The sequence below is a fragment of the Arvicola amphibius genome, chromosome 9, assembly GCF_903992535.2.
Source record: "Arvicola amphibius chromosome 9, mArvAmp1.2, whole genome shotgun sequence".
NCBI classification, from domain to species: Eukaryota; Metazoa; Chordata; class Mammalia; order Rodentia; family Cricetidae; genus Arvicola; species Arvicola amphibius.
In genome coordinates this window covers 57441182-57510467 of record NC_052055.2, presented here as the reverse complement: position 1 = coordinate 57510467, position 69286 = coordinate 57441182, and the positions used below count along the sequence as shown (strand labels likewise).

At 47.0% G+C, this 69286-nt stretch overlaps 4 protein-coding genes across 5 annotated transcripts; all 4 read left to right on the top strand.

The window, feature by feature from the left end:
• The first annotated feature begins 3489 nt into the window (after positions 1-3489).
• On the top strand, positions 3490-7002 carry Tuba1a (tubulin alpha 1a). The gene is made up of 4 exons (XM_038341571.1): positions 3490-3637; positions 5226-5448; positions 5574-5722; positions 5817-7002. The coding sequence occupies exons 1-4, from the start codon at positions 3635-3637 to the stop codon at positions 6795-6797; spliced, it is 1356 nt and encodes a 451-aa protein (XP_038197499.1). The 5' UTR covers positions 3490-3634; the 3' UTR covers positions 6798-7002.
• A 24973-nt stretch (positions 7003-31975) lies between these two features.
• On the top strand, positions 31976-35239 carry LOC119822305 (tubulin alpha-1B chain). Its single transcript, XM_038341375.2, has 4 exons — positions 31976-32123; positions 33501-33723; positions 33849-33997; positions 34092-35239. The coding sequence occupies exons 1-4, from the start codon at positions 32121-32123 to the stop codon at positions 35070-35072; spliced, it is 1356 nt and encodes a 451-aa protein (XP_038197303.1). The 5' UTR covers positions 31976-32120; the 3' UTR covers positions 35073-35239.
• Positions 35240-43592: 8353 nt separating this feature from the next.
• Positions 43593-58175, top strand: Lmbr1l (limb development membrane protein 1 like). Of its 2 annotated transcripts, XM_038343446.1 has the most exons (18): positions 43596-43626; positions 43774-43958; positions 46599-46683; positions 47998-48031; positions 49434-49573; positions 49695-49798; positions 50594-50720; positions 52547-52615; positions 52743-52807; positions 53090-53162; positions 53241-53324; positions 53404-53480; positions 54092-54169; positions 54457-54530; positions 55237-55327; positions 55748-55814; positions 57732-57893; positions 58079-58175. In XM_038343446.1, the coding sequence occupies exons 2-18, from the start codon at positions 43887-43889 to the stop codon at positions 58144-58146; spliced, it is 1470 nt and encodes a 489-aa protein (XP_038199374.1). In that variant the 5' UTR covers positions 43596-43626; positions 43774-43886; the 3' UTR covers positions 58147-58175. The 2 variants fall into 2 exon arrangements, with proteins under 2 accessions (XP_038199375.1, XP_038199374.1); XM_038343447.1 differs by having other exon boundaries at positions 43593-43958; positions 57816-57893.
• Positions 58176-64430: 6255 nt separating this feature from the next.
• On the top strand, positions 64431-68644 carry Dhh (desert hedgehog signaling molecule). The gene is made up of 3 exons (XM_038343932.1): positions 64431-64733; positions 67495-67756; positions 68019-68644. Exons 1-3 carry the CDS (start codon positions 64431-64433, stop codon positions 68642-68644), a joined length of 1191 nt encoding a protein of 396 aa, XP_038199860.1.
• Positions 68645-69286: the final 642 nt, after the last annotated feature.

Here is a 69286-nt window from a genome sequence, read left to right as displayed (position 1 = left end):
CCCCCAGCAAATTCTAATGTCTCTCAATTGTGGACTCCTGTAAAATCAAAAAGAACAAAACAAAACAACAACAAAAAAAAATCAAGCCTCCTAACTCATGCCTTTAATACAAGAATTTGGGAAGCAGAGGCAGGTAGAACTTTGTGAATTCAAGGCCAGCCATTATCTACAATGAATTCCAAGATAGTTAATGCTACACAGTGAGATCCTGTCTCAAAAAAATATACTTTCTTATTCTAACAGGGAAAAACAAGAGCAAATTATAATCAGATCAACATAAAACCAAACCCCAACTATATAAAAAGCTCAGTGTCCAGGATCTGGGGCTCACTTATGAACTTCTGGGCTCCAAAGGGCTTGGGCAGTCTCTCTGCTCTGATTCTGCCATCCACAGCACACTATGTCTTATTCAGGCTGGATCCATTCTGCAATTGCCTGCCACTGTCCTTGGTGAACACCCCATGGTCCCAGCATCTCCAGTACCTTGGAGTCCCCACTTCACCAGTGCCTATTCTGGCCTCGCGCAGGGTCAAGTCTCAGGTCCTTTCCACAGCTCCTTCAATCCTCCGTCCTCCACTGCACCTACCATTTTCCACACCGATTTCTAGAACATTTATTTAAAATTGAATGTAATTTAAACTCAGGGTGTGCAGCTCTGTTGGTAGAGTGCTTGATTGGCATTCATGCAGCCTTGGGTTCAAGTCTCTAGCACCGCATAAAAACAGGTCTGGTGCCAGGTGGTGGTGGCGGCGGCGGTGGTATATGCCTTTAATACCAGCGCTCTGGAGTTCGAGGCCAGCCTGGTCTACAAGAGTGAGTTCCAAGACAGGCTCCAAAGCTACACACTATACAGAGAAACCCTGTCTCGGAAAAACCAACCAACCAACCAAACAAACAAACAAAAAACCAGGCCTGGTGTTAAAGGGCTATTGTCTCAGCACTTGGGAGCAGGAGGATCACAAGTTGAAGGTTGAAGGTCATTCTCAGCTGTATGGAAAGTCTGAGGCCAGACTAGAATTGATGAGACTTTGGGGAGATGACTCATTGGTAAGATACTTGCCATGAAAGTGGGAGGACCCAAGTCTGGATCTCTAGAAGCCACATAAACCTGGGAGGTTAACAGCAAACAAACAGAGCTCCTGTCCTAAAGGTGGAAGGTGAGGGCTCAAGGCTCACACTTCGGGCTACCCTCTGGCCTCTGCATGAGTATATGCTTTTACGGGTCATTCTTATTCAAACCACCAGTGTATGTGTGTGTGTGTGTGTGTGTGTGTTTGGTAATTTCATACATAAATACATTCCAACTCTGGAGAAATTGGAATTTCTTACAAATTCACACACACACACACACACAAAGAAATATGTGTAATAAATGCAGTAATTTTTAATTGTGACAATATTTTCAATAAGGTATTTATCATGTCTTCTCTATGCCATTTTTTAAATGAAGCAGAGTTGAGTTTATTTAAAACAGATTTTAAACTTGAGAGTAAGGAGAGAAGCAGAAGCCGGCAGAAAAATACCCGAGCATGGGTGTGGCCTTCTTAAGAGACAGAGCAGCCTGTGAGCTATGGGCTGCTTAGACAGAGGTGGGGGAGCTTCTCTAAGAGAGAGCAGGGGTGGGGGCTTCTCTAAGACAGAGCTGCTGTCTTTTAATTCTTATCTTTGCTAAATGTACTTACAGAGTAGAAGCAGTTAAATCATCTTTGCTCCGGTTTCTTTACTAAAATACACTTTTATTTCCTAAAATGATGGACAGAGTGGGGGATTGTTTCTCCTATGAAATATGCAAGAAGTAAACAAATGATTTGTGTGTCGGTTTTATTGATATGGAGATTTCCACAATACATTCAAATAAGAAAAGCAGAGCTGTGAACAGCAGGCTGGAGGAATTCGCAGCCACCATTGTTACCTCACAACCTGCAGCTGCTCTCTTCCCAAGGCTCTCCCTCCCACCCCAGCTCCTTGCCAGCCCAGCGGGAATGAATGGACTCCATAGAGCAGTGGAAATAGTGCTGCTGACAACCAAGGCTCCGCTACTGAAAACTAAAAGGGAAGTCATCTGTCAGAATCCAAATTTTAGCTTGGCGCCCAAACAGCTATCTCTTTACCTCTGAATTTTTATCCAGCAAATGTTCAGTGGTCTGCAGCTCAGAGCCTTTCTATAGATGATCCTCGCTGATAATGGAGGCTTTCTAAATAGCAGAAGAATGGCACTGTAATCCATTTCCTAGGGGTGAAAGCAAGGCATTTTTGTCCCAAGAGGCGACTGAGCAACAACCACAGTCGCCAGCTGAATAGCAGTGGTGTGAGGAGCTACTGTTCCCACAGTTGGGTTTCCACCCAACTGCAGAAGCGGCTATTTACAGAATTTAGGGAACTAAAGAACTGCAGTAGGGCTGACATTGTACAGTTGTCTGGGGATGGAAACCACGTTACAAAATGGTTTCCTTTTATATTATATAATTCTCCTCTTTCTAATTTGGTGTCTCAGTTATCTTTTTATTGATATCACCCTTCCCGCAACAAGAGCAATGCAGAAATAAAAGCCCACATAAAGAAAGAGCTAGTTTTCAAACTCAATTCTTTCTCCTTATGCTTTCTGAATCTTGTGTTAGAAAGAATGGCTCATGTCTAGGGATAAGACATCTCAGGCTGGGCTGGGGGAGGGGGTGGGAGTGGGCACGGAGCAGTGATGGAGTACTATCAGTAGAGAAAGTTCTCTAGGAAACTATTAAATTCTGTTTTGTATGTTATTTCTGTTTTGTTCTCTTTTGCTTCTTGAGACATGATCTAACACTATAATCCAGGCTGGCCTCAAACTAGCTGCAATCCTCCAGCCTCAGCTTTCTCAAAGTTGGGATTTATATGCTTCAGCCTCTAAAGCTGGTTAGGATGACCTTGAATTGCAGATCTTCCAGCCTTCCGACTCCCAGGTGCTGTTGGGATTACAAGCGTGACCTATTCATACTGGGCTTCTGAATCTTATTCCGTTAACAGTAATAATTGTAAAAATCAGCATTTACCAGACCATTTTGACCATCGTTCCCATTTTCTCTGCATTTTTTTTAATAAAGCAATTAAAGATATTGGATCCTGATAGAATGTAGTCAAATTTAGTGTGCTGTGAATGAAAAACTGGAATTTTCCATTAAAAAAAATCTCAATATAAATTTTGTGATTAAGTGTTGGGGAAAACCTTGGATTATTTTAACTATAGTTTAAGGTTTAGCCATGTATAATCATCCAGCCCCAATTTTCTTTCTTCCCTTTCCTCCCCTCCCGAACCCCACCCCATAATGGATGCTCGGCTAGTAGCCTTTGCTCAGCCTTTGTCTGAAGGATGCAAAGTCGACGGATGCTAGGGGGAAGGGGTGGGGGAGAGATTACCTCATACCATGTCGCTTGCACCAATCACCACTCTCCTGTCACGGCTTCTCTGGGCAGACAGAGGGGTCTGGACCAACAGGAAAAGGCCAAGGCCCATCCCCATGGTGACTGCGCTGTATATAAGGAGCTGCATCCGCCCATGTGCCGCAGGTTCTCTTACATCGACCGCCTAAGAGTCGCGCTGTAAGAAGCAACACCTCCTCCTCGTCTCCGCCATCCTCCGGGAAGCCGCGAAGCAGCAACCATGGTGAGCCACCTTCCTTAGCACTCGGTAGCGGGAGGGAGTCAGTCGCCCGAGATCTACAAGTAAAACCCTAAGCCTTTTGTCACCCCTGAGGGGAAGATGGTCTCCATGCCTGTTAAATTGAGCTTGGAACGGAGTCCGTAGGTCCCGTCGCCGCAGTGCGGGATAGGGAAACGCCCAGACCCGGGGAAGAACAAAGGCGCCGGCGAGTGCTGGCTCCCACTGCCTGGGGTCGCCGGGGCTGGGGCTCAAGCGCCGGGGGGTGCTCTGCGGCGGGCGAGTGGGCAGGGCGGCGGCCGAGCCGGCACTCCAGAAACGCCGCCCCACTTCTGGGAAAATGGTTAGTTTGCGTCGGAACCATGGCAGCCGGTGTCAGGGAGGCGCAGGGGCGGGGTTGTTTGTCTCCTGCTTCCGTGGCGTTTTGGGAGGGGTTCGCCTTCTTTAAACTTCCCTCGGAAGCGGATTTGTATTTTTATTTTTTAAAAAATTGTTGTGGAACTGTAGTCTTACAAGAGGTTTTGTTTGCTTGAGTATCAAAAGTACGATTTTCTTAATAAAGGGGACATCTTTCTTGGGGGAGGGGTCTGGATGGTTGGTGGAGGGACAATGCCCACTTTGTGAAAGCTGGAGTACCCTGATTGTCAGAACCCAGGGAAACGCCCTTCCCCGCCCCCACCCCCGCAGACAATGAAACCAGTAGCTATAAAGGCGATAGAATAATATCTACAGACTGCATTAATAGTAATATATTATGTGGTATGTAAAGACATCGAATAAAATAACATTTGGGTTATCTTTATCGTTGGCGCTTGTTTCTAACTTAGCTTTAAGGATATTTCTGTTCTATACAGTAGAAAAGAATCTGGGAAGCCTTCAGAAAATGATGAAACTGCTGCAAAGAAAAAAATTATAGCTGTATCCAACTGTCTTTTGTTCTAACACATTTTCACTAATTCATTAATTCAGGCAACTGGCCCAGACAGGGTCAGGAGGGCTAGGAGACTGAAAGCAGCAAAGAGATCGTATAGACAGCTGCTGGAAATAGAGCTTTCTCTGTTAAATAATGAAACAAAGGGCGCAGACCAGCACCAGGCACAGAAAACGCAGCAATGCAGAAGTCACACTTCGTCTAGCTTCTACCCTCAGTGCTGATGGGTTCTGAAGATAGTCTGCAGAAGGGTGTGGCTCTGGCCTCGGCTGCAGTGCAGATCCCATGTTGAAACACCATATCCTATAAGACGAAACATTCATCTTTACTCATCAGGAAAAGAAGCAATTAAAGTAATTCCAGACAACTATCACATTTTACAGAATCTGTACTTTTAATATTTTTTAAGCTGTGAAAACTCATCTATTCAAGTATGGCTGTGGGAACAATGGGTTTGCAGTACTAAGGTGACATTGCTCAGACCACACCCGTTTGCAGTGTTTGTAGCAGGTACTCTTATTGTTTCTGTTATATTAGGGATATGACTCCAAACAAATTTCAACACTGTTTGTATTATTAGAAACACTTTTTTAAAAAGAAACACTTTAGAAATCTATTAAAATCTAAAACAGAAATACAGTTTAATTTATTTTTTTTTCACAGCGTGAGTGCATCTCCATCCACGTCGGCCAGGCTGGTGTCCAGATCGGCAATGCCTGCTGGGAACTCTACTGCCTGGAACATGGCATCCAGCCTGACGGCCAGATGCCAAGTGACAAGACCATTGGGGGAGGAGACGACTCCTTCAACACCTTCTTCAGTGAGACAGGAGCTGGCAAGCACGTGCCCCGGGCAGTGTTCGTAGACCTGGAACCCACGGTTATCGGTGAGTGGACCAGGGGCTTCCCTGAGGCATTCTGCCCGGGTCACATCCTCTGACCTCTCTTCAGACACTGAAGGATGAGTGAGCTGGTGTTGGTGGCGGGTGGCTGACTTGTCCTCCTTTTCCAGATGAAGTTCGCACTGGTACCTACCGCCAGCTCTTCCACCCTGAGCAGCTCATCACAGGCAAGGAAGATGCTGCCAATAACTACGCCCGTGGCCACTACACCATTGGCAAGGAGATCATTGACCTTGTCTTGGACAGAATTCGCAAGCTGGTAAATACCATAGATGGATACGTTTAAGATGCAGTGAGAGGGTTGTGGTGTTGAGTGTGCCAGCCAATTCAATATCTTTCCTTTTGTCCTACAGGCCGACCAGTGCACGGGGCTTCAGGGCTTCCTGGTCTTCCACAGCTTTGGCGGGGGAACTGGCTCTGGGTTCACCTCCCTGCTGATGGAGAGGCTCTCTGTTGATTACGGAAAGAAGTCCAAGCTGGAGTTCTCCATCTACCCAGCCCCCCAGGTTTCCACCGCTGTGGTTGAGCCCTACAACTCCATCCTCACCACCCACACCACCCTGGAGCACTCTGATTGTGCCTTCATGGTAGACAACGAGGCCATCTATGACATCTGTCGTAGAAACCTCGACATTGAGCGCCCCACCTACACTAACCTAAATAGGTTGATAGGTCAAATTGTGTCCTCCATCACTGCTTCCCTCAGATTTGATGGAGCCCTGAATGTTGACCTGACAGAATTCCAGACCAACCTGGTGCCCTACCCTCGCATCCACTTCCCTCTGGCCACATATGCCCCTGTCATCTCTGCTGAGAAAGCCTACCATGAGCAGCTTTCTGTAGCAGAGATCACCAATGCCTGCTTTGAGCCAGCCAACCAGATGGTGAAATGTGACCCTCGCCATGGTAAATACATGGCTTGCTGCCTGCTGTACCGTGGTGATGTGGTTCCCAAAGATGTCAATGCTGCCATTGCCACCATCAAGACCAAGCGTACCATCCAGTTTGTGGACTGGTGCCCCACTGGCTTCAAGGTTGGCATCAATTACCAGCCTCCCACTGTAGTACCTGGTGGAGACCTGGCCAAGGTCCAGAGAGCTGTGTGCATGCTGAGCAACACCACAGCCATTGCTGAGGCCTGGGCTCGCCTAGATCACAAGTTTGATCTGATGTATGCCAAGCGTGCCTTTGTGCACTGGTATGTGGGTGAGGGTATGGAGGAGGGGGAGTTCTCTGAGGCCCGTGAAGACATGGCTGCCCTGGAGAAGGATTATGAGGAGGTTGGTGTGGATTCAGTTGAAGGAGAAGGTGAGGAAGAAGGAGAGGAATACTAAATTAAATGTCACAAAGGTGCTGCTTTTACAGGGAAGTTTATTGTGTTCCAACATAAAAAATGTGGTCTGATCAGCTAATTTGTACGTGGCAATGTGTGCTTTCATACAGTTACTGACTTATGCTTTAAAATATGAAGGATTTGTCATAGACCCAAGCCGTCCATCTCACTGATGGATTTTAAATAAAATATTCCCTGTCTTAAAAGTTGTCTTGTGTTTTACATTTGGGTGTGTCCTAGTTTTCACTCTTTTGCTGGGATAAACATCTTGACCAAAAGCAACTTGGGGAGGAAAGGGTTTATTGTATCATACTGACCCTTAAGAGAAGTTGAGGCAGGATCTGAAGCAGGGGCAATGAAGGAGTGCTGTGCTGCTTACTGGTTTGCACACCATTACTCTCTTGTTGGTTTATTCAACCCAAGACTCCCTGCTGGGGTGGCACAGCCTGCAGGGCTGCACCACTCAGTAATTGGTAATCAAGAAGATGCCCTCAGATCACCTCTGGTGGAGGCTTCCTCTCCCCGTATGACATTGTGTGAAGCTGACAGATAACCACACAGCGTATGAACATTCAGGCCTTTGAGAAGACAGAATAATGAACAATATAGAAAAGATTTGGTATACCTTGCTCATCCTAGGTAGAGGGGAGAGGACCTTGGTCTTGCCTGGAAGTGAAGTGTCAGACTTTGTTGACTCCCCATGGGATGGAAGCCTTATCCTCTCTGAGGAGTGCATGAGGTCAGGGGAAGGTGGGGGGGGGGAAGCGAGAGGAGGGGAGGGAGTGGGAATGGGGATATTATGTCAAATGAGAAGAGATTATATTTAAAAATTCTTAAAAAGATTTGGTGTCAGCCTGTAGTAGTAACACTTGGGCGACAGAGACAAGAGGACTAAATGGTGGGTGACCTGTATAACAAGTTGCAGGCCAGCTTGAGCTACATGAAAACTCAAAAATAAGGTTGGAAAATAAATATAAAAATAAGCAGAGATGGTGTACGCCTTTAATCCTAACACTTAGGCAGAAACAGATGGATCTCTGAGGCCTGCCCACTCTACCTAGCAGGTTCTAGGCCATCCAGGGCTGCAAATGAGACCTAACTTTTAAATATAAATGATAGAATTGCTGCTGGTATCTTATGTAAATGCTACAGTTAATTTTAAGTTATCAATATAAAATATATATGTAGTGATTACCACTAGAAGGGAAAGGAAAGGAAGGGGGGAAAGGAAATAGCTAATTGGGAACACAGGGCAGTGAGAACAAAGTATGGCACGTGAGGATGGAAATGCCAGCAACAGGCACACATGGTGAGTTCAAGGTCAACCTGGTAAGCAATTTTCAGGACAGCCAAGGTTGTTATTTTGCAAAGAAACCCTGCCTCAGCGAAAAAGAAAAAAGAAGGAAGGAAGAAACTAAAAATGGTATCATAAAGGTTAAAAGATTACGATAAAAAATAAAACATTGTTTTCACTATTTACATTTTTACTTCATTAAAGTTACATAAACTGGCAGGTGGTTTGGTTTCTTCTCCCCAGCCATTCTAGGCAGCACAACTGTGCTTCAACTATAGCTCTGGATGCCTCAGACTCCTTAAGGGCACTATCGAGCAGTAACTTTCTGAGTTGAAAGTTTCTAATTCACAGTCAAGGTATGTGGTTAACTGCTGACCTTATGCCACTAACAGATGAAATGGTGACTTTTGCAAATGTGTGTGGAGTTTTATAAGCTACTTTCCACACTCCCTGGATTCCTTGGCATGTGCCTAGTGCCACATGCTTCTGCTGCCCACATTTCCCAGAAGACGCCTCTTCTCCAAGCAAGTGCCTCTTCATTTGACCTAAATCTTTAATCTTTTTTTCCCAAACCCATCTCTAGCTGAATATCATGTTGAAAACCTAATGAATCTATCCAATCTAATGTTAATTAAATCTGAATAACTCTCTAAGGATATTCTTTTTGCAATACAGGCCAATAAATTCAAAAAAGAAAAGCACTGTGAAACTTCAGGCATCAGCATGATTCCCAAACAGCTGTGTCGGAAAATGACATTTTATTTATTTTGTGTGCATGGGGCTGTGATGTTCATGTCGCAGCAATGTGGAAGATAGAGTTCTCCCTTACACTATGTGGTTCCAGGGATTGAACGCAGGTTGTTGGGCATGGTGACAGACATCTTCATCTGCTGAGCCATCACACAATCCTAGAAACATTTTTGAGTAAGGATTTCTCCAAAAATTGGACTGTCTGTCCAACTGGGCAGAAGAGCATGCTATCCCTAATACTGTTACATTTCTTTCTGCCCTGAGATACCATTCAGTGGGAAGAAAGTGTATTTTTGTATCAACTGTCTTTTTAATGTAACTTTTATTTTGACTCTACCAACTAAGAGGGTTAATTGGTAAATACAGTTACTCAAATTCTCAGCTGTGTATTCATTGGTGAGCCCTTGGAGCTCCATCAGATAGCTGGATTTTGTTTGTTTGCTTGCTTGTTTTTATTTTCTGAGACAGGACTATCTTGAATCTCACTATGTAGACCAGGTTGGCCCAAACTCACAGTTATCTGTCTACCTCTACTTCCTGAGTACTGGGATTAAAGGTTTGTGCTCCCATGTCCAGCTCAAAGGCTAGCTCTGAACCAACCGTTATACAAATGGCCTTGGTTAACTTCAGTGGGACACAAAACACAACACATAGGGGGCTGGAGAGATGGCTCAGTGGTTAAGAGCATTGCCTGCTCTTCCAAAGGTCCTGAGTTCAATTCCCAGCAACCACATGGTGGCTCACAACCATCTGTAAAGAGGTCTGGTGCCCTCTTCTGGCCTGCAGGCATACACACAGACAGAATATTGTATACATAATAAATAAATAAATATTAAAAAAAAAAACAACACATAGACATGAATGTGAGGGCCAGAGAGGTGGCTCAGCAGGTTAAGGTTTTTATCACAAGTCTGGTAAGTAACCTATGTTCTTTTCTCAAGACCCATGTGGTGGAGGGAAAGAACTGACTCCTGAAGGTTGTCCTCTGACTTCCATACCTGCCACATACACACAAAATAATTAAAATAAAGTGCAGTGAGGCTGGACATGGTGGCGCACAACTTTAATCCCAACACTCAGGAGACAGAGGCAGGTAGTTCTCTGTGAGTTCAAGGCCAGCCAGGACTACATAGTGACTTCCAGGACATCCAGTATAGAGACCCTATCTCAATAAAACAAAACAAAACAAAAAAATGAAGAACAATGAAAACAGGTTTGCTAAATGAATGTAGGAAAGGGATTTGTACAAAGAAAAAGGGATTGACTGGGTGGGAGGTAGGTATATGAGGGAAGAGGGTAAAGTAATTAGAATGCTTTATATACAATATGATATTGTCAAATGACGAATTTATTGACACTCTTCTGAGAAGCCCACACCCACACTCTTGGGTGTGCTTTACTTTCTCTCGGAGCACCCTGTACTTGAATCTATGTTAAGAAAAACCTCCTAACTTACATAGATATAATCTACATGGGAAGTAGAAAGTATAAAAAGACAAGATCTCCTGAGTAAATTGGGAGCATGGGGACCTTGGGGGAGAATTGAAGGGGGAGGGGAGGGGAGGAGGGGAGCAGAGGAAAATGTAGAGCTCAATAAATATCAATATTTATTATTGGAGAGATGGCTCAGTGATTAAGAGCATTGCCTGCTCTTCCAAAGGTCCTGAGTTCAATTCCAGGCAACCACATGGTGGCTCACAACCATCTGTAATGAGGTCTGGTGCCCTCTTCTGGCCTGCAGACATACACACAGACAGAATACTATATACATAAAAAATAAAGAAAGAAAGAAAAAAGAAAAACCTCCTATTAATAAATTTCAGTTCTGCTTTAACAAAAAGAAGAAAAAAAGAATTTTAATGTTGTTTGTTTTTTGCTTTGTTCTTGTTGCTTTTTTGAGACAGGGTCCTACTAGGAAGCTCTGGCTGGCCTAGAACTTGGACCCTGGCTCGGACCTTACTGTCTTGAATTTACAGAGATCTACCTGCCTCTGCCTCCTGAGTGCTGGGATTAAAGGTGTGTGTTATCATGCCTGGTAAGAACAATTTTAATTAACAACAACCAAAAAGGGTTTGTTTGTTTGTTTAAGCTTGGAATGGTGACACACTCTTTATTCCCAGCACTTGTGAAGCAGGGGCAAGTTGTCTGTGAGTTCAAGATCAGTGTGGTAAACAAAAACAATATCAACACCAAAAATGTAACATTACTGAAGTTTAAGTTTAATCTGTCAGTATAAATATTGTAGTAGCCAGGTGTGGTGGTGCACACCTTTAGTCCCAGCACTTGGGAGATAGAGGCAGCAATCTCTGAGTTTAAAGGCCAGCCTGGTCTACAGAGTGAGTTCAGGATAGCCAGGACTACACAAGAAACCCCTGTCTTGAAAAACAAGCAAACATAGAGTATGCAGTCTAAGAAGTCGGCTGAAGTGAAGCGAAGTAGTGCATGGGTACCTGTGTGCGCTGGTACCAAGAGAGCAGAACTGGAGTTAGGAATGTTTGGAGCCACCATGTAGTACGGGGACTGAATCCAGGTCCTCTGTGAGAGCAACAAGTGCTCTATTAACCTTTGAGGCATCATTAGAAAGTTCATGCAAAAAAAGTATCTTATTTGGTAATTGTGTGGTGCCTGGTTAAATGTGTAGTAACACAGCCGAATTCAGAAGCCTGGAGAGAGCCAGGTGGGTGGTGGTACATGTCTTTAATCCCAGCACCTGGGAGGCCGGGGCAGGTAGATCTCTGTGAGTTATCAAGCCAGCCCTGGTCTACAGAGCTAGTTGCAGGACAGGCCCCAAAAGCTACAGAGAAACCCTGTCTCGAAAAACCAATAAATGCAGAAGCCTGGAAGAGGTCAGAAGAATGTGGTTGGATCCCCTGGGGAATGGAGCGTTTGTGAGCCATCATGTGTGTAATGGGGACCACACACCTCTTAGTGCAGTAAATTCTAAACTGCTGAGCCAACTCTCTAGAACCTTTTAAAATTTAACTTTGGTTTGTTTTGAGATTGGTTTCATTCCTTTAGGTCAGGTTAACCTGGAACTCACTATGTAATTCAGGCTAGACTCTAACTGGAAGCAATCCTCTTACCCCCAATATCCTGAATTTAGCAAGCTAAAAATTTTTAGATATATGGATAAATTGTTCATGCTTATTCAGTACAGTGTGGTAGTAAAAGTCAAATGTGGACACGACAGCGGTAACGCACACCTTTAATATCGCCAAACATTTTAGGAGGCAGAGGCAGGTGGATCTCTGTTATTTCAAAATCAGTCTGGTCTACAGAGTGAGTGTCAGGGACAGCCCAGGGCTACATAGTGGTGGGGGGACAAAACCTGTCTCAAAAAAATAAAAAACAAGAACAAACCAATAAATTAATAAAAGTTGGGGCTGGAGAGATGGCTCAGTGGTTAAGAGCACTGGCTGCTCTTCCAGAGGTCCTGAGTTCGATTCCCAGCAACCACATGGTGGCTCACAACCATCTGTAATGAGATCTAGCGCCCTCTTCTGGCATGTGGGCATACATGGAGGCAGAATGTTGTATACATAATAAATAAATAAATATTTAAAATAAAGTCAAATGTAGGACTAAGAAGATGTGAATAACATGCTTGTTAAATATGAGGGCTGAATTCAGATACCTAGAACCCAAATTAAAAAAAAAACTGGGTACAGTGGAACATACTTGCAATCCCACTGGATCCCTGAATCCTGCCTGATGGCTAGTCAGTGCAGTGGAACCAAAGAACTCCTGGTTCAGCAAGAAGCCCTGTCTCAAAAACTAAGGTAAGAAAATGCTAGTCATGGTTGTTTGGGGGATATGTGTACATTGTGGTGAAGAATGGATTGCTGTGGTTGGTGTAATCAAAAACTGGAATGGCCAATAGCAAGGCAGGAGATACAGATAGAACTTCCAGACAGAGTGAGAACTCTGGAAGAAGAAAGGGGCCACCACTGGACATAGAGAGGAAACAGAAAGATGCGAGAGAGGTAGGGCCACAACACAGAATGTGGATTCATACAAATGGGTGAGAAGAGCTAGTTGGGACAAAACCTAAGCTAAGGCCAACAATTTTCATAATTAATAATAAGTTTCCATGTCATTATTTGCAGGCTGGCAGTCCCGATGAGAAAGTTCTGCTGCAACGTGGTGGTGAGGGGGTCTTTAATCCCACCACTCTGGACTCAGAGACAGATAGATTTCTATGAGTTCCAGGCCACTCTGAGGCTACAGAGTGGATACTGCCTTTTATTATTCATTGTGTGTGTGTGTGTTGTGTGTGTGTGTGTGTGTGTGTGTGTATGTGTTGTGTGTGTGTGAGAGGAGAGAACCTGAGTATGGTGTTTGTGTATTGTGTATATATGTATGTATGTATAGGTGGTGTATATGTATGTATAACATTACACATCATAGGCATATGAAAGCCTCAGAAGGCAGATTCCCCCTGGGATTGCAGTTACAGACAGCTGTGAGTCACCTTCTGGGCTAATGGGAACCAAAACCCAGGCCCGCAGCAAAAATAAATAATTTCTCTTGATCACCAAGCCATCTTTCTTTTGGCCCATGAGAGCCTGTCTTCACATACACCACACACACCACACACCACACACACACACACACACCTGGGTACACATAGGCAATGAACATACACCTAACAAACTGAAAAGTAATGAAAAAAAAGGGAGGACCATGGTGTACAAACCTTCAGGGATGTAACTTGCATTGCTGGCTACTGCCCCATATTTTGACTGTGGTTCTAGGGGTTCAAGGGGTTCTGTGGGTTGGTTTTATCCTTTTGGCTTTTTGGGGGAGCCTGCCACCCAGCTCCCAAGTAGAAACACAACACAGAGGCTTGTTATTACGTTAGAAACTCCCAATCTTAGCTTGGCGTGTTTAGTCTAGCCAGCTTTCCTTAAATTATCCTGACTACCTGTTGCCTCTGGACTTTTTTCTTCCTCTGTTTTCTGTATACCTTTCTTCACTTCTTCTCCTCTGTGGCTTGCTGTGTCGCTGAGTGACTGGCCCCCTGATGTCCTCCCCCTTTGTGTTCTCTTGCTCTTCCTCAGTTCTCCTATTTATCGTCCTCTGCCTGGCAAGCTCCGCCTATCCTTGCTCCTGCTTTAACTACTGGGCCATTCAAACAGTTTATTAGCATCAGATATTTAAGACAGGCAAAGAATCATGGTTTCACAAGTCAAACAATGAAACATAAACAAAAAGCAACACACCTTAAAATGATATTTCCCAACAGTAGATAATGTAGTTTGTTTTATTATTATTGTTTGTTTTTCAAGACATCTTTCCCTGTGTAACAGCCCTGGCTGTCCTGGAACTCACTCTGTAGACCAGGCTTGGCCTCACTGAGATCTACTGGCCATCTGTCTCCAAGATGCTGGGGATTAGAGGTGTGCACCACCACTGCCTGACTTGGATGCTGTTGTTTTGATTTTGGGAAATGTCCCAAAAAGGGTCCTCAGTCCACAGTATGGGAAGTAGTACAACAGAAACAGGGTCAAGATGTATAAGAGGGATTTTTGTTTCTGTTTTTTTTGTTTTGTTTTGAGATAAGGTTTTCTGTGTAGTCTTGGCTATCCTGGAAGCAGGGATTAAAGTTTGTGCACCACCACCACCTGGCTTCTTGTTTGTTGTTGTTTTAATAAAAAACAGTGGTAATGTGTTTGTGCACATGAGTGCAGTATCCATGAATGCCAGGAGAAGGTGTCATATCCTCTAGATCTGGAGTTGCAGATGGTTGTGAGCTGCTTGGGGGTGCTAGGAATCAAAGCCATGTCCTCTGAAAGAACTGCAGCCCTCTTAACCAGTGGCCATCTCTCTAGTTCCCCTCTCCCCCAAATAAGAGTTTTATTACGTTGCTTTTCTTTGATGAAATAGTTAAAACACAAGCACTTTGAGAGAAGAAGGAACTATTCTGATTCACTGGTAACAGAAAAGTCTATGATGTTGGAGAGACACGGAGGTAAATGCAACTTGTGGACTGAGCAGCAGAAGTGTGAGGCATTTGGTTAAGTCACATGGATAATCAGGAAGCAGACATTGGGCTAGAAAACAGAGAAAACAGTTTGTATCTGCCATGTTCCACACCAACAGCTCCATGTCTGCTGGGCAGATGGGCCCTGCATCCAAAAGATTCCACAGTCCTCCCATGCGGTGCAAACCAGGTGGTGACCAAGTGCTCAAACATATGAGGGTGTGGGACACGTTTTAATCCAAACTATAAGAGAGGTGGCTGCGGCTGTGCCCTTGAAGGGAGTAATGAGACCTAACCCCTGTTTTCTTTTACTTCCTAGCCATCAAGTGGAAAGCTTTGCTCTGTCTCAAAATCACCAGCCATATGCTGCCTCACTACAAGCACAAAAGCAAGTTAAGGATGTCCTGAAGTCTTAAAAACTTTGAACTAAGGAAGCTACCCTTACAGAGTTCAGTTTCAGACAAAGGGACTGGAGAGATGGCTCGGTGCATAAACTACTTGCTGTTCAAGCATGGGGACCTAGGTTGGGTTCCCAAGCACCCCTCTGAAAGTCACTTATGGCAATGCTAAGCCCAGAGCTGAAGAGTCACAGATAGGAGGGTTTGGAGGAATTCTCCAGCTAACCAATCACAGAAATGGCAAGCTCCAGGTTCAGTGAAAAACCTTGCCTCAAAAAAACAAAGTTGATTTTGGCTCATATATTTGAATGCTTGGTCATTAGGGAGTGGCACTATTTAAGAGGGATTAGGAGGTGTGGCCTAGTTGGAGGAAGTCTGTCACTAGGGGTGGGCTTTGTGGATTTAGAAGCCCAAGCCAAGCCCAGTGTCTCTCTCTTCCTGTTCCCTTGCAGATGTAGAGCTCTCAGCTCCTTCTCTGTCTGTTTGCTGCTGCCATGCTTTGCATCATGCTGATAATAAATTAAACCTCTGAACTGTAAACTGGCCCCAATTACATGTTTTTCTTTATAAGAGTTGCTGTGGTCATGGTGCCTCTTCACAGCAATAGAACACTGACAAAAGACATTTTTTCACCAAGATGGTGCTAAAAGAGGGAGACTTGTGTTGCCCCACTGCTCCCAGCCGAAGTTAAGCAGAAATGAGGACAGTGAAGGCAAAAGAGACAGTGCAGAAAGGCACCCACAGTCACAAAAGATCCCCACCTTCTGGTGGCTCACAGTCCTGTGACTTGAGGGACAGCCCAAGTACCCTCACAAGACCTCACAAGAGTGTCCCAGAAAGACAGGACTGCCCGCTATGTCATCACCAAGTTCCCCTGACCACTCAGACATAGAGAAGAGAGAAGGCAGCATGCTTGTGTTTATTATGGATGTAAGGCCAGCAAACACCAGATCAAAGGAACTGTGCAGAAAATCTGTGACACCAATGTGACCAGAGTCTACACCCTGCTCAGGCCTATGGCCCCTGACTATGATGCTTTGGATTTTGCCAACAATACTGAGATCATCTAAACCATAAACTCATAATAATAAAAAAATACAAAATTAAAAAAGGTCTTTAATCCCAGCATTTGGAAGACAGAGGTGGCTCTCTATGACCCAAGTCTGGTTTACATAGCGAAGATGGTCCTCAAAACCAAACAAACGAATAAACAAAGGCTGGAGAGATGGGCTCATCTGTTAAGAGTACTTGTTGCTCCTGTAGAGGAACCAGGTTTGATTACCCACACGGTGGTTTAACTGTCTGTAAGTCCTGTTCTAGGGGGGTCTGATACCTTCTGACCTCCTAGAGGACCAAGTATATACACTGCCTACACACATACATGCAGGCAAAACACTCATGCATATAAGATAAAAATAAATCTTTGAGGGCTGGAGAGATGGCTCAGAGGTTAAGAGCACTGGCTGCTCTTCTAGAGGTCCTGAGTTCAATTCCCAGCAACCACAAGGTGGCTCACAACCATCTGTACTGAGATCTGGCGCCCTCCTCTGGCATTTGGGTATACATTGAGGCTGAATGTTGTATACATAATAAATAAATAAATCTTAAAAAAAATAAATCTTTGATAACAAAGCAAGGTTGATGCAGGAGGTTGGCAAGATGTCTCCATGGGTAAAGGCCCTTACCTGCAAGGATGACCTGAGTTCAATCCCTGGAACCCATGCAAAGGTGGAAGGAGAGAACCAGCTTCACAAATTATCCTCTGACCACATGTGCCCACACACAAACAGCACATACACACACACAATAATAAATTAGAAAAAATAAAAATAAACTGAATAGAAAAAGAAAACAAGCAAACTAGAAAAGCAGAATCTATCCCTCTCTTTTTGAATCCAGACTACTTTGGAATATGGTGGCACACGCCTTTAATTTCAGTACTCTGGAGGCAGAGGCAAGAGAATCTTTGTGACTTGAGGTTAGCCTGATATAGATAGTTAAGGTCTAGGCCGGTAAAAGTTACATATTGAGACACTGTGTCAGAATAAAGTAAAATCCACCTGCCTTTATGGTTGCTACTTTGTTTTCAGTTTCAGGGGCGGAGTGTTGGCTTCCAAAGCACCAACAAGCACAACTCCCCTACCTGTCCCAATATGCCAATCAAAAGTGACAAAGTAATGTGAAAATCAGAGAGAGACTAATGGATGCATTGGGAAGAAGGAACAAACTTTTGGCTCAAATAGAGGAAGAACTGCTGGGCTATAAGCAAAAAGGCTGATAATGAAGCAGTCTTGAGGAAGGTGTGGGCCCCATCTTGGACCACCTTAGCTCCACTCCAGCATGGCGGTGGTCCACTGTTAATCTGCATCACCGCTTTTCACAGATGCTCATTCTGCTCAGAGTGCAGCTTACCCTTATAAGGAATTGCTCTCATCTTGTGTGGTGGGGGGGGCTAGTATAATTCCCCTTGTGTTACAACAGTTCTCAGTCTCGAGGGAACTGGATAGCTGCTAACGCTGGCTCTCCAGGTTCCTTAGTGTAAGCAGAGATTGCTCATTTGTTTCCAGGTTGCCCAGACCCAAATAACCACACAGAAAGTATATTAATTATAACACTATTTGGCCAATGACTCAGGAATATTTCTAGCTAACTCTTACATCTTGAATTAAACCCATTTCTATTAATTTGTGTATTGCTATGAGGCTATAGTTTACCAGGTAAAATTTTTGGGCGTCTGTCTCCTTCAGCAGCTACATGGGTATCTCTTTGACTCTGCCTACTTCTCCTCTCTCTCTCTCTCTATAATATATATATATATATATAGAGAGAGAGAGAGAGAGAGAGGTATATATATATATACCTCTGCCCGGCTTTACTTTGCTAAGCCATTGGCTGAAATAGCTTTATTCATTATTCAATAAAAGCAACACATATACAGAAGGACATCCCACATCACCTTTGACTGGTAAACTAGGTCACAAGAAGGGACAGGCCACAGAGGCTGGAGCATATAAGCAAATAAAAAAGTAATAATTACAGGGAGTAGAAACATAAAAAGATTTATTGTTCAATTTTTGTATGTTAAAAGTTTGGATTCAAGCTTGCCTGAGCCTAAGACATCAGTTGCATGAACCAGGTATGGCAGAGCCAGAGAAATGGCACTCAAACCCCTTTGGAGCCCAGAGGACTGTGAGTGGGGTCCCAGACATGAGGAAGGGACTTACACGGTTCCTGCCCTGACTTCCCTAGACGACAGACCGCAAGCAGTGGCCTTTGGTACCAGCGTTTTGTTACAGAAACAGAAATGAAACTTATAGGAACACACGTGAAAGCTTGTAAAGATAGGATCCGCTTCTTACTCCCAGAAGACCATGGGGCCATGAATGTCACAGCACTCACCGCAGAGCAAATGGTGAAACCAGGAACAAGATGACAGGCGATAAATAGTCCCATCACCGATAAATAGTGGCTTTCAGGTTTTTCACAAGGAAGGAGGTTTTGAAATGAAAAAATTAAAAAAAAATTTAGATTCAGCCAGGTGTTGGTGGTGCTGATACCCCCCCTTTAATTCTAGCACTCAGGAGGGCAGAAATCACTTTTATCCCGGCACTCAAGAGGCAGAGGAGAAGAATCTCTGAGTTTGAGACCCCACACCCTCCCAAAGAAAGAGAGAGAGAGAGAGAGAGAGAGAGAAGAGAGAGCCTAGCTGCTTTAGATAGAGAGCTATGATTCTAGTTTATATCAGTGTCTGTCAACACACACACACACACAAAAAAAAAAAAAAAAAAATAAAAAACAGAGCTTCCAACCTCAAAGTGAACAAGAGTTTATTCTGAGTCAAATGTGATCTATTATTGCACAGGAATATGGATTTAGGTTACCCCAAATACCACGTTCCAATATGGTAACAGTGTCCATCAAAGTTTTACAATAACACAACAAGAAAGCCATAAATAGAGATTTCTTCCAGTCAGGTGGTGATAGTGCACACCTTTAATTACCAGAACTTGGGAGGTAAAGGCAGGTGGATCTCTGAGTTAGATGCCAACTACAGAGTGAGTTCCAGAACAACCAAGGTTACACCAAGAATCCCCTGTCTGGAGAACAAAAAAGTAGGAAAAAAGAGAAGGAAGAAGTCTCTATAATAAAAGTAATGCCCAGCCCAGCCTGCCACGTGCGTCTATAAAGGCCGCCCATCTTTTCATCGTGCCAACCCTGCTGAAGGAATCACCATGAGCAAGGCCCCACCCTCCCAAACTGAAGAACGAAGTTAAATGGTGGCAGACATGTACAAGGACTCCTTCGCAGGCTTTGATCCCTTTAGGAATCTTGGTGACTCATGAGTGTGTGGAAGGATGACACGAGTGGGCAACAGAGCGACATTGGCTTGGTGGTCATACGAGGAAAAGCGTCATCATGTTAGAGCCTTGGAAAGAGTCCAACAATGGCTGCTCAGCAGTTCACATCTTCCCCAAAGGACTGAGCTTGGGTGTAGAATTGAGTCATGTACATTTTCATTTAAAAAAAAAACTTTTTGCTAAATAAACTTTTATTTATAAATAAAATAAAAGTGACCCCAACATCTGTATGGACCCATTCAATCTTCCCCAGGTATTTAGGACTTGTTACTAATGGCTTCACTGCAACGGTGTGTGGTGGACTCACCCAAGCTGTACGTGAAGTTTAGAGCAGAGGCCTCAGTCTCCAGCAGCTCCAACAAGTCAGGCGTGGTCACTCATCCCAAAGTAACAATTAAGACAGTGAACAGGGCTGGAGAGATGGCTCAGAGGTTAAGAGCATTGCCTGCTCTTCCAAAGGTCCTGAGTTCAATTCCCAGCAACCACATGGTGGCTCACAACCATCTGTAATGGGGTCTGGTGCCCTCTCTGGCCTGCAGCCATACACACAGACAGAATATTGTATACATAATACATACCTAAATAAATATAAAAAAAAAAGACAGTGAACAAGGGTGTAAAGCAGGGAAAGAAGATTTTATCGCTCTTCGGGAAAGGAACACATAAAGGGGGGGGGCATGGCTCCAAGTTCATCTTCAGGGTACTATAAAAGCTTTGCTTTAAACAGAGATACATGCAGAACTAAGAGTCCTGGTCAGGAGTGGCCCTTGTCCCTCACTGTCTTAGCTCCAGTCATATAAGGCAGTTGGTAAACTGCTAACCTCATCTTTTGTTGTTGTTAATCTGTGAATCACGGGTTTCTATGAGATGATTTCTACCAGGATGTAGCATTGCCCTCATCTGATCTGGCGGAGGGGGCTCATCTTCAACAGCTTTGTTCTTCCTGGAGCCCAAGGTGACTGCAGTGTAGGACAATGACCTATCCCTGTGCCCTCAGCCTTGAGTCTAACCTGAGCCAAAGCAGCTTCCAAGCGCTTGCTGTGCTTGCCTTAGAGTGCAGCAAAGAGCATGTGTACCAGATCCAGGTCAAGCCCCGAAGACACCTGGTGGCTCCGTTTTTATTATTTTAAAAGCAAGCCCCCCCCCCCCCCCGACAAAGAAGCTCCAGCTAGATTAACAATAGGTAAAAGAACATGTGCAGAGAAAGAAAGGTCATGTGGAAAAGAAGCACCATATCTCATCCAACAGAAAACAAAGCCCAAGCTGTCTGTCATCCTAGACCTCCCAGCTGGGTGCAGCTGCTGAGGAGGCCAGAGGACACCACATGGAACCAAGAGAAATCAAACACTTTTTCTTGTTATAAATCAGTGTTTGAAGTGTAAGTTTTCGGGTGGTTGGTTACATACACAGACTAGGTAGCTGGAAAGGGCTTACACACATGTGAAGAGACGATAAACACACTGATACCATAGATTCTCCAAAAAATTATTTCCACTCATCTAGATGGAAAATATTTAGAAAAGAACTCTTAAAAATGAAGTTCTCTGTCTCCCTCTCTCCCTTTGTTTTTTCAAGACAGGGCTTCTCTGTGTAGCCCAGGTTGAACTCAAACTCAGAGATTCATCTCCTCTCCTGGGATTAAAGGCATGGAGTACCACCACCCAGCTTTTATTAGTTTATTTTTTTTGAACAATGCTTTATTTAATATTATATTTGTGTGTGCTTGTTTTAAGGATTTTGCTTAGTTTCTGTTTTTTATTGGTATCAGGTCAGATGCCTTTATTAATCCCAGCACTTGGGAGGCTGAGGCAGGTGGATCCCTGAGTTAGAAGCCACTCTGGTCTACAAAGTAAGTTCCAGGACAGCCAAGACTATAGATAGATATTGGCTCAAAAAATATGTTGTAGCACGAATAATAAAAACCCAGAGATAGATATTGGGATTCAACCTGAAGGTCAGAAAAGCAAAACAGTCAGTCTCTGGCTCTTGTCTCTACCTCAGTCTGAAATGGTGATCCTGCCTCCAGGAATCTCTGTCCTGGACTAACTCTGTAGACCAGGCTGGCCTGGAACTCACAGAGATCTGCTTACCTCTCTGTCCCGAGTGCTGAGATTAAAGGCATGCACCACCACTGCCTGGCTCTCCTCCCATTTTATATTCCTCTCCAGGGCTGGGATTTTCTTTTCTTCTCTTTCTTTCTTTCTTTCTTTCTTTCTTTCTTTCTTTCTTTCTTTCTTTCTTTTTTTTTTTTTTGTTTGTTTGTTTTTCGAGGCAGAGTTTCTCTGTAGCTTTGGAGCCTGACCTGGAACTAGCTCTTGTAGACCAGGCTGGCTTCGAACTCACAGAGATTCACCTGCCTCTGCTTCCCAAGTGCTGGGATAAAAGGTGTGCTCCACCACCACCCAGCCAGGGCTGGGATTAAAGGTGTACAATACTACTGATTGGTTGCTATGGTGTAACGCCTGCGCCTGCGTTACTCTCGGTGCAGTTCGCACACCACTGTACCATATGCGAGCTGGGCCAGGGCCTGGAGATTGAAAGAACACACAAGAGACCTGGGTCATTCGAAAGGAGATCAGCCAAATGCCGTTTATTCAAATTTAGGGAAAACGTTAAATACCTAGCTACTGCACAAAGGAATACTTCCCCAGGCAGTTGGGAAATTATCACCCCTGAGTCAACAATGCCCTATAGCTAATCACCAGGTGGGACAGAGGAAGCACAGGAACAAACAGGATGCTTTAGCTGGCTGACCAGAAACTGTCCTTAAGATGAACCCCAGGAGCAGGGGTAGAACCATGGATACTACACTATGGCAAACTAGTGTGGCTACTGGGATTAAAGGTGCATGTCATCACTGCCTAGTCTGCAAGGCTGACCAGTGGGGCTGTTTTACTCTCTGATCTTCAGGCAAGCTTTATTTGTTAAAATACAAATAAAATATAACTATACCATGTAGTTTTGGGTGGCTAAGAATTATGTGACCAACCTGTTTTTTTTTTTTTTAATTTATTATGTATACAATATTCTGTCTGTGTGTATGCCTGAAGGCCAGAAGAGGGCACCAGACCCCATTACAGATGGTTGTGAGCCACCATGTGGTTGCTGGGAATTGAACTCAGGACCTCTGGAAAAGCAGGCAATGCTCTTAACCTCTGAGCCATCTCTCCAGCCCACCAACCTGGTTTTGAACTAATATCTATTCTCCTACTTCTGCTTTCTCTGTGCTGACATGACAGGAATGAGCCACAGTGGACTATATACTGATGGATATATTCAATTAACTATAAATAACAGAAAAATATTCTCTCTTTCTCTCTCTCTCTCTCTTTCTCTCTCTCTCTCTCACACACACACACACACACGTAGGTAGTCTGACAATGCAATGTTATAAAAATATCTTTTATAGTATAAGACTGAAACTTGGATTGGACCTTACAACGAGAGTTAGTAACACACCTTGAGGTCACTTAAGACTTAAACCTAACACCCTGCTGTGAACTCAGCCTGTTTGTTTAATCTGCCTTTAAGGAACAATGTTACAATCAACAAGCTTTCTTGCCTTGGGCTTTCCATATGATCATTTTTTTACAACCTAAATCTTTTTTTTGTTTGTTTGTTTTTGTTTTTCAAGACAGGGTTTCTCTGCAGCTTTAGAGCCTGTCCTGGAGCCTGTCCTTGTAGACCAGGCTGGTCTTGAACTCACAGAGATCTGCCTGCCTCTGCCTCCCGAGTGCTGGGATTAAAGGCGTGCGCCACCACCGACCGGTGGTTTACAACCTAAATCTTAAATTATATACTCTTCCATGCTACTGATCCATGGATAATGCACGTGTGTGTGTGTGTGTGTGTGTGTGTGTGTGTGTGTGTGTGTGTTATAGTAATAAATGCTGAAGACAGAAAATAGGCAGATGGTGCAGAAAATTTGTTTACACTGTAAAGATGTATCTCTGTGACTGTGACTGATTAATAAAGAGCTGAATGACCAATAGCTAGGCAGAAGAGAACAGGTGGGACCTGTGGGGAGAGAGACTGGAGGAGGAATCTAGGCACACAGAAGACACCAGGGAAACTGGGTACAAGTTGGATATGCAGAATGGAAAAAAAGGTAAAAAGCCACATGGCAAAACATAGATTAATATAAGCAGGTTAAGTTATAAGAGCTAATTGGGAACAAGCCTAAGCTAAAGGCAAGCTTTCATAATTAATTATAAGTCTCCACATCATTATTTGCGGGCTGGTGGTCCAAAGAAAGACTGACTACAAGCAGAAAGCAACTTTATTTATTGTTTTTGTTCCCACACAGGGTTTCTCTGTGTAGCCCTGGCTCTTCTAAAACTGGCTCTGTAGACCAGGCTGGCCTCACACTCAGGGATCCACACGTCTCTAGTCTCTGCCTCCTGAGTACTGGGATAAAGGTGTGTAACCCCCCAACCTCCCAACCCTGCCTAGAAAGCAAACTTTACTAAACAAATACTCGCCATAAATGCTGAAGCAGCATATGGGTACTGCTTGATAGCATTTATTATCTGGGTCAGTGATTTAATTCCTGTAACACTCTTAAAGGCTTCTGTGAAGAGTCCTTCATTCCTTTCCCATGTGATGTGGTGTTGTCTGAGCTGGCCAATAAAAGAGGGAGTAAAGCCCTTTGTTAGGAACAAACACACATGGGCACACAGACACAGGGGCAGATCCCCGAGTTAGCATTTCGGCAAGCACAGATTCAGTTTCATATGACAGATAAGGTGTTTTTTGTTTGTTTGTTTGTTTTGGTGGTTTTATTTTGTTTTGTTAATTAATTTATTTATTTGGTTTTTCAAGACAGGGTTTCTCTGTATAGCCTTGGCTGTTCTGAAACTCACTGTATAGGCTGGTCTCAAACTTCCACAGATCCGTCTGCCTCTGGCTCTCGAGTGCTGGGATTAAAGGTGTGGGTCACCACCGGCCAGCTGCAATAAGATGTTTAGTCAACATGGCCGTCATTGCTCCACATTCTAGGCAAGAAAAATGAAAGATATGTGTTAGAAACTTTTTCCTTTTTGTTGTTGTTTGTTTTTGAGACAGGATCTCATTATATAGCCCTAGTTGTCTTGGAACTTGCTGTTGTCTTGAAACCAGACTATCTTGGAACTTACAGAAATGTACCTGCCTCTGCCTCCCTCCTAAGTGCTGGCACCCTACTTGGCTCTCAAAATTTTCTTTTTCTTTCTTTCCTTCTTTTTTCTTCTTTCAGAGACAGGGTTTTTCTGTATAACAGTTTTGACTGTCCTGGTACTTGATTTGTAGCTGAGGCTGGCCTTGAACTCAGAGATTCACCTGTTTCTGCCTCCTGAGTGTTGGGATTTAAGGTGTGCGCCACCATAACTATCCTCTCCCTTTCTTTTTACTTACTTTTGATTTTTCAGTTCTGTGTATGTATGTGTCTCTGTGTGGGTCTAGACACACGAGTACAGGTGCCTTGGAGGCCAGAGGCATTGGACCACATGGAGCTGGAGTTATCGGCAGTTGTGAGCCACCCCATAGAGCTGTGGGGCACTGAACTCAGGTTTTCTTAAGCACTGAGCCATCTCTCCAGCCCTATCATTATTTTTTAGGCAAGGTCTCTCACTGAACCTAGAGTTCGTAGATTCAGCTAGTATAGACTTCTCCCACAGTTCCTGCTTCTACCAGGTCCAGCTCTATATGAGACTCTTAGAGCCTATATATATATACTTTATTTATGTGAATTCGTGTAAAGGTGTCAGATCCCCTGGAACTGGAGTTACAGACAATTGTGAGCTGCCATGTGGGTGCTGGGAATTGAACCTGGGTCCTCTGGAAGAGCAGCCAGTGCTTTTGACCACCGAGCCATCTTTCCAATTCCTGAAATATATTTTTAAAAAACATTTACTTAGAGTGTGTGTACAAAGTGTGCAAGGGAACTCCAGGGAGCAGTTTTTGTGGGACTTCTATACTGGGGTGTGCGTGTAAATGCTTCAGTCATCAGGGTTTGGAGCGGGCAGAAGTAGCTCATGGCAGTCAGGAAGTGAAAGCCAGAAAGCCCATGTCCTGCTATCCACTTCACAGACATGCCCCCACAGACTGAGATTTCCTTCCGTGAGTTCCTACCTCCTTAAAGTTCCACTACCAACCCATGCTGCACTGTTGGGGATCAAGCCTGCAGCACAGGTGCCTGGGGGACGTTCAAGGTCTAAACTACTGCAAGTGTCTACGAAGACCTTCCCAGTCTTTCCAGCTAAGAGACAGGTACTCAGTGCTCATTCCCAGGGGTAAATTTAAAGCAGACTCTTCCTCTCCCAGCACTTGCTTTCGTAGCCCCCTTCAGAATTGAACCTGGCTTTGACCAATGGGATATAGAAACAAGTCATGGGGGTGGGGTCTCTCATGTCTCCCCTCCCTGATGGTGACTGCCCCTGTAAAGGACCCATTTCACCACTCCCCACATTGGTTTTGGTCACTATATTGCTTAGGCCGGTCTCAAACTTATTATCTTTCTGCTGTAGCCTTCTAGGAAACTGAGAATAGAAGTGTGTAGCTGGTCCTCTCACTTGCCACAAGAGGGTACCCACTCGCCTGACGTCAGGGAGGTAGTGGTGCTGCTCTCTGGTTTGTATTCTCTCTACTGTTTCACCAGGTCATGATGCTGTGCTGAACCATTTGGGTAGCATAACAAGGAGGACATGCTTCCTCTTCGGTCAAAGAGAAGGGTTTTGGAGGGGAGAAGTCTGTCTAAAAAAATCGCCTTTAATCCCAGCACTCAGGAGGCAGAGGCAGGCATATCTTGCAACCTGGTCTACAAGAGCTAGTTTCCAGGACAGGAGTCAAAAGCAACAGAGAAACCATGACTCAAAAAAAAAAATGCAGCTTCCATGTATTTGTTTATTTGTTTGTGTGCTTTGTCTTTGTCTGCATATTTGTTTGTGCACCATGTGCATGCCAGATACTCCTAGAGGTCAGAGGGCAGCAGATCCCCTGGAACTAGAGCTGCAGGTGGTGATGAACCACTATGTGAGTGAATGCTGGAAACTGAACCAGGATCCTCTGCAAGAGCAACAAGTCCTGTTGTTGTTGTTGTTGTTTGTTTGTTTGTTTTTCCAGACAGGGTTTCTCTGTGTAGGTTTGGAGCCTGTTCTGAAACTCACTCTGTATGAGAGAAAGAGGAAGAAGAGAAGTGAAAGGAAGCAAAGGAGTCAGGGGTGTTGGGTCATCCTTGTAACCCCAGCTCTGGGACACATCCCTACAAAATGTACACACGAGCAGGGTGATGGTGGCGCACGCCTTTAATCCCAGCACTCGGGAGGCAGAGGCAGGCGGATCTCTGTGAGTTCGAGACCAGCCTGGTCTACAAGAGCTAGTTCCAGGACAGGCTACAAAGCTACAGAGAAACTCTACCTCAAAAAACCAAAAAAAAAAAAAAAGTCCAAAATGCACACACATATCAACAGTATAAGCTTGTTGTTTATATGAAGCAATGGGTGAAGACTTTACCAAATCTGAATAAAGTAACAATTTAATATGAACTAGAATTCTTACTGTTGTATTTACCTTTTTGTTATTTTAATACCACCACTTTTTAAAAAAGATTTATTTATTAGGTACACAGTGTTCAGCCTCTATGTATGCCTGTAGAAGAGGGCACCATATCTTATTACAGATGGTTGTCAGTCCACTATGTTGTCAGTCACTATGTGCTTGCTGGGAATGAACTCAGGACCGTTCTGTACTGGGTGAGGTCAGGAGTGCTCTTAACCTCTGATGAAACCATCTCTCTTCCAGCCCCTATACCACCACTTTTGAGGAAGGAGAAAAGACAGGAAAAGGTTTAAAGTGGATCTAGAAAGAATCCTTCATTCCTTTGCAACATGAACTTAAAGTGTCCTATATAACTAACTGGAGACCTGCCCTATACCAGAAACGTTCTTTTCTCACTCTTTTATTTTATTTACTTTTTTAGTGTCTTATTTTTTTTTAAATTTTCTGTTTATTGGTGTTTTGTTGTGCATGCATTGTCTATGTGATGGTGTTTGGATCCCCCTGGAACGAGAGTTACAGGACGTTTTGAGCTTGCCATGTGGATGCTGGGAATTGAACCTGGATCCTCTAGAAGAGCAGACAGTGCTCTTAACTTCGGAGTCGTCTCTCCAGTCTCCTACATAGCAACTTTACACAGAAATTATATTCCTAATTATAGTCCCTTCCTAAAAACATAATGAACAACACTATTAAGATAGACAAAAAAGGGGCTGGAAGAGATGGCTCAGAGTTCAAATCCCAGCCACCACATGGTGGTTCAATCAACCATCTATAATGAGATCTGTTGCCTCTTCTGGCTGCAGGCACACATACAGACAGAACACTGTATACATAATAAATTAAATAAACCTTAAAAAAAAGACAAAAACATCATTGCTTATGCTCAGGATTACATCCATACATATTATAGGAGTACAGAAAATGGACTATAGATAATGGCATGAGCACGGCTACGTCAAGAACTGCAGAGCCTCGGATCCACGGAATAATGGCAGAGCCTTCACCCTGGAGCACGGTCCAGAGGCAAAGCAGTCTTCCTCAGGGGACCCAGTCTGAGTGTTGATTGTGTGTGCAGAAAATGTCCAACATAGCTTCTTCTGCCATTATATTTATGTCCTGAAGACTGCTCCCTCCAGATACTGCTTGTCTCCTTGATCCAGCTGTACAGCATAGACCCTGCCCCTTGTTACCTGTACTTAATAACTCAAATTCTCTGCTCATCTCCAGAGTGCTGCGGTTTCTTTAGCTAAGAGCCTATGCCATCCAATCACAGCTTTCTATGTATGTCTTTTTTCCCCATTCCCTCTCTGCCCCAGTCAGGTCTGTCCCTGGAGCCATGTTAGATGTGGCACAGCCGGATGTTCAGCCATCTGCCAAACCTAACAGCACCTGCTGCCAATCCTAACTTGAGCTGGATCCCTGGGCACTACAAGGTACAAGAGATGTAGATTCTTGCAAATCATCCTATGAATCTCCACAGTTCTATGGCACACACCACACATACAAATAAATATAATAAAAAGTTGTTTGAAAAGCGTGCCTTAGTGGGGTGGTGGTGGTGCACGCCTTAAATCCCAGCACTAGGTGGCAGATCTCTGTGAGTTCGAGGCCAGCCTGGTCTAGAAAAAGCTGGCCTTGAGCCGGGTGCCCAGTACTACTTACTTGTGCGTTCAAGACCAGTTAGGGCTACACAGAGAAACCCAATCTCGAAAAAAGAACAAACAACAAAAAAGCTTGTCTTGGTTAGATTAGTTCAGAGGGTCAAACATTTGTTTCATAAACCTGAGGGCATGAATTTGCCTTCCTGGGACACACAGAAACCTGGGAAGAGAGAACTGTTTTTCCAAAAGTTGTCCTCCATCCTCCACACCTGCCCCTGTGATATCTGCACATGCCCTTGCTGTTGTAGAATATTACTTCAACTATGTGAAGGCGTGTTACATTATGTCACAGAAATATTACTTCAACTTCACTAGGTGAAGGCGTGTACATTATGTACAGAATATTACTTCAACTATGTGAAGGCGGTTACATTATGTTACAGAATATTATTTCAACTAGTGAAGGTATGTTACATTTCCGTTACAGAATATTACTTCAACTATGTGAAGGTGTGTTACATTATGTTACAGAATATTACTTCAACTATGTGAAGGGTGTTACATTTCCATTACAGAATATTACTTCAACTATGTAATATTTACGCTACATTTGTTTAATTATGTAAAGCTTCCTAATTTACTTTGCCTGCGTAAGGCACCTGATTGGTCTAATAAATAGGTAGATGGCCAATACCTAGGCAGTAGAGGGAAAGGCAGAGAGAATAAGTAGGAAAAGAGAGGAGAGGAGAGGGAACAAGAGAAAAGAGAAAGAGAACGAGGGTGAAAGAAAGGGGGACACCCAGGACCATCTAGGCAGTCGGCAGACAGACACAGTAGGAGACATAGAATGAGAGAAAAGTAAAAATCCCCTCAAGGCAAAACGTAGATGAAGAGAAAAAGGTTAAATTATCAGAGTAAGGGGGATAAGCATACGTCAAGGCCAAGCAATTGTAACTAATAAGTCTCCCTGTCATGTATTTGGGAGCTGGTTGATGGCCCAAAAAAAAACCTACCACCCTGCCCCCATAATTAAATTTAAAAAAAAAAAGTTTCCAAACAAGGTAGCAGATGTTTTTGATCTCAGTACCTGGGAAGCAGAGCGGCAGATCTGTGAATTTGAGGCCAGCCTGGTCTACATGGAGAGTTACAGGCTAGGTTGTGCACAACATAGTGAGACCCTGTTGAGAGTAATGAGAGAGAGAGAGAGAGAGAGAGAGAGAGAGAGAGAGAGAGAGAGAGACTACCCACCCAAGCCTCCCAGACAGGGTTTCTTCTGTGTATCTTCTGGTTGTCCTGGAACTCCACTCTGTAGACCGTGTTGGCTGTGGACTCATCTGCCTGCCTCTGCCTCCCAAATTCCAAATTCTGGGACTAAAGGCATGTGCCATTACACCTGGCCAAACACCCTTCTGTAGACAAGGAAAATGAGATAATGAGATTACATTTTCTTCTCCCTTAACTTTGGTTACAAATTAGTATTTTATTTATTTTAGTATATGTATACGGGCTGTGTACGTGGGCCACATAAGTGAGGCACATGTGTATATGAGCATGTATGTGATCAATTTTCAGAGTTTTTGGTTTTTTTTTTTTTTTTTTTTTGGTTTTTCGAGACAGGGTTTCTCTGTGGCTTTTGGAGCCTGTCCTGGAACTAGCTCTTGTAGACCAGGCTGGTCTCGAACTCACAGAGATCCGCCTGCCTCTGCCTCCCGAGTGCTGGGATTTAAAGGCCGTGCGCCACCACCGCCCGGCGAGTTTTTGGTTTTTGTTCTAAATTATCCCATTTATTTATGTGTGGGTGTGTTTATTTATTATTTATTTTGTGTTCCCTTGTTTGCTTTTGATATATATATATATGGTTTCACTAACCTGGAATTAGCCCAGAAAGGCCATTCTGGGTATCCACTAAGCCTGCCAGTCCTCTGTAGCACAGGCCAATACAAAAATACATCACTTCGATGTCCCGGTCCGTGGTCCCTCACCTCCACCCCTCGGGTTCTGGGGAATCAAACTCAGGTCCTAAATGACCTATTTCCTCAGCCCAGATTACCTCTTTTAAACAATGTAACTTCAAGAGTCCCCCCCCCTCTCCCCATGACCTACATAGTAGCTGCTGCTGAAGCACTTCCGGGCTTCGTTTTCTAACGCTAGGCATCTCACCTCAGTGTTTGCTCTTTCTCCTTGATAACTAACTAGCTGAGGCATTCCTTCACTGGGACTCTTGGAATCTGCTCAACCGCAACTATGTCAAGAATCCCGGGGCACCTGACTAGGAGGCGCCTTGAGGCTCTGAAAGGGGGGAGTCTCACACTGCGCAGCCTGTACGAGATCTGTGATCCCGGCTGCACTGCCAGGAAGACATTTTGAATAGTTTGGTAATTGCAATCCGTTCAGTGAGGCCATTTTAAAGCCACATACTAGCCCTAATAACGTTAACGTTATGGATTCCTAAGGTCAGTAGTAATCTATGGTGCCGGAATAAAAGGGGAGTTTATTGGTTATAACCTGGTCATCACGGCACTCAACACAATGTCACGCGCTCCTTTGAGAAGACTTGCAACGGCACAAGAAACCCTTGCTTCCTAGATTCTTCAGTGAGACATTTTCCTTTTAGTTTTTCCTCACTTCAATTTAGCTATTATTTCATACTTTTAAAATCTTTTGAAAGACTCCTTACTTAGGGTTATTCCATCAAGCTTGTAGCTTAAGCCTAAAGATGGGGCCTAGTCTGGCCTTATTTTAACATTTGGATGATTCACGTTGCGTCCAGCACTTACTTGGTACCTTTAGTTTTGAGAGTGAGCCATTACAACATACCCAGTACAGCTCCTGGGCTTTATAAAGGGCTTTCACGGTAACCGGTAAGTAGGGAATGCACAGAATTAAAGCAAGGAGAAGGGCAAAACTCACTCATCAAGTGTGGCACAAGAATAGAATCAGCTGGGCTATCCGGACCACACGTTTCTGCATTTTAGGATGCTTCACCTTTAAAACTGGGGACCTGGCAAGTCCCCGGGTTAGCCAGATTGCACCAATCGCCCCAAGCTCCCACAACCGTTTGTCTGGGGCAGGGCCCGCCCGCATCCCGCATTGCAGGGGCGCGCCCCAGTCCGCAGCACCCGCGCGCGCCCAGGCGGCGGCCCCGCCCCGCGGTCCACGCAGGGAGGGGACTGCGAGCCGAGCCCGCCTCTGCGGCGGTCAGGCCGGGCGCCCAATGGACGGCGGCCCTCCAAGGGAGGACCGTGGCCACCCGGCCGCGCCCGCCCCCTCCCCGGCTGCTACTTAAGAGGCTCCGGAGCCGCGGCCTCCGCCTCACTGCGTTACTTACCTCGACTCTTAGCTGTCGGGAACGGTAACCGGGACCCGGTGTCCGCTCAGTCACCCTCGCCTTCTAACCCGTAGCTACCATGGTGAGCGCATCGGTGTGGGGTGGAGAGGAGAAGGGCGGCTCGCTGGGGCCTGCGGCCAGGGCGTGCGCGAATGGTAGAGCGTGGGGCCTTGACTCCTGGGGACGGCCGGGGTCTCGGGGAAAAGGAACTCTCCCGGGTCGCACTGGGAGAACAGGGGAGCGTGGGGCTCTGGCTGCCGGGGTCTTGAGGAGGAGGTCTCCCTGGGTGAGCGTGAGAGCGTGGGGCCCTGGCTGCCGGGGTCTCGGGGAGAGGGGGCTCCCTGGGCGAGCGTGAGAGCGTGGAGCGCTGGCTGCCGGGGTCTGGGGAGAGGGGGCTCTCCTGGGTCCCCCTGGGCGAGCAGGGGAGCGTGGACTCAGGCTGCTGGGGACCGCCGTGGTCTGGGGGAGAAGGGACTCTCCCGGGTGCCCCTGGACTCCAGTCTGCATCCATGCACACCTTGCACAAGACCTACAGCATGGCGCTTTTAGACTACAGTCTTCCCGCGCCCGCCCTTCCCCCATTCCTCTCTTGCTTTCTGCTTTCCGGGCGCGCGCACACAGCCTTTTCCCCGCCCTCACTTCCTCTTTAGTGCGGAAAAGGCGGGGGCGGGGAGACAAAGTCGCATGCGCGACCGTTACATTCCCGCCTGAGAAAGGCGGGAACAACCTCTGCAGTGTGCGCATGCGCGCTGAGGCATTGCGGGTTTAGGGTGTGTCTCCTGTTGGACCTTGTATCTTTTGGGGGGGGGGGACTGAGGGTCAAACCCAGGGTGTCGCATTCTAGGCCAGCCCTCTACTAACGAACTACAACCTCAGCCTCGACCTTCCTTTTGCTTTTAATGAAGGCAATAAAAGATAAGGGGAAGATTTCCTCAACTATGTAATTTACCGACCGCATGGATTCCCAGCTGTCTTGTGTGGGACCAGGTGGTGACATTGACTGTTTTTTGAGGGAAATAGAAATCGGATCTGGGCGGTTTATAATCCCCTGCTGAACCAGGGCAGGTGCAATGAGCTGAGCTCAATGCCCACAAATAGGAAGTCAAACCAGCTCCCATCCGGGTGCCTCAGGGTGGGTGCTGCCCTTATCAAATTCAGCAGAGCCCTGCCCCCTGTCTCTGCAGTGATGTGTCTCTCAATGTCCAAGCTATGTCCTTCCTTTGCTTAGAATGGTCTGGAAATCGGAACACAAAGCAAAAGTAGATTTGAGGGAAGTGGGTAGATGAAGGGCTTGGTTTTCAAAGAGAGGAAGTATGACGAAGTACTCCAAGGTGTGAAAAGCCTACATTAGTTATTCTTTCTGTTTTAAGAAATGCAAATTTTAAGGATTTGTCACATTGGGCCACTGAAAACTCTGGCTGCTTGTGGTGTTTACTAATATTTTTTCCCCTTTCCACAGCGTGAGTGCATCTCCATCCACGTCGGCCAGGCTGGTGTCCAGATCGGCAATGCCTGCTGGGAACTCTACTGCCTGGAACATGGCATCCAGCCTGACGGCCAGATGCCAAGTGACAAGACCATTGGGGGAGGAGACGACTCCTTCAACACCTTCTTTAGTGAGACAGGCGCTGGCAAGCACGTGCCCCGGGCAGTGTTCGTAGACCTGGAACCCACGGTTATTGGTAAGTGGACCAGGGGCTTCCCTGAGGCATTCTGCCCGGGTCACATCCTCTGACCTCTCTTCAGACACTGAAGGATGAGTGAGCTGGTGTTGGTGGCGGGTGGCTGACTTGTCCTCCTTTTCCAGATGAAGTTCGCACTGGTACCTACCGCCAGCTCTTCCACCCTGAGCAGCTCATCACAGGCAAGGAAGATGCTGCCAATAACTACGCCCGTGGCCACTACACCATTGGCAAGGAGATCATTGACCTTGTCTTGGACAGAATTCGCAAGCTGGTAAATACCATAGATGGATACGTTTAAGATGCAGTGAGAGGGTTGTGGTGTTGAGTGTGCCAGCCAATTCAATATCTTTCCTTTTGTCCTACAGGCCGACCAGTGCACGGGGCTTCAGGGCTTCCTGGTCTTCCACAGCTTTGGCGGGGGAACTGGCTCTGGGTTCACCTCCCTGCTGATGGAGAGGCTCTCTGTTGATTACGGAAAGAAGTCCAAGCTGGAGTTCTCCATCTACCCAGCCCCCCAGGTTTCCACCGCTGTGGTTGAGCCCTACAACTCCATCCTCACCACCCACACCACCCTGGAGCACTCTGATTGTGCCTTCATGGTAGACAACGAGGCCATCTATGACATCTGTCGTAGAAACCTCGACATTGAGCGCCCCACCTACACTAACCTTAATCGCCTCATTAGCCAGATCGTGTCCTCCATCACTGCTTCCCTCAGATTTGATGGAGCCCTGAATGTTGACCTGACAGAATTCCAGACCAACCTGGTGCCCTACCCTCGCATCCACTTCCCTCTGGCCACATATGCCCCTGTCATCTCTGCTGAGAAAGCCTACCATGAGCAGCTTTCTGTAGCAGAGATCACCAATGCCTGCTTTGAGCCAGCCAACCAGATGGTGAAATGTGACCCTCGCCATGGTAAATACATGGCTTGCTGCCTGCTGTACCGTGGTGATGTGGTTCCCAAAGATGTCAATGCTGCCATTGCCACCATCAAGACCAAGCGCAGCATCCAGTTTGTGGACTGGTGCCCCACTGGCTTCAAGGTTGGCATCAATTACCAGCCTCCCACTGTGGTACCTGGTGGAGACCTGGCCAAGGTCCAGAGAGCTGTGTGCATGCTGAGCAACACCACAGCCATTGCTGAGGCCTGGGCTCGCCTAGATCACAAGTTTGATCTGATGTATGCCAAGCGTGCCTTTGTGCACTGGTATGTGGGTGAGGGTATGGAGGAGGGGGAGTTCTCTGAGGCCCGTGAAGATATGGCTGCCCTGGAGAAGGATTATGAGGAGGTTGGTGTGGATTCAGTTGAAGGAGAGGGTGAGGAAGAAGGAGAGGAATACTAATCTGTTCTTTCAGCCCCAGAATCATGTCACTCCCTGAACTTCAGCTTCAGCATTAGCTGACAGTCATTGATGCTTTCATGTTAACATTGTTCTGTGATCATGTCTTTTCCATGTGTCCCTGTAAGGTTTATTTCCATGATGTCTCAAAGTAAAAGCTTTAAGAAAAATTGTTTCTGTATGCTTTTTTGTTTGGGATAAGTCTCCTGTATCCCAAACTAACCTATGCCTGACCCTCCATTCTTGATGCCCTGGGATAGTAAAAGGTCACACAGGTGATTCTTGTGTGGTAGAGGAGCACTTAGACAGTAAAGCTGTCTTGATTATAATTCATCAAATGATTGAGGCTATTTTGATGTATGCCTTTAATATTTACACTGAGGATGCAAAGCCAATCAGGTCTTTGGAGTTACAGGCCAGCCTGGGATACATGGGGCTGGGAGGCTGGGTGTATGTATGACCTGGGAATATTTTGGGGTGCTATGACAGCAAACACCAAGGTAGCCTTTATCTTTTGCTTCTGTCTCCGGGATTAAAGGTGTGGCCCACCACCGTGTGGCCTTTTAGTGGCTTAGCTTTGTACTCTGATCTTCAGGCAAGCTTTATTATTAAAATTCAAATATCACTGTTCAATGCTCAGTGCCAAAGTCTACAGAGGTGGAATTTAACTGCTCATTTCCTACTAAGAAAGAACCAAAGAATACATAATCCACGTTGACTGGTAAGGATTGCATGCAGGAAGTGGGAACAATTGTTAAACGTTAGAATGATTTAATTTACACCACTAAGCTTGAGGATAATTGGTACTTGAGACTGAGCAGAAGGCCTCAGACATGCTAGGCAAAGGATGTACCCCTGCTCCACTCCTGTCCTTTTCACTTTGAGATGGTCATGCTGGTCTTGCCATCCACTCTGTATAAACTAGGGCTGCTTTCGGCCTCCTAGATGGGACTAAAGACATGCCTGTCAGAAGTAGAAATTGGAAGATCAGGAAAACCAGGTCAGCCTGATCAACAGAAGACCCTATCCGGAGAACAAAACAAAACCACACAAACCGCCAGGCGGTGATGGTGCATGCCTTTAATCCTAGCACTTGGGGGGGGGGGGCGGGGCAGAGACAGGCAGATCTCCAAAGGTGGAGGCAGAAGGATTTGATGTTCAAGGTACAGTACCTGGTAAAGCCTATGTTCAACAGAAGGTTCCAAAATTAAGAAATCAGAATTACTTCCCTCTTAAGCCAGGTTTTGTTTTGTTTTGTTTTGAGACAGGTTTCCATCTGTGTCATCCCAGGCTGACATTTAACTCTATGCTCCTGACACAGCTTCCCAAACGCTAGGATTCCAGGCAATCTTAGGATCTTTATTTAGTCAATGTAAATTTCAACACTGAATAAAGCACACATGCTGCTTACAGCCCTGGTCCTCTAATAATCCGGGAGAAGGTGAGTCCCAAAAGGCCTGTCCCTAAGGATCAGAGACTTGACTCTTGTACTGTCATGAAGCCCCCAAGACCTTCTGGGGCCCATTTGTTTGTTTCCACTACAGATTTTCATAATGCCTTGCTCATAGGGATGGACCCTGTTAGGCCCTGTAACTGTAGAAGTGGGAGAAAGTTCCTTCTTTTTAACATGGATTCTGGGGATCAAACTTAGATGGTCAAACTTAGTATTTCCTTAGCCACAATATTTGCTAAACAAAACAAATAACAACAAAAGCTACAATGCTAAAATGCATTCAGGATTTATTTATTCTTCACCTTCATGAGGTCACTCTTAAAATGAGAAGACCTGCTGGGTGGTGGTGGTGCACACCTTTAACCCCAGCACTCTGGAGGCAGAGGCCGGCGTATCTTTGTAAGTTCGAGGCTTTCCTGGTTTACAAAGCAAGTTCCAGGACAGGTTCCAAAGCAACACAGAGAAACCCTGTCTAGAAAAAAAAATGATAGCACAGCTTTTTGTCCTCCTGTCTGTTAAGAGATCAGAGGAACTATTGGCCTTTCAGCCTCAGGGAGAACCCATGCTGTGATCCAGGGTAGATACTCGGTAATAAGATTTAATGGAGGAAGGCAGGAAGAATATTTTAGCCTGAGATGGATGGCATTTACCACTCCCAATCCCAGAAAATGCCTAGCAAATTCCTTAATGCCCTGCAGATGGCACTACCGACAAGGAGTTTTCTATCCAGGAGAGCCAAGGTGAGCCTTGTGAACTCTGCCCTTGCGGTCACCTTGGGAAAAAAAAAAAAAAAGCAACAAACAGGAAGTGACTGGCAGGCATCCCTAGCATTCCCAGGCTTGCCAATTTTTGTTCTGACAATTACTGGAGGGAGCTGTGCCTGATGTTACTTTACCTCACTGTGAGTCAGGCAGCCGCAGGCAACTCCACACCCAAGAAGTTTCTTGACCTGAGCCCCAACCTACATCCCCCTACTCCAAGACAATAGTGAAAGCATGGCCTTGGGGTCAACAGAAACTAGGGAAGAGAATGTTGCTACATTAGCCAAACTCGATAATGATACAAAGTAATAATCACCGAGGCTCATCTCAGGCTACTGTTATTGTCTCTGGGTTGCTAAAACTAACTTCTTTCTCTCGGCCACCTGGTCCGTAAGCTTGCTGCATACCACTGTGGTCATATGTTCCAAGTAAAAAGCTTAAAAAAGAAAGACAGAGTCATGGGGCAGTGGTGGCGCGATCTTTGGTCCCAGCACTTGGGAGGTAGAGGCAGGTGGATCTCTGTGAGTTTGAGACCAGATTGATCTATAGAACGAGTTCCAGAACTGCTAGGGCTACACAGAGAAACCCTGTCTTGAAAAATAAGAAAAAAAATTAAAAAAAAACAAAAACAACAAAAAGGAAGGCAGAATTATGTTCATCATATTGTGTGTGTGTGTGTGTGTGTGTGTGTGTGTGTGTGGTTTTTTTTCTAGTTCCCAAGGCCTTGTGATAACTGCTAGGCTGGCAGTCCAAAAAGGCCTCCTACAGGTTAAAAGAAGAAATGGTCTAGATCATAGACTGACAAAACAAACAGAAAATCTAGTGATGTGTGGAACTACATGGTAGGGGTGTGGACCAGTGCACACATCAGACCCCATCTATAGAACCACGGGCCCAATCCCTCTGTTCCCAGATCTCAGTTTTTTGGGATTTTTGTTGTTGCTTTGGTTCTTCAAGACAGGGTTTTTCTGCATAGCCCTGGTTGTCCTGGAACTCACTCTATAGACCAGACTGGTCTTGAACTCAGAGATCCACCTGCCTCTGCCTCTGGAGTGCTGGGATTAAAGGCATGTGCCACCACCATCAGGATCAGATCCCTCCTTAAGAAATATTGATCTCGGGCTGGAGAGATGGCTCAGTGGTTGAGAGCACTGCTTGCTCATCCAGAGGTCCTGAGTTCAATTTCCAGCAACCACATGGTGGCTCACAAACATCTAGAGTAAGATCTGGCACCCTCTCCTGACCGACAGGCATTCATGCAGACAGAACATTGTATACATAATAAATCTTTTGAAAAAAAAGAAAGAAACATTGATCTCAGCTCTACTGACTATTAAGCCCCAACTACAGCATTAAACCATTTCCTAGTCCAAAGTCCCAAAGTTTTCCATATTCCTCCAAAAAAATGGCATTGTCAGGCCTGTCACAGAATTAACCCACTTCCTGGTACCAATTTACATCTTAGTTATTTTTAAATCACAGTGAGGGCTGGAGAAATGGCCCAGCCGATAAAAGCCTTGGCTCACAACCAAAAATTAAATTGCAGTGATAAGGCTCTATGACAAAGCAACTCATAGAAAAAGAGTTTATGGGGGCTTAGAGTTAAGAGGGTGAGTCCATGGCCATCATGGTAACAGGCAGGCAGGCATGGCTGTGGAGCAGAAGAAGAGAGCCTTCATCTGATCCACAAGTATGAAACAGATAAAGAGGAAATGACCTAGGCTTTTGAAATCTTAAAGTCTATTCTCAGTGACACATCTTCTCCAACAAAGCCACTCCTCCTAATCCTTCCCAAACATTTCTGTTGTGGAATATTCTTTTTGTACACTGTGAAGATGTGTTACTCAGATTGGCTTAACGAAAAAGTGAATGGCCAAAAAAAAAAGTGAGTGGCCAATAACGAGACAGGATTTGGGGGGCAGAAAGAAGGAAGAAGGGCAAAGTTGCAGTGAGACTCAGAGGAAGCAGGGCATGTAGGAGAAGAGGTAAAAAGCCATGAGTCATGTGAGGCATGTAAATTAGTAAAATAGGTTAAGTTATAAGAGATAGTTAGAAATAAGTCTAAGCTATTGGCTGAACTTTCATAATTAATAATAATCTCCATGTGGTTATTTGGGAACTGGCTAATGAGACAGAGAAAGACTCCCTACATAGTTCCATCACTTGGGTACCAACTATTCAAATATAATGAGCCTTTGGGGCCCATTCTCAGTCAAACCACCACGGTGTGTGTGCCTCTATGTGGGTAAATGCACATGAGTGCAGGTGCCTCATAGGCCAGGAATATCAGATCTCACTGGAACTAGAGTCACAGTTGGCTGCAAGCTCCTCCTCACTGTTCCTTATTACTACAGGCTCTAAGTTCTATGACAGCAGGAGTCCCATCCTTTATTTCTGTCTACTACCCATGCCTAGCCCTTGGCACATAATGGACCTTAATTTTTTTTTTAAAGATTTATTTATTATGTATACAGTGTTCTGTCTGTCTGTATGCTTGCTAGCCAGAAGAGGGCACCAGATCTCATTATAGATGGCTGTGAGCCACCATGTGTTTGCTGGGAATTGAACTCAGGACCTCTGGAAGAGCAGTCAGTGCTCTTAACCTCTGAGCCATCTCTCCAGCCCTGCCTGAGACATTTTTGTCTTAATCTTATGCATGCCAATTAAGTAAATGTGAGTGAAATATTCTGGTTTTGTTCTACGTCTTTTAGTTATTTTTGCTTTATTTTTGAGACAAGACATGCTAGGTAGCCCAGGTTGGACTGGAACTTATTAACCCAAGCTGGCCAACCTACATCATTCTGCTTCAACCTTCCATATGCTGGGATTACAGGCATGCACCAACATACCCAACCTCAACTTGATTTGCATTCCAATACTGTCATTGACGCACGCACATGCTTTTCATAGTTGAAATAAGTATCTGAGGACTCAGATGGCCTGGCCTATAAAGGCACTTATTGCCAAGTCTGATACCTCAAGTTTAATTGTTGGACACAGTCACACGCAGACACACAGAGAACCCATGTATAATAGGTAAATTTAAAAATGGTGTAGGATGGGGCATGGTACCACATGTCTTTAATTCTAGCACTCAGGAGGCAGAGGAAGAAGGTCTCTGTGAATTTGAAGTCAGCCTGGTCTAAATATCGAATTCCAGAAAAGAAAGCACAGAGGAATTTGCATACAACTTATGCATATCCCCAGGATACTTTAAACCATCTCCGGAATACCCATAATCCTTAATGCAATGTAAATGCTATACAAGTAGTTATTATACTATATTGTTTAGGGACTATTGACAAGAACATATAAGTCTATATGTGTGCTAAATACAGACGTGATTTTGCTTCCAAATTGGTTTTTTTTCATGGTACTGGGGACCAAATCCAAGGTCTTGCACGTGCTAACTAAGTTCTTTACCACTGAGCTACATTCCCAGCCCTAACTGTATCTTGCTGTTGTTCTTGGAGACCAGTTCTCTCTTTGTACTCCAAATGTTTTTTAAGACTTGGCCTGTTGCTAGGCCCTGAGGCTACATCAATAGGGTATTGGGGATTCTATTATCTTCATCTCCTCAGCCCCAGTGCTTCGTTCACCAGTGTGCACTACTAACTGTCTACTAGGGATGGAACTTAGCTCCTACCTGCAGGACAGCATTTTACCAACTGAAACATCTTGACAGGTACCCTTTTTTATTCTTTTTTTTTTAAATTTGAGATTAATTGATCTCACAAATGTGGAATTCAACAATGTGGAGGCCAACTATGTATACATATATATGTTGTGGAATATTTGTTTATATTGTGTGAAGATGTGTCACTGTGATTGTTTTAATACAGAGCTAAATGACCAATAGCTAGGAAGGAGAGAATGAATGAATAGAGGAAATTCCGGGCAGAGAAGAATTGGGGATGAGTATAGGAGCGTGAGAGAGGACAGCAAGACACTGAAGAAATCAGACATGTGGTACAAAGGCGAAGTAACCGAGCCACGTGGAAGAAATAGATTAATAAAAATGGGTTAAAGTCGGGTAGTGGTGGTGCGCACCTTTAATCCCAGGGCTCTAGAGGCAGAGGCAGGCAGATCTCAATAAATTAAAGGCCAGCCCAGTCTACAGCAAGTTCCAGGACAGTCAGGGATGTTACATAGAGAAACCTTGTCTCGAAAAGCCAAAATAATAAGAAAACAAAAAATGAATAAATAAATTCAGGTTTATTTAAGCTATGAGAGCTAGTTGGTAAGAAGCCTAAGTTTTCATAGTTAGTCTTTGGGGGTTTTTTTTTTTGTTTGTTTTTTTTTCGAGACAGGGTTTCCCTGTAGTTTCTAGAGCCTGTCCTGGAACTAGCTCTTGTAGACCAGGCTGGCCTCGAACTCAGAGATCCGCTTGCCTCTGCCTCCCGAGTGCGAGTGCTGGGATTAAAGGTGTGCGCCACCACCGCCCGGCAGTCTTTGTGTTTTTATTTGGGGGTTGGTGATCCAAAGATAGGCCAACAAGAAAGCTTGCTACGTACACGTGCATACACAGCAAATGATTTTCTTTTTGTTTTGTTTTTTTGAGATAGATTCTCATCACGTCACTTTGGTTGGCCTGGAATTCAATGTGTAGAGTAGAACAGGTTGGCCTTGAGTTTAGAGATCCATCTGCTTCAGCCTTCCTAGTGCTGGGATTAAAAGTGCCTGCCACAATGCCCAGCTAGAGTCTAAGGCTTTTTCATTTTTTATGTGCATTGGTGTGAAAGTGTCAGATTCCCTGAAAATAGAGTTACAGTTGTGAGCTGCCATGTGGGTGCTAGGAAATGAACCCGGGTCCTTTGCAAGGACAACCAATGCTCTTAACTGTTGAGCCATCTCTCTAGCTCCTGATTCTAAGGCTTTTTAAAAATTATTTATTATTTTTGTTCTTCGAGACAGGCTTTCTCTATGTAACAGCCCTAGGTGACCTGGAATTCACTCTGTAGATCAGGCTGGCCTTAAACTCACAGAGATCCGCTTGCCTCTGCCTCCTGAGCACTGAGATTAAAAGTGTGCACCACCACCACCAGGCCTAGATTCTAAGTTTTAAGTAGGACCATGACAACCTCTATTTTCTAGTTTCAAATTTCTGCTATGATGTTAAAATTAGATAAAGGCTATAAAGAGAATGTCACATAGCAGGTAGGTAGTTAATGTTTGGTAGTTAGTTAATGTTTGGCTCATTCCGCTCACCAATATTCCCTGTGGACATTTCCTCACAGGGTTTCAGGATAGCCCAGGCCTGGTAGAATATGCCTATCATCTAGCAATCAACTGGAAGGTTGAGTAAGATCATTGAGAAGTCAAGGATAGCCTGGTTTGCAAAGCAAGACCTGTCAACAAAAAAGTTTCGTGACCTTTTATTTTTGGTTTGATTTTTCTTTTTTTTTTTTTTTTTTTTGGTTTTTCGAGACAGGGTTTCCCTGTAGTTTCTAGAGCCTGTCCTGGAGCTAGCTCTTGTAGACCAGGCTGGCTTCGAACTCAGAGATCCGCCTGCCTCTGCCTCCCGAGTGCTGGGATTAAAGGCGTGCGCCACCACCGCCCAGCCTGGTTTGATTTTTCAAGACAGGGCTTCTCTGTGTAGCTTTGGAAACTGTCCTAGAACTCATTCTGTAGACCAGGCTGGCCTCGCACTCGCAGAGATCCACCTGCCTCTGCCTCCGGAGTGCTGGGATTAAAGGCGACCGCCGGCTTTTTTTTTTTTCCCTAGTGACAGGGTGTCTGTGTGTAGCCCTGGCTGTCTTGGAACTCACTCTATAGACTAGGCTAGCTGGAACTCAGAGATCAGCCTGTCCCTGCCTCCTGGGATTAAAGACGTGTGCCACCACCGCCCGGCTTTCCTATCGAACTTTTGTTTTTACTATTTGTTCTCTAATATCCTAGGCCTTCCATAAAAATGATTGAGAGAAAGCTTTCAGGAGTGGCTGGGGAAATCTCCAAAAGTAATACACTTTGAGAAAACGCTATAGACCCTTGGGCCGCGTGGTGCTCTTACATCTCGACTGGTTGTCCTGATCCAAACCATTCATTTAAACTAAAATTGTGGCTGATACTAATATCCTGGAATCAGCACATCTCAACAGAGGATCAAGTGGATTCTTCGTTTTACAATAGCTTCGACAGGCCAAAAATATCCCGCCTCCTTTTCCAGAATATCCTATCAGCGCACCCTTCACGATGAGCGACAGCCAATAAGCAGCCAATAAGTTCCGCTGTTTGAAAGAAACCCGCCCAGGCCTTGTGTCGTCACCGGGCCTCTTAAAAGGATAGCACTGAGCCGGGAGCTTCCGCGTAGCTGGGCGGCCGGTACTTGCGTTGAAACGTGACTGTGAGTGACCCCACCTTAAAGGGGAGGGAGCCGCGGGGGGATCCGAGCCCTTTAAGACAAGGCGGGCTGGGGCCTGCCCCTTTAAGGGCAGTGCGTCCGACGGCTGAATCTGAGCCCCAGATTACCTTGAGTTTCCGTCACGGGCAGCGAGGAGCAGCTCCTAGGCTGGGTCCGGGTGCTTGGCGGGCGGCGGCGGCCTCATCCCCGCTCGTCCTCCCCGGGCCCGGAGACAGCCCCGCCCCAGTCATGCTGAGCAGAGTATGGAAGCAGCTGACTACGAAGTGCTATCCGTGCGAGAGCAGCTGTTCCACGACCGGGTCCGCGAGTGCATCGTGAGTGCGGGACCTGGGCGGGAAGGGGCTGGCCGGGCCGAGGTGGGAGGGGCGCGGGCAGCGGTGGGGACCGGAATTCCTGCTGCCCCGGCTCCCAGCACCTCGGTACTTGAGAGGGCCGGGGCCGGGATGGCGAACTCCTGAGTCGGGTGTGCTGGGTCCATGAGTCGTAAACAAAGCCGCGGGGTTTCCGTTCCTCGGCTGCTCGCCCCTCCCCCCGCCCCCTTCGACTCCTCCTCGGCGGGCGTTCCTGGCAGTGGGTCCTCTTGTGCGGAAAAGTCTGATCCTCCGCAAAAGGATGGATTTGCTTTGGGACAAGTTGATGTGCGTATTCCCCTTAAAAGTAGATGGAGGGCAATCGTAGCTGATGTTGGGATGAAGCGAGACCCGGTCACACACAAAGCAGTTAAATAGGGACGTGCAGTGGTGGCGCGAGGAAAGAGTAGGGGATGTGGTGGGTCTCCCCCCCACCACCAAGGAAGAAAGTAATCCTGTCCGAGGTGGGTTGTAAGATGTGGAGATGGGGAGGCACCGAAGTTTCCGCGCCTATTTTTCTCTTCCCTTCAATGATGGTTTGTTTTCATTCGTGTTGTGATTGAACCCTGGGCCTTTGACATGCAGCATTCCAAACACAAGCCAACACAGTGACGCACACCCCACAACACTTCCTGATAATTTATTTGACACCCTGGAAGACTGTAAGACTAGCCATTCTGGGAGTTCTTCTGTGTGTGTGTGTGGGGGGGGGGGGGTCCACAGTAGTCCTGAGCACATCTAGCGTGTTTGTTTGTTTGTTTGGTTCGTTGGTTGGTTAGTTTTTCGAGACAGGGTTTCTCTGTAGCTTTTGGAGCCTGTCCTGGAACTAGCTCTATAGACCAGGCTGGCCTCGAACTCAACAGAGATCCACCTGCCTCTGCCTCCCGAGTGCTGGGATTAAAGGTGTGCACCACCACCGCCTGGCCCTCTAGCGTGTTCTTATTCCTTCAGGATAACCTGCAGGAACCATCTCTCTGGTGTTTCTGCATAGAACTCTGAGCATACTAAAATGAAAAGGGAAGGGTTTGGAGGAATGGAAAGAAGTCTCGGCTTGCTTAGAATGAAGAAAAGGTAAAGGGACACAGGATATACTGAGGGCTGCCTTTATCAAGGAGGACTGGAAAGTACAAGTGCACGGCCCCAGGTGTAGGAATCAAGTAGCATCCTTGTGTGTCCTTGGTGGGCATCGGGCACATCTAGGCTTTGAGACACTATATAGGGACTCACCACTTGGAGGGATGAGCCCTTAGGAACTGCTTATGCTTCTGCCTTCTAAGCTGTTAGCTTAGGACATCAGCACCGGCCAAGGGCACCTGAAGGTCTTGTGTACGTCATGGCTTCCATCTAGAAGTTAGAAGTGGCCTGGGCCGGATGGTGGTGGTGATGCATGCCTTTAATCTTAGTACTCTGGAGGCAGAGACAGATGGATCTCTGAGTTTGAGGCCTGCCTGGTCTACAGAGCGAATTCCAGGCCAGCCAGGGCTACACAGATAAACTGTGTCAAAAAAAAAAAAAAAAAAAAAAAGAACAATCTAGCCTCTACTAGAAGTGGGTGGAAGTCCAAGCCTGACCTTCTAAGCTCTTCTACCTTCTTGGGTATTGCTCAAGTTCAGGGCAGAATGAACAGAATATAGCTGTAAAAATGACTGCTTCTATGGGGGTTTCCTAAGTCAGAAGCTGCAGTCGTATCCCAGACTCAGGACTTCTTGGTGTCTTCTCTCCTTATCACTGAACATATTTCCTATAAGGTCAGTTCCTCTTGGAGACTAGAAGTCATGGGAGACTGATCTTGTGTTTGCCTACCTCAACTGCAGTGATATCTTTTTTTTTTTTTTTTTTTTTTTTTTTGTATTCTCTGGCTTTGGGGAAGTGTCTAGATGTAACCCACATACTAATTAATCTGTTCAAGTTCAGTCCTGTCTAACCACTCAGGGCCATGGGTAGGTCCTAGGAGCCCTGGCCCTGAAGTTGAAAGTCACTTGTGGAAGAACCTGAGGATTTTAAAGTGGCAGATGACCAACTCTGGAAATGTCGGGCCTGACTACAGCCTTGCTGAATGATAATTAAATGGCTCTAGCTGGCCACAGAGCAGACCTGTTTCAGGTTCTGAATAAACAGTAGAAGTTCAGATTTGCTCTGTAGACACGATTCTGATAAAGCAGTTCATGGAGTATACTTTCTCATGACAGCAAATGGAGTTGGGTAGGAAAAATACGAAGAAAATGCAGACAACTTTTTCTCAAGCCTGTTACTTTCCTGGAATGTTGTCAAAGTATAGTCAGTCTCTCGTTCTATGGCCTGATTTTAGGGTATAGGATATGTGTATGCATGTGTATATATATATTTCTAGTAGTTTCTCTGTTCACCTCTAAAGATATGGTTGAAGCTTGTGGCTCCAGCGAAGTGCTGGGACTTGGTTGGCACTGTTTCCCAGGGACTTGGGATAGCCTCTGTTTGGTCCTGCTTGGAGCCCCCAGTACTGTAACTAGAAGGAAGGCATCAGTGAGCAATGTAGAATCCCAGGATGTATGGAACCCATGGGGCTGTGGAATGTGCTAGAAACTATATAGAACATGTCATTCCAGGTTGTTTTTTTTGGCACAGATCTCAATACTTCTGTTTGCAACACTCTACATCCTCTGCCATATCTTCCTGACCCGCTTCAAGAAGCCTGCTGAGTTCACCACAGGTACTTTTGACCTCCCTGCCTTCAGCCAGAGTTCCAGTTGCCATGGAGCCAGCCCCAGAGGAGTGGGTGACGGTGCCTGTTGGGAAAGGAGTGGTGGCTGTGCTGGGCTGTTTGAAACCTTTGCTGCTCAGCCCCATCCTTCCACAAGCAGGGCTAAGGTGGCCGCTAGAGAAACAGATGGAAATAGCTTTCATTTCTTTCTTGTTACTTAATTACTTTATTTGTTTATATTTTAAGTTAGAGTACAAAATAATGACAAAATAATGTTTTATTGTGGCATTTTCAAAATCAGGTACCCCTTTCTTGGTTTTATTTTGCTTTATAGACAATATCTCATGTAGTCCTGGCTGGCCTCAAACTCCTTGTAGCTAAGGGTGACCTTGAACTCCTGTCTCTACCTCCCACCTCCCAAGGTATATTGGGATGTGCTACCACATCCCTATCCATGTAGTTTTTATTCCTTCTTTTTTTTTTTTTTTTTTTTTTTTTTTTTTTTTTTTTTTTTGAGACAGGGTTTCTCTGTGTGTAGTCCTGGCTTTCCTGGAACTTGCTTTGTAGACCAGCTTGGTCTTGAACTCAAAGAGATCCGCATGCCTCTGCCCCCAAGTACTAGGATTAAAGTCATACGGCATTGCTCCCCAGCATCCATGTAACTTTCCTGATCCTCAGTTTCACCCTACAAATTGGGCATAATTAGTCCTCCTGGTACTTTGTCCCTGGGAGGACCAAGTGAGAGCCATCTGTGAACATGAACTGGTAACTGCAGGGTGAGTGCCATGGGCATCCCCTTCCTAGTGCTCTCCCACAAGGACCTGGCTCCTCCCACGGTCTGCTGACAGCAGTCTTTCTTTTTGTAGAGAGGCTAAGTTTTCTTGGAGTGTGGCTTTGGGTCTCATGGATCTCGATGGGGTTAGAGGAACATGCCCAGCACTACATTAGTGCTGTCCCCTGGGGGACTTTTCTCTGTGAAGTCCATCTTCCCCCTGTGCTCGTTTCTTTTTCCTTCACCCAGCCACTGATGTGAACAACCTCACAGACTGCAGTCTGAGCCTCTCTAAAGAGGAACCTGTTAGTGATGAGAAGGAGAAGAGCATGGGAATCAGGGGCTTCTATTCTGTGTGCCTAGGGCCACTATCATCAAGCTGCCGCCTTGGTTGGGGAATAGGCTGTGAGGTTTATAATGTAAGATCTCCCAGAGCCTCTTTTTCAGCACTGTCTTCAATGACGGGGACAGGGGACACATTGTAATAAGTTTGGCTCCCAGAGCCGCCCACTGGTGTCCTGCTGAGTCTTCTTCCTGTCTGTCTCTTGCAGTGGATGATGAAGATGCTACAGTTAACAAGATTGCGTGAGTGTCAATACCTTCAGCACCCGAATCCAGGGCCTTTTAGATGCTGAGATCTAGAAAGTCCTCTAGGGCAGCGGGAGAAGGAGCTGTCATCCATCCAAGAGGAGTTCCTACTTCACCCTATTTCTGGCTTCTTCCGGCTTTGCCCTATGCTTTCTTGGGATGTTCAGAAAAGCTGCTGTTCCTGTCTCCCTAGTTGGTCCAGGAGCTTCATGATGTGGATATTGGCTGGGGCCTGAGTCACCAGGAAATGGCTTCAGCTTGGCTTCACCTCCTAACAGTCAATGTGGGTGGGGAATGGAAGGGGGAGACAGGCTGATGGAAACAGGGCAGGCTTTGGTGAAGATCGAAAACCCCTGAGGGATTAGAGAAACCGTCTTGAATACCCTCCACCACACACACAGACACACAAAACACCCGAAGACAAAAGTGCTTGGTTGTAGCCGGGCGGTGGTGGCGCACGCCTTTAATCCCAGCACTCGGGAGGCAGAGGCAGGCGGATCTCTGTGAGTTCGAGACCAGCCTGGTCTACAAGAGCTAGTTCCAGGGCAGGCTCTAAAAAAGCTTCAGAGAAACCCTGTCTCGAAAAACCAAAAAAAAAAAAAAAAGTGCTTGGTTGTTAGAGGAAGGCCCTTATTATGGACATTTTTTTAAAATCTTATTTATTTTATATACATTTGTGTTTTGCCATGGATGTTGAGTCCCCTGGACCTGGAGTCACCAACACCTGTGAGCTGCCATGTGGGTGCCGGGAATTGAACCCAGGTCCTCAGGAAGAGCAGTCAGTGCTCTTAATTGCTGAGCCATCTCTCCAGTCCCCCATGGACAGTTCCCATTCCCTCGCAGCACATACAGAGGAAATACGGAGATGCCCCCTCTGGACTAACAGACTAGAAGGCAGCACTCTCCTTTTCTGAATGTGTTCCCAGCTGGTGCAGCCTGTGGCACAAGCCTTGCTTATGAAGTTGGGTTTTAGCTTGTCTTTATTCTCTGCACTAACACCTTCTTAAAGGGCATAGCCATATGGAGACCGAGCTCTTATCCACACAGAAAAGGCAAGCTCAGAAATCTGTACCCCTAAGCAGAGAGGAGCTTTGTTAGCATTCCTGGCATGCCCTATAGGCATGCATGGGAAGATGGCATTCCTGGGACAGCCTAAACAAGTGACACAGCTGGTGACTAGGTGCCATGACTACCTAAGGTGGCGTCTGTCCCAGCTGCCGAGGCTACCCTGTAGGTAAGGACTAGGGTGGGATGGCAGTGGGCAGAGCCCAGCTGGACAGCTCCCCCCCCCCCCATCGCTCCTGATGGTTCTAGAAGTAGAAGTCTTGGGGGGAAGTGGGGCTCGTAGGGGGCAATAGGGCAGTGAGTGCTGGGCTGACCCGTCCTTCCCTCTTCTCAGGCTGGAGCTGTGCACCTTTACCCTGGCAGTCGCCCTGGGTGCCGTCTTACTTTTGCCTTTCTCCATCATCAGCAATGAGGTGTTGCTCTCGTTGCCGAGGAACTACTATATCCAGTGGCTCAACGGCTCCCTCATCCATGGTATGTGGTCTGGACTGGAGCTTGGGGTAGGGAGTAGGGCAGGTAATTAGGCTCATCAGTCCTGTCACCCACCTTGACTGGCCCCTCAATGACCAACTCTGCTTTTCCTTTTTGACTCTAGGTCTTTGGAACCTCGTTTTTCTCTTCTCCAACCTGTCTCTCATCTTCCTTATGCCCTTTGCATATTTCTTCACAGAGTCTGAGGGCTTCGCTGGCTCCAGAAAGGTAAGTGAGGAAACATGAACTCAGGCGAGAAGCAGAGCTCTACTCTAGGGATAAACTGCAGACTTCAGTCAGAGTTAAGGGATGGGACAAGGAGTCTGCGGCTGTAGCAGCATGAAAAGTCACTGTGACCCCAAGCCTTTGGGGGCATTTCTAGGACCACTGGTAGTTAAAATGGAGAATAGGAGCTCATTTAGCAGAAGAGTTAACTGTCTTATGTAGCTGCTGCTGAAACTAATATGCCAAAGGTGAGAGAAAACATAGGAAGCCCCAGACATGCTCCACCCCTCCCACTTCCCTGCTGACCCCTGCATGGGGCAGGCTGCACCAAAGGCAGAGAGCAGAGAGCCTGTGTGATGTTGACCTCATGGCCATCTCCTTGGAGCAGACGAGACTGAATGATTGGAGGGTGGAAATTCAAGTGAATCCCCAGAATATGGAATGACCTGGACGAGTAGGACGGCAGAGTGGTTCAGAATTAAAGAGAGAATCACTCCCTCTTTTTTTTTTAATATTTATTTATTTATTATGTATACAATATTCTGTTTGTGTGCATGTCTGCAGGCCAGAAGAGGGCACCAGACCTCTTTACAGATGGTTGTGAGCCACCACGTGGTTGCCGGGAATTGAACTCAGGACCTTTGGAAGAGCAGGCAATGCTCTTAACCACTGAGCCATCTCTCCAGCCCCATCACTCCCTCTTGTCTACTGAATCCAGACCTCCTTGGTGCCTTAAGCCCAGGCATAGCTCTGATGTGTGGTTTACCCCTGTGCTTTACCTGTCTCTTCCTCCTGCAGGGTGTCCTGGGCCGGGTCTACGAGACAGTGGTGATGTTGATACTCCTCACTCTGCTTGTGCTGGGCATGGTGTGGGTGGCATCAGCCATTGTAGATAATGACAAGGCCAGCAGGGAGTCACTCTATGGTAAGAGTTAAACTTTCTGTCACTGTGATTCAAAGGAAGAACAGTCCTGGGTTCAGAGGCTTTAGTCTTTTTCTGTCACTGTGATTCAAAGGAAGAACAGTCCTGGGTTCAGAGGCTTTAGTCTTTGATCATTCAGCTCTGGTTTCTGGGCTGTGGTGAAGCTGAACCTCATGGCAAGGGGCATGTGCTGGAGCAAAGTTTATAAACCCGTGGGTGGCCAAAATTCTAGCTCTAGTTACTTCCTAAGAGCACGCCTCTGCGTTGTAACGGAGACCAGGCCTTCAATGCTCACGTTTTGAAAGACCATTTTGTATCCAAACCTTAATAGAGCTCCAGCTTTTTCCTCTTTTTTTTTAAGATTTGTTTTGTTTTGTTTTGAGGCAGGGTTTCTCTGTAGCTTTGGAGCCTGTTTTAGAACTAGCTCTTGTAGACCAGGCTGGCCTTGAACTCACAGAGATCTGACTGTCCCTCCCGAGTGCTGGGATTAAAGGCATGCACCACCACCGCCCAGTTTTTTTGAACATTTATGTGTATGGATTTTTCCCTGTATGCATGCCTGTGTACCACATCTGTGCAGCACCATCTGAGACCAGAAGAGGGCACCAGACCCTCTGGAATTGGAGCTGCGGAAGGCTGGAGCTGCCATTTGGGTGCTGGAAAACAAACCTGGGTTCTCTGCAAGATCAACAAGTGCTCTTAACCAGTGAGCCATCTCTCCAGCCTTCCCTCCTACCTCCTCTTTAGAGTTTGTAATTTGAGCACTCTGGACTAAGTAAGGGTAACTGCCATGAATTCATATAGTGAGTGTAAGGCCATCTTGGGCTATGGACGATGGGATGGGAAGATGTTCTCGTTCTCTCTCTCTCTCTCTCTCTCTCTCTCTCTCTCTCTCTCTCTCTCTCTCTCTCTCTCTCTCTCTCTCTCTCTCTCTCTTTCCCTTTCTGGGAGGAGGGGTTTCAAGACAGGGTTTCTCTATGTAGCTTTGGAGCCTGTCCTGGAACTCGCTCTTGTAGACCAGGCTGGCCTCGAACTCCCAGAGAGTGCTGGGATTAAAGGTGTGTGCCAAGACCGCCTGGCTCCCCACCGCACAATGTTTCTTTGTTTTCGCAAAGAAACATTGGCTGTCCCTTGAACTCCCAGAGATCTGCTTGCTTCTGCCTCCTAAAGTGCTATTAAAGGTGTTTGCTGCTATCACCCAGCTAAGATTCTATCTTAAAAAGAAAAAAAAAAATGCTGGCTCTTGAGTTGCATTTGATCAGCTGTGGAAAAAACTGGCATCATTTCTATAGACTGAAGTTCAAAACTGATGGACTTTGAACACATTTGACATATAGAAATATTCCTCTGGGTCCATGCAGTGATTTTAAGAAATAAATAATCAGCCAGGATGATAGCATGTAATTTTAATTACAGTATTCTGGGAGTTCAAGGTCAGCCGGAGCTACATAGACATTGGTTAAAAATAATAGATAATAGATAACCAGTTGTTCACTGTAAAGCCCAGGCTGGTCTTGAAATCTTCTGCCTCGACCTCCGGCTTCTGCTGGAATTACAGGCACCACACCCAGCCTCCCATTTTAGAATCGAGGTTCTGGCTGTGTTTAACCCTGCTCCCCTGGGCCAGATAGCAGCTGTGCCTGCCTTTCGTATAAATGAGGATCTCCAGTTTGCTCAGCACTCCACTTCTAAACTGGGCCAGCTCTCCGCAGTAGTTACTTGCCTATAGCCTGGAGGTGTTTGCATTGTGTTCTTGTGTGGACTGAGCCCTGTCACTTCCTAGGAATCAGGAGAAGTAAGACAAGCTGACGTGCTCTTCTTGTCTTTAGATTTCTGGGAGTACTACCTCCCCTACCTCTACTCCTGTATCTCCTTCCTCGGAGTGCTCCTGCTCCTGGGTGAGTGCAGAGTCGGAGAGAGAAAGAGCGTGGAAGAGCTCCTGTGGTCAGGGTGGAAGGAGAAGGGCTGGGGAGGGAGAGGGAGTGAAGGATCTGCGAGGTGACTGACATGCTCCTGTCCCTACAGTGTGCACTCCACTAGGTCTTGCCCGCATGTTCTCTGTCACTGGGAAGTTGCTGGTCAAGCCCCGGGTACGTGGTGCTCCTTGCCTTTTGTACAGGGTGGATGTTTTGCATCTGAGGCCAAGCTGCAAAATGAACCCACGGTTGTGTTGTGCACAACTCGCAGAAGGCCAAACCCTTGGTCGATATCGTGTCCTTTGCCCCATCATCTGGAGCTGGTCAGAACGCGAGGAATTGGAAGGAATAGGACAAAGCTCCTGGGCATGGGGTGGTGAACTGGAGTTAGACTAGGGCTGTAGAGGGGGCTGTCGGGGTCAGCGCCTCTGACAGCTTCCTGTCCCCTGCCCCCAGTTACTGGAAGACCTGGAGGAACAGCTGAACTGTTCGGTGTTTGAGGAGGCAGCTCTGACTCGAAGAATCTGCAGTGAGTTTACCGCTCCCCTGCCTGGGTGGTGGATTGGCCTTGGCAAGCACTGAAGGGAAGTTTGTTCTCTGCCCTCAGATCCCACCTCCTGCTGGCTGCCTTTGGACATGGAGCTGCTGCACAGACAGGTCCTGGCTCTGCAGACCCAGAGGGTCCTCTTGGGTATGTGGACTGGTGCTTTTCCCGGGGAGAGTAGTTCCTTGTTTCAAACACTCGCTAACCACCTCCCACCCCTGCACAGAAAAGCGGCGGAAGGCTTCAGCCTGGCAGCGGAACCTGGGCTATCCTCTGGCCATGCTGTGTCTGCTGTTGCTGACGGTGCGTTTGCTAGCACCCTTTGGTGGGGTGGGGCGTAAGTGGGTCCTCAGGGAGGATAGAGATATGTGTTGACATGGTTGTCATCCATAGCAGCAGTTGCCTCTCAGAGGGCCTGCTTTATGTCCTGTGCTCAGAGCATTAATTCCCATCTTGTGGATGAAGAAATACAACTGGCTTGCCCCAAGTCACACAAGGTCATTGAGAAAGTACACAGAAGGAGAATAAAGGTTGAAATCTCTTGTCTCTCCTGTGCTGGATTAGGACTTCAGGAATAATTTTAGGGGAAATGGTACCTTTGCCTAGGTCATTTCCTCAGAGAGTGTGTGTGGCCGGTGTTCTGCAGAGCTGCACCCCCAGCCCCACAGTGTACCCTATAGGTAGGCTGGTGTTCTGCAGAGCTGCACCCCCAGCCCCACAGTGTACTCAATAGTTAGGCTGGTGCAGTTTGTCCAGTAGTCTCCTCAAAGTGCTGTGTTGCTAGCAGCAGCTCTAGGTCCCTAAAGCTGGTTGGAAACTGAAAACATTGGATTGAAGGGAATGCTCTTAACATTGAGCTCAGAGCACACTGGGCTGGAGCAGGGATGATGGGAGTTGGTGACCTTGCTCCACAGGGCCTGTCTGTGCTCATTGTGGCCATCCACATCCTGGAGCTGCTCATTGATGAGGCTGCCATGCCACGGGGCATGCAGGTACAGGACTCTCTTCCCATTTCTTTTGGAGAGGGCTTAATTAAGAAAGGCTAGGGAAGCTGGATATGCTGTCAGATGCCTGTTACCCTAGCACTTAGGAAACAGGTGCATTGCCACAAGTTTCAGGACAGAATGGGCTACACTGTGCTACAGCATAAAACCCTGTCTTAAGGGATGGGGGGAGGTTGGAGAGGGAGACAGAAGCTGAGGACAAGAGGGAAGACTGGGTGGAGCTGGTGGTACTCACAGTAGGAATGTCCCTCAATCATGTCACCCCACCCCCACAGGATGCCTCCCTGGGCCAGGTCTCCTTCTCCAAACTGGGATCCTTTGGTGCCATCATCCAGGTTGTGTTGATCTTGTATCCTTCTGGAAACCCCCGTGGCTTCTGCTTACCAAACCTGCCTCCTAGTAGACTCCTTGGGAATGCTGGGGCGGAGAATAGTAGGGAGGGGCAAATCTTCATCTAACTTGGGTTCAGACAAGGAAATTATCTGATCTTGAGGACTGGGGAGATAACTCAGTCCCTTAAGAGCATCTGCCTGTAGTCCAGTGCTGGGGAGGCAGAGACAGGAAGGTCTAGGCAGCGTGTTCAAGAGCCAGTATAGCCAAACTGATGAGTTCTAGGCTTGAAAGAGTCTGTCTCAAAAGACAGTAAGATGGTCCAGTGAGGGCCGAGAGAGGACTCAGCAGTTGGGGGTGTTAATGCTCTTGTAAAAGCACCCAAACTCAGTTCCCAACACCTGGGTCAGGTAGCTCACAACCATCCATAAGTCCAGCTCCAGAGCATCAGACGCCCTCTTCTGGCCTCTGCAGGTATCCACATTCGTGTGCACACACCCCACACACGTAAACACACAGTTGAGAAAAGTTGTGGGTAAAAGTGCCTACTGTGTAAGCCTGGGAACTCACAGTGGCGTGAGAACTGACCCAACAGAAGACGCCCAGCCTGACCTGTGGCCTCTGCATACACGCGGACCCACTCCACACAGAAAAGAGGTCTAGGAGTCCTTTCTGAGACAGGCAGTCCTTAGAGGTTGGCCAGTTCTTCCCTAACCCAGTTGCAGTTACCTGATGATATCCTCGGTCGTGGGCTTCTACAGTTCTCCACTCTTCCGAAGCCTGAGGCCCAGATGGCACGACACAGCTATGACACAGGTATGGGATGAGGAGAAGCTTCCTGGGGAATGGGTGAGTTGGGTGTTGGCAACCCCCACCCCCACAACAGGGTTTCTCTCTATAGCCCTGATTGTCCTGAAACTCGATTTGTAGACCAGGTTGGCCTCGAACTCACAGAGCTCTGCCGCCTGCTTCTGCCTCCTGAGAGTGCTGGCAACTCTTGCTAGTTTTATCTCTTTTTCCTTTACTTTTTGGTTTGGTTTGGTTTTTTTTGGGGGGGTTGGGTTTTTTGGGGTTTTGGGGGGGGGTTTCAGACAGAGTTTCTCTGAATTAGTCCTAGCTGTCCTGGAGCTAGCTCTTGTAGTCCAGTCTGGCCTCAAACTCAGAGATCCACCTGCCTCTGCCTCCTGAGTGCTGTGCCACCATCACCTGACCTGCTTCTTTTTTTCTCTCACCCAGATAATTGGAAATTGTGTCTGCCTCCTGGTCCTAAGCTCAGCACTTCCTGTCTTCTCCCGAACCCTTGGTAAGTACTGAAAGTAGGGAAGGGAATTGACTTGTTTCACAGCTTTAGAAAATGAGTTTTACGCCGGGTGGTGGTGCACGCCTTTAATCCCAGCACTCGGAGGCAGAGGCAGGCGGATCTCTGTGAGTTTGAGGCCAGACTGGACTACAAGAGCTAGTTCCAGGACAGGCTCCAAAAGCTACAGAGAAACCCTGTCTCAAAAAACAAAACAAACAAACAAAAAAAGAGGTTTACAGCCTACAAACCACAATCACAGAGAACTTAGACAACATGGGTAGTAGAAAAAGACAAGATCTCCTGAGTAAATTGGGAGCATGGGGACCTTGGGGAAGGATTAAAGGGGAGAGGGGAGAGGCAGGGAGGGGAGCAGAGAAAAATGTAGAGCTCAATAAATATCAATTTAAAAAAAAGAAGCTTAAAGGCCAGTCTGGGCTTTGTGGGATGTCGGACAAGCCTCTGCTACATAGAGGTGTATGAGTGCTTTGCCTGTATGTGTGTTTGCGTACCTCTTGCCTGCATGGTGCCTGTGGAGGTGGTCACATGCCTCCGCTGAGGAGACACGGATGATTGTGAGGCACTGGTGGCTGCTGGGCGCTGACCCAGGTCCTCTGCAAGGGCAACAAGTGCTCTGAACTACTGAGCTATCTCTCCAGTCCTAGAATTTATTTGTTTGTTTATTTATTTATTTGTTTGTTTGTTTGTTTGTTTATGTGTGCATTGGTGTTTTGTCTGCATGTGGATGCTTGTGTGAGGGTGTCAGATCCTCTGGAACTGGAGTTATAGGCAGTTGTGAACTGCCATGCAGGTACTGAGAACTGAACCTGGGTCCTCTGGAAGAACAGCCGTGCTCTTAACCACTGAGCCATCTCTCCAGCCCCCTGGCTTTTCTTTTCTTTCTTTCTTTCTTTCTTTCTTTCTTTTTTTTTTTTTTTTTTTTTTTTTTTTTTTTTTTTTTTTTTTTTTTAAGTATGTACTCAGAAAAGTTGTTCAAGGGTCAGGGATGACTCGGTAAAGGCAGTTGCCACCATCAAGCCTGCTGATTGGAGTTCACTCCCTGGAGCCCACAAGGGAGGAGAGAACCAACTCTTTCAAGTTGTCTTTGACCTCTGCATATAGGCACTCACACACTCATGCACACAGAGGGACACACACACAGAGAAAGAAAGGAAAAATGCTCTGTAATTAGATATGCTCCCTAATTTTCACAAACACCGGCGGAGATCCGCTATCCCACATATAGATGGAAACAGTGTAGCTTCATAAAGGCCTGTACTGAGCTTTTTGGTGTCTGTTTTGGTTTCCTTTGTTTTATGTGCATGTTTGTCTGCACCATTTCTGTGTCTGGCTCCAGAAGAGGGTAGGCCAGGCAATAGTGGTACACACCTTTAATTCCAGCACTTGGGAGGCAGAGGCAGGTGGATTTTTGTGAGTTTGAGGCCAGCCTGGTCTACAAGGGCTGGTTCCAGGACAGCTAGGGCTGTTACACAGGGAAACCCTGTCTCAAAAAAACAACAAAACAAACAAACAAAACAACAGCGTGATGACAGTTTTCAGTCAGCTTAGTCTTTCTAGCTACCAAACTGTACACTACTGAAAACTTAATAGCAAACTTGTAGATTCTTATATTTGAAGCACTTGCCATACTGGGAACTCCAAGAAGTCCCCGAGGCTAGAGGCAGCCCAGCTGAAGGAAAAAATTCGAGTCTCTGGAAGGAGGAATGAGAGCAAATTTAGCTGCTGATGCGTTTAATAGTCCTGAACTGGCCTCGGAATGGGTTTGAGAGTAATAATACATACACAGACATGCTAGACGATGTGATGTTCAGATGTGGCCACCAGGGGGCAGCAGAAAATTGGGCTCCTTTGAGGAGAGGTTTTGGGGGATTCCCCCTTCTCATTATAAATTTTGTACTTCAGGGCTGACTCGCTTTGACCTGCTGGGTGACTTTGGACGCTTCAACTGGCTGGGCAATTTCTACATCGTGTTTCTCTATAATGCAGCCTTTGCTGGCCTCACCACACTCTGTCTGGTGAAGACCTTCACTGCGGCTGTGAGAGCGGAGCTGATCCGAGCCTTTGGTAAGAGGGTGAGACATCTGGGCTGGGGAAGTTCATTCAGAACCGAGGGTAGCCCCAGCAGGAAAGAGAATGCACTACCTATTTGTAGATCACCTGTCTCATTGACCCCTTGTATGCCCTGATTGCCTCACCTCTGAGGAGCTAGACCCGTGTCCACTTCTGACTGCTTGCCTTCTCTTTTCCAGGGCTGGACAGGCTACCCTTGCCTGTTTCTGGTTTTCCCCGGGCTTCTAGGAAGAAACAGCACCAGTGACCTCCCGCTAGGGGTTGAGAAGGAGAAAACTGGACACTGCCTAGTCCTGGAGGCAAGCCAGGGTGGTTGGCCCTCAGGACCGGGAGTCTGAGAGGGTGGGTGGAGGAGGGAACTGAACCACCTGACTGCTGTATATCTGAGCCAGAGTTTGGGGCCGGCCTCCTGCCTTTTCAGATGTAGCTGTGGCCTCAGCATGAGGTGAGCTGGGGGACTGGCTCTAGTTCTTGGTCCCAAATCCGTTTACACATCAATCTGCCTCAATCCTGTTCCAGGCCATGCCTGAAGCCTTGTTTACATAACGATGTGCAATAGGGTGGGTGGGAGTGGGTAGGGCTGGGCTGGGGTGGAGACCCTGTCTTCCTTGCCTCTGGCTCAGCGGAGCCTAAGCACTGTGCTACCCTGTGGAGGGCTTTGGACCACTGGAGAGACCAAGGTGCAGTGAGGGAGAGCTGCACCCATCAGCAATAAAGTTGATCCCAGGGTTCTCTTGGTTTTTTTTAAAGAGTCTGTCTCTGTGTGTTGTCTATTCCACCTGTCCCAGCTGGTCCCGAGTCTACCCAGGAGAAGCCTTCCTTCCCCTCTGCACTTCCAGTGCGGAGATGATATTCTTCCCTTGTCTTTACTTCAAGTTGGCCTACACCTTCAACCCCAGCACTCAGGAGTCGGGTTCTCTGATTTTTTTTTTTTGAGGTTAACCTAGTCTACATTGCAAGTTCCAAACCAGCCAAGATTACATGGTGAGACGTTTTAAAAAAATGTTGACTAGTCTTCTGGACACACCCTATTACTTGGGGTTTTGTTTATATGCCTGGGGAATTGGGGTACTGGGGAATGGGCACTAATAGGAGACCCATCCTCTGTTCACCCTCAGCCCTGACCGGGATCCATACTTAACAGTTAGCTGTAGAGTAAAGTGATTGGCTGGCAGGTTTTTGTAGTTTTGTTTGTTTTATTTCACAGGGTTTCTCTGTGGCTTTGGAGCCTGTCCTGGAACTCGCTCTGTAGACCAGGCTGGCCTCGAACTCCTGCCTCTGCTTCCCGAGTGCTGGGATTAAAGGCATGAGCCATCACTGCCTGGCCTGGCTGGCAGTTTTTTATTTCTACCCCAGAAAAGGACCTGACTTCAGTTTTGTAAATTCCTTGATGTCCTTGAGGAACAAATCTGTAGACTTCTTCAGATTATACATGGCATACTTCAAAAGTGATCATATCCCTTACAGTTATTTGAAATTACGTTTTTTGTTTTGTTTGACACAGAGTCCCTATGTAGACCCTGGATGTCCTGGAACTCACTGTGTTGATCAGGCTGGCCTCAAACTCACCTGTTCCTGCCTGTTTAGTGCTGGGATTAAAGGCATGTGCCACCACATCTGGCCCTAGAATTTTTTGTTGTTTTTCGAGACAGTGTTTCTCTGTGTAACAGTCCTGGCTGTCCCTGAAACTCTCTTTGTAGACCAGGCTGGCCTCGAACTCAGTGAGATCTGCCCACCTCTGCCTCCCAAATCCTGGGATTAAAGGTGTGCGCCACCACCGTCTGGCTTGGCTCTAAAATTTTTAAATATTCAGTTATTGGGATTGGAATATCATGGTGTGTGCGGAGTTTACAAGGTAACTTGAGTCAGTTCTTCCAGTGTGTGGATTCTGGGGAACCAAACACAGCAAATGCCTGTGTCTGCTGAGCTAGCCCTGCTGACCTCTCCAGCCCTGGGGCAGAAGGTGTCAAATCCAGGACCTCTTACTTGCTAGGCACTTGCTCTGCCATTGAGCTACATTGCCGTGGCCACGACCACGTCCTTGTGAGCGGAAGTCAGATGTCAGGAGTTTTTCTCTTCCTTTTGTTCTCCTAGTTCATAGAAAGTCGTCAAGTGCTAGCCTTGGAACTGGGTGAAGGGTGGGGGAGCCTGGAATACAAAAAAGGTGTAGATTCCACAAATATTTGCCAAGTTCAGGACTTTAAGCTAGACGGCCTTGGAAGTACACGATAACCAAGCTTGTGCTGAAGAATTGCTTTGTCTGAAAGGATGCAATATTCTAACACTTGAAGTGCTGGAGCAGTTAACTGCTGCCCCGCAGGAGCACATAGGTCATAGTGTCAAGATACCAGGGAAGGGTTTTTGTTTTTAATTTGTATTGTTTATTTTGCACGTGTGTGCATGGGCGTACTGTGGTGTGAGTGTAGAAACTAGAGGACAAGCCGGGTGGTGGTGGCGCACACCTTTAATCCCAGCACTCGGGAGGCAGAGGCAGGCGGATCTCTGTGAGTTCGAGGCCAGCCTGGTCTACAAGAGCTAGTTCCAGGACAGGCTCTAAAAAAAAAAAAAAAAAAAAAAAAACTGTGGAAACCCTGTCTCGAAAAAACCAAAAAAAAAAAAAAGAAAAAAAAAAGAAACCACAGGACAGCGTGTTTTGTTTCTCTCCCTCCACCATGGGAGTTTGGACTGGAATCAGGCTTGGTGGCAAGTGCTTTTATGTATTGAACCATCTCCCCAGCCCTGTTTTGTTTTGAGGTCTCATTATATTTAGTCCAGGTTGGCCTCCAAATTACAGCTGTTGTAATTTAAAAACAAAACAAAACAAAACAACCAAAAACAATCTTTGAGCAGGTATACTGGTCCACACCTTTAATCTCAGTTTGTGGGAAGCAGAGGCAGGTAGATCTCTGAGTTCAAGGCTAATCTAATCTATATAGTAAGTTTCAGGACAATCAGAGATACTAGAAAGACCTTATCTTAGAATTTTTGTTTATTTGTTTTTTTAAGGATTTTTATTTATTTATTAAGCATACAGTATTCTGTATACTGCACACTAGAAGTGGGCACCAGATCTCATTATAGATGGTTGTGAGCCACCATGTGTTTTCTGGGTCTTGAACTTAGGACCCCTGGAAGAACAGCCAGTGCTCTTAACCTCTGAGCCATCTCTCTAGCCCTGTTTTTTTGAGACAGGGTTTCTCTGTGTATCAGACCTGGAATTCCTGGAACTCACTCCGTAGTTCAGGCCAACTGCCTCTGCTTCCCAAGTGCTTGGATTAAAGGCGTGCACCACCACTGATGTAGGGCTTCAATTTTTTTATTTTATTTATTTATTTTGTTTTTATGAGGCAGGGTTTGGTTTCTCTGTAGTTTTGGAACCTGTCCTGAAACTAGCTCTTATAGACCAGTCTGGTCTCAAACTCAGAGATCTGCCTGCCTCTGCCTCCTGAGTGCTGGGCTTAAAGATGTACGCCACCACCACCACCTGACCTCAATTTTTTTTTAAGATTTGCTTTTAGCCTGGCAGTTATGGCGCATGCCTTTAATCCTAGCACTCAAAAGGCAGAGGCAGGCAGATCTGTAAATTCAAGACCAGGCTTGAACTACAAAGTGAGTCCAGGACAGCCAAGGCTACACAGAGAAACCCTGCCTCAAAAACCGAAATAAATAATAAATATCTGCTTATAGCTCTCATGTATGAATGTCTGTGTGCAAGCGTGTGTATGTACTGGTATGTACTGTGTGCATGTGTGATGCCTCCTAGTGTCCAGAAGGAGGCATCACTGGAATTACCAGAAGTTGTGAGCCACCAAGTGGACACTAAGAGCCAAACACAGGTCTGCAATAACAGCAAGTGCTCTTAACTGCATAGCCATCTTCTCAGCACAAAAGCTTGGCTCTTATTTATTCAGGTGTATATGTGTGTACATGTGTCCCAGAGAGGGAGGGTGCTGCCATGGAGACGGAGCTAGGAGAAACTTGGGTCTTTGGTAAGAGCAGAAAGTATTCTTACGTGCTGGAACATTGAAGCTCAGAGACTGATATTGGGGTTCAACCTGAAGATCAGTAAAGCAAAGCGGCCAGCCACCAGCTCTTACCTCGACCTCAGTCTGAAAATAGCGAACCTGCCTCCAGGAATCTCAGAATGAAACTGTGTCTGAGAGCTATCTCCTGTTTTATAATCCTCTCTAGGACTGGGGTTAAAGGCATGTGTGTGTGTGTGTGTGTGTGTGTGTTTTACCTGCATATATGTATGTTTACCATGAGCATGCCTGGTCCCCCGGGAGGTCAGAGGAAAGTGTCAGATCCCCTGGAACTGGAGTTCTGGATGATAGTGAACAGAATCTGGGTCCTTTAGGAGGAGCAGCCAGCGCTCTTAACTGCTGAGCCAGCCCTCCAGCCTCCTCAGGTTCTTGTCCTGACTTCTCTTCATGACGGACTGTGATTGGAGTTTGTAAGCTGAAATCCTTTCCTCCCCAAGTGGTTTCTGGTCTTTTTTTATTTATCAAAACAACAAAGCCCTGCAGACAGCTATGTGGCTGAGGATGAGGAAGTCTGTCCATCTGCAGGCTGCAATCCTCGGAAGAGCTGACTTCAGTGATAGGAACTGGTGGGTAAGTGTCTCTGAGAGGAGGCCTAGGGAATTGGAAATAGGTTCAGAGGAGGGAGATAGAGGACGCAGGGTGAAGAGAACTGATCCCCATCCTCTTACAGACCAAGATTTTAGGTGTCCACTGCCTTTCAACAGCTTCAAAATGACTACTTATTCAAAATGCATTGTGCAGGATGAAGTACATACTTGTAATTCAGCACTCAGAATCTCAGGGCCATCTTTTTTGTTTGTTTGTTTGTTTGTTTGGCTTTTTTTGAGACAGGGTTTCTCTGTATAACAACCATGACTGTCCTGAAACCCACTTTGTAGACCAGGCTGGCCTTGAACTCACAGAGATCCACCTGTAATGGTGTGTCACCACCACCAGGCCTTAGGCCAGCCATCTTAACGTAGCAAATTGAAGCCAGATCAGCTACAAATGACTGTCTCAGACAAAACAGAGAAATAGGGATATATCTCGACTGATATAGATCAATCGTGTGCTTGCCTAGCATGTTTGAGGTGCTGGGGATTTTATTTTTATTTTAAAGGTTTTATATGTATGGGTGTTTTGCTTGCATATCTGTGTACCACTTGCATGCCTGGTGTCTGAGGAGGCCAGAAGACAGCATTGACCGCGCCCCGCCAGCTGGAGTTACAGAGGGTAGTTAGCCACCATGTAGGTGCTAGAAACTCAACTCAGGTCCTCTGGAAAAGGAGCCAACACTCCTAGCTGCTGAGCCGTCTCTCCAGCCCAAGGCCCTGGTTTTGGCCCCCACCACATAAACCCAGTGTGGTGGTGCATGACTAATCCCATCCCTGGGAAGCAGTTGGAGACCAGAGGAGAAAACTCTCAAGGTCAGCCTTCTGCAATATGAGTTCAAGACCAAGCCTGAGCTACATTAGATTCTGTCAAGAAGGAGGGGGAGGGATGAAAAGTGACCCTTGAGTGCCTGGCAAAATTGGGGGACACAAAGCTGGAAAAGTGTTGGGCTGGCAAGATGAATGAACAGGTCAAAGGACTTGCCACACTTGATGGTTAAACTCAAGTTTAATCCCTAGAGCCCACAGTGAAGACAGCTGATTGTCAAAAGTCCTCTGACTCCCACTCTTGTGTTGTGGCACGCGTGCTCACGCACATACACCACCCCTAAGCTGGCTTGTGAGAGTCTAGTTTTGTTTCCTCAGAAGATACAAACTCACCAAGGAAAATGATCCTCTGGGATCCACTTCTGGTTATGGATGACTGTGGAGGGAGAAGAATCAGGGAGACCTGAGGACCACAGAGGAGGGAGGCTTTGATTGTATGCCCAAAGGGCTTGGATGGCCTTGAGCAGAAATTGGAACTCAGACTTCCTGGATGACAGCAGCGGGCATGGCCTGCCAGAGTCGACTTTGGGAGCAAAGACTAGCTAGCAGAGGAAGATAGTTTGGTTCCTAATTTAGACTCGGAGGTAGAAGGATGCTTAGCCAGGCAGCCAGGACTGTAAAGCTTCAAGGATTTCCTAAGCAGGTGCCTGCCTGGTTTCCAGGATGGGACACACTTCAGTGAAGAATGGAACGGTGGTGACCGCTAGGTCCCCCGCCTGGGTGGGAGAGGGCGGGACAGTCCTGGGAGAAGGGCGGGGGGCGGGGCCAGGGACCACTTAAGGCGGGGTCAGGGCGGTTCGGGGAGCACCGGAGCTGGACAGCAGGGGCCGGCTGGGCCGGCACTCACCCTCGACCCACCTGCCCTGTAATGGTAGTCTATCAGTGGTAGGTTCCAGGTTCCCCGGGGCATGTAGGCAGTTAGTGGTTGCCAGGTGTTCGGAGCTACCAGCGCTCCAGGTACCCTGGGGGCTTGCTTCTCTATCTGTGGTGCTGGCTTTTGGAGATGCCCAATTGACAGGAGAGCTAGTGAGGACCAGAACGCTCCCATCTGACCCAATTCCACTGTGCCCATGGCTCTGCGGGCCAGTCTGTTGCCCCTGTGCTGCCTGGCACTCCTGGCACTGTCTGTCCAGAGCTGCGGGCCGGGCCGGGGACCGGTTGGCCGGCGGCGATACGTGCGCAAGCAGCTTGTGCCTCTGCTGTACAAGCAGTTTGTGCCTAGTGTGCCCGAACGGACCCTTGGCGCGAGTGGGCCAGCAGAGGGGAGGGTAGCAAGGGGGTCCGAGCGCTTCCGGGACCTCGTACCCAACTACAACCCCGACATAATCTTCAAGGATGAGGAGAACAGCGGGGCTGATCGCCTGATGACAGAGGTAAGGAACGCTTCTCCCCACCTGCTCTCGTGCACATCAGTAACTCCTCTTCCTTTTCCTACCTGGAGTATGAACTGTCACTTTATCTCCCGAGACCTTAAACTAAAATAAAGTAAGACCTCCTCCATCACATCCTTCAAGAAAGCAAATAACCTGCTGGCTGGTAGTGGTTTGGAGGTATCCAAACGGCAAAGGCTGGGATGGGGAGGGGAAGGAGGAACTGACTAGTGAGAGTGAATCTGGGAGAGGCTGGAGTGAGGGCGGGGAAAGGAGGATGGCGGCCGGCGAGACGGGAAATGGCTGAGGCGTGGACCGGGGGTCAGCCACCGAGCCAGGCAGGAAGGGCTGGGGTGAGCTGGGGGCCAGGAGCTGGCTAGGGTAGGTAGCCTACAGAAGGCTTTACACTTAGCCTGGCTCTTGGCCTGATGTCCAAAAGTTCTGAGTCAAAAAGAAGGGGGCTGGAAAAGGAATGGGCAAGAGTCAGGTTACCAGACCATCTTCCTGAGAATGGGGTGGTCAGGGATTGTCCTCCGTCTTGAGAGAGGTGTCCTAAACCAGGACAGAGTTTGGGTAAAAAGTCGTCCTCAGAACAGATAGATGAACCTTGAGACCTTTGTCTCGAATAAATAATTAAATTCAACTACCATGATGGAGCACCTGCTAAAGATGGGCGCTGAACCTACCTGGAATACGGTGGACCATGACCTGGAAAAGAACCCCCTCTGGTCATGTTCTGGAATGTCAGAACTGAAAGGAAATTCAGAAGACATATTTCTCCACCCCCACCCCACCCCTCACTTATATCTGAGAGGTGGGCCCCAGGGGGAAAAAGCAATTTAATCAGGGCCTCACAGCTAATTCATGGCGTTGCCAAGACTAGAATTCGGGACTCCGGGTTCCGAGTCCTATATACTTTCCATTACACCACCTAATTGTGTGTGCAGTAGGGAGGTGGGGAGAGGAAGGGGTACGGATTTCCTCTGACTGCCATAGCTTTCCAGGTTACTTTGTTAGGAAAACCTGTACAGGGAAGAAAGTTTTTTTATTTTTTGTTTTTTGGGTTTTTTTGTTTTTGTTTTGTTTTAATGTAGCCCTATGGGCCAGGAACTTGCTATGTAAAACTCACAGAAATCCTCCTGCCTCTACCTCCTGCTTGCTGTGGTTAAGGGTGAGAACTAATCACTCCAGGGATGAAGTCATTCTCTTTCTAGAAATCAGAAAGGAGCATTCCTTTCCACCTTGGCCACGGAACTGGAACTTTGCGGTGCTTCCCTCTGGTTGAAACCTGCAGCAGAGGGACAGAACAAGGGATAGGCTCAGGAGGCCTCCAAAGGCCTGGGCAACCCCCCCCCCCAACACACACACACCCTGTCTTGCTTATCTCCCACACCCTGGCTGCAAAAGGACTCTATTGAGTTGGCTCCTCTGTTCTGGGCTACTGCCCCCGCAGGTCAGGGCCTTCTTAGGGGACAAAACGACACGAAGTTGGAAAGAGTACCACTTGTATAGCGCCTCTTCAGAGGTGCAGCTGACTAGAAAAGAGGGTAGGGGGAATGCCCTCTAGCAATCATTTAGAATCCAAGTTTGAGGTGAGAGATGAAAAGGGACAAAGAAAAAGAAGTTGTTTTCTGCGCTCCTCCTGTGCTCCTGCTCCCGTGGTGTCTCGGCTCTGGTGCTCGCCAAGGTCTCCAACTCCCAGACCGGAGCCGCCAAGATAACCGTGGCCTCCCTCCCCCGGGGGTGCAGGCCTGCGTCCGTGGCTCCTTTGCCTCCACTCCCACCCTGCGCGGGAGGTGGAGGTAGGTCCTGCCATTCTCAGGTGCTGCTCCTCCCACGCCTCTAAGGGCTGATTCCGAAACGGAGATGGGAGAGATGGGGGCTCTCAGAACTGACACAGTGGCAGGCTGGCCACGCTGGGGGAGGGGACCTGGCGGGCGGGAGCAGGGATGTGGGGCGCGGCGTTCTGCCCTTTCCTCTCCCTGAGCCGGGGCGGCTGAAAAGCGCCTTTGTAGCTGGAGCTGCTGAGTCCGCTTCTCCCGACGCGTTCCCGGCCTCGGCCCGAGATTCTCGCTTAGTTAAGTCATCCGGGAGAATAGCCATTGTACTTCATGCAGCCCCCGCCACCCGACTCTTTTTCCAGCAGCCTTGATCCCACGCGGCTCTTTTTGGGCACCTCTGTAGGGGCGCACCCAGACCACCAATGGGTTAATGCTAGAGGCTGAAAGGAGGAGGAGGAAGGAAGGAAGGAAGGAAGCGATGCCCAGTGCCAGGGAAGGCAACTAAACAAAAGATGAATCAGACGGAGGGAGGGCAACTGGGGCCCCGGGGCGGGGGTCAGGCTTAAATAGGACTCGATTCGGGGAGCCAGGCCCTCCCTAACCAAACTTCCATCCTCTCTCTCTCCTATGATTCTCTCTTTGATTGGACTGAGGTCCTGGAACAAATAAGGGTGAGATGTAGGCACTGAAACTGGGGAAAATAACTGGGTATGGAGGACACCCTCTCACCTTCAGAGGGGTTAATCCCATGGTTCGGTTCTCTAAGCATGCCCTGGCAATCAAGTACAGATTGGTGACTACACCTATTCAGATCCTCGCTTCCCCAGGACACTGAGAAACCGGGAGGGAATGGAGTTGGTCCAGAGAATAAAGATGCACTGATGCCTTACTGGTTGGTCCCTTGCACCTCACCCTGCCCATCGCCTGCCCGGTGGTGATGGTAGTGGTCGTGGAGAAACTGGCTGCTTTATTCCCCCCACTAGCGTTGCAAAGAGCGGGTGAACGCTCTAGCCATTGCGGTGATGAACATGTGGCCCGGAGTGCGCCTCCGTGTGACTGAAGGCTGGGACGAGGATGGCCACCACGCTCAGGACTCACTCCACTACGAAGGCCGCGCCTTGGATATCACCACGTCTGACCGTGACCGCAATAAGTATGGTTTGCTGGCGCGCCTAGCAGTGGAAGCCGGCTTCGACTGGGTCTACTACGAGTCCCGAAATCACGTCCACGTGTCGGTCAAAGCTGGTACAGTAGACGCCAGATGGTGGTCCATCCAAAGGGGGCTTTTTTGGGGGGATAGTCTCCTTGCTACCCTCAAGGGACCGAACAGGCATTAACGTTGTAAACCACCTTTTCCACTTACGCTCAAGGTGTGACTAGATCCCTGAAAATTGAGCTATATCCCGTGCCTAGTGAGGTCTGCGTTGGGCTTCACCCACATCTTCTAGAATCTGTTCTTGTATTTGCTGATCTGGTCTTAAATCCTCCTTATGGCTGTGCCTTGCAGATAACTCACTGGCGGTCCGAGCCGGCGGCTGCTTTCCGGGAAATGCTACTGTGCGTCTGCGGAGCGGCGAGCGGAAGGGGCTGAGAGAACTCCATCGTGGTGACTGGGTACTGGCCGCCGATGCAGCGGGCCGGGTGGTGCCCACGCCGGTGCTACTCTTCCTGGACCGGGACCTGCAGCGCCGCGCCTCCTTCGTAGCTGTGGAGACCGAGCGGCCTCCGCGCAAACTGTTGCTCACACCCTGGCATCTGGTGTTCGCGGCTCGTGGGCCAGCGCCGGCTCCAGGTGACTTTGCACCGGTGTTCGCGCGCCGGTTACGCGCTGGGGACTCGGTGCTGGCTCCCGGCGGAGATGCGCTCCGGCCGGCTCGCGTAGCCCGCGTGGCCCGCGAGGAAGCAGTGGGCGTGTTCGCACCGCTCACTGCGCACGGGACGCTGCTGGTAAACGACGTCCTCGCCTCCTGCTACGCGGTTCTGGAGAGTCACCAGTGGGCCCACCGCGCCTTCGCTCCTTTGCGCCTGCTGCACGCGCTCGGGGCGCTGCTCCCCGGGGGTGCGGTCCAGCCGACTGGCATGCATTGGTACTCTCGACTACTTTACCGCCTGGCGGAGGAGTTAATGGGCTGAGCATCCGAGTATAGAAGTACTCCAGGCTCTGGGTGAAACCGAAACCGAGGCTAAGATCTGGGGATGTGGGCAGCAGGTGATGCTGATTGGGAAAGTGGGTATGGAAAGGGACTAGAGAAAAAGATGAGCTGTACTGGAACTTACTGGTTTAGGGGCAACTTTTAGCTGAGAGCCGTGCTCCTCCGGTCCTTGATAACTGGGTTTGCTGATAGGCACTCTTTAATGAGGACTTTTTTCTTGCATCTTCCCCAGTGCCCCAGTCTCACCCGATAATTTTATTTTCTATTTATAAATTGTAATATAATGATCTAGTTGCCCAGCCCACCAAGGTGAGGGCCTGGAGTGTGGCATTAACACTGTCTGACACAGCCAGTCGATCTGATGCCTCACGTTCTCATGCAGGTGGCTTAATAAAGGGAAGGTTTATTGGAAACCACCTTCACTCAGACAATTCACCTCCAAAGAGGAGGAGAATCCGGACTAACCAGAGTCAACACCTAATGCCCAACTCTCCCTTCTTCCGCAGCAGGATCTTTCAAACCCTTTTGCTGCAGAGGGCGTCCCAACAGACCAGAAATGCCCTGCCCTGTTTTTGGTGCTGGTCTCACCCCCATCTGGGACCAAAACTGTTCTTATGAGTAC

What these genes read in the sequence shown, in the direction of transcription:
- Lmbr1l (XM_038343446.1), top strand. Translation starts at nt 43,887, where the DNA reads ATGGAAGCAGCTGACTACGAAGTGCTATCCGTGCGAGAGCAGCTGTTC. An exon ending in GCCTGCTGAGTTCACCACAG is followed by an intron (nt 46,684 to 47,997) that starts GTACTTTTGACC and finishes TGTCTCTTGCAG; the next exon opens with TGGATGATGAAGATGCTACA. An exon ending in GCTACAGTTAACAAGATTGC is followed by an intron (nt 48,032 to 49,433) that starts GTGAGTGTCAAT and finishes CCCTCTTCTCAG; the next exon opens with GCTGGAGCTGTGCACCTTTA.
- Dhh (XM_038343932.1), top strand. Translation starts at nt 64,431, where the DNA reads ATGGCTCTGCGGGCCAGTCTGTTGCCCCTGTGCTGCCTGGCACTCCTG. An exon ending in CTGATCGCCTGATGACAGAG is followed by an intron (nt 64,734 to 67,494) that starts GTAAGGAACGCT and finishes TCCCCCCACTAG; the next exon opens with CGTTGCAAAGAGCGGGTGAA. An exon ending in CCACGTGTCGGTCAAAGCTG is followed by an intron (nt 67,757 to 68,018) that starts GTACAGTAGACG and finishes TGTGCCTTGCAG; the next exon opens with ATAACTCACTGGCGGTCCGA.
- LOC119822305 (XM_038341375.2), top strand. An exon ending in CCTGGAACCCACGGTTATTG is followed by an intron (nt 33,724 to 33,848) that starts GTAAGTGGACCA and finishes CTCCTTTTCCAG; the next exon opens with ATGAAGTTCGCACTGGTACC. An exon ending in TGGACAGAATTCGCAAGCTG is followed by an intron (nt 33,998 to 34,091) that starts GTAAATACCATA and finishes TTTGTCCTACAG; the next exon opens with GCCGACCAGTGCACGGGGCT.
- Tuba1a (XM_038341571.1), top strand. An exon ending in CCTGGAACCCACGGTTATCG is followed by an intron (nt 5,449 to 5,573) that starts GTGAGTGGACCA and finishes CTCCTTTTCCAG; the next exon opens with ATGAAGTTCGCACTGGTACC. An exon ending in TGGACAGAATTCGCAAGCTG is followed by an intron (nt 5,723 to 5,816) that starts GTAAATACCATA and finishes TTTGTCCTACAG; the next exon opens with GCCGACCAGTGCACGGGGCT.